The following is a 72,089-nucleotide window of genomic DNA, read 5'->3' as shown; positions in this document are numbered from 1 at the left end:
AGCAGTGAGTTATCCTGTGAGAGTGTACAGTCACAGCAGTGAGGTATCCTGTGAGAGTGTACAGTCACAGCAGTGAGTTATCCTGTGAGAGTGTACAGTCACAGCAGTGAGTTATCCTGTGAGAGTGTACAGTCACAGCAGTGAGTTATCCTGTGAGAGTCAATAACGCCAGATGTCTGCCACATGGCTGAAATGAGTGGGACATCAATGGGGCCTCTGTTGACTGATTGATGCCCGGCATGAAATAACCACTTGCTGATCACGTTGTACCTTAGGGACCTCACTATTAGCTTCCTCAGATAACTCACAAATGACTTCTGAAATGCCTCCCTTCTGCACAGAAGCTGGACGAGGCCCCTGATGGGCAGATATACACTCCATTGCCTGATGGGTATAAGGAGGGTTAATGTATTCTAGATGGGGCCAGATGTGGTGTGTTAGTGCGTGTGCCTGTGCATGTGCATGTGCGTGTTTGTGCTTCATGTGCACTGTGGAAGGTAGTTAATGTACTCAGGACAAGGTGGCGTGTTCCCACCCTACCTACGAAGAGCCTGGATAGACATTGCCTTACTCATCACTGAACAGTACTCTCACATTTAGTCTGGGAATGATGACCTTTATTGGTTCATAATTAAACTGTCTTCACAATTGAATTATAGTAAATTGCTTTGGATGGCAAAACTGCTGTGATGAATAATATCGTTCTGCATTTGTTTGAAATTGCTTTGGTTTCGTTTTCTATAAGCTCCGTATTTTTTGATAGGGCTGTGCTCTCATCATACAGTAACTCTCACTCTTATCACTGAGCTTAGATACAGTGATTTGTAGCCTGCCCTACAATATGTCATTGTTTAGGGCCCAATGTCCATCTGCAGTTCAAAAGCACAGGTTAATCGCTAATAAAACATTTGTTAATGATGCAAAATAACATTAAACCCTCCCTCCAATATATTAGGAGGATAGCATATAGCCCATATAGCCCATATAGCTCCAGTCCTTGATAGAAAGTCCTCCATATATTTCTATGATCCATACCCAGCATCTCTAGCTGTGATCCGTGAAAGGGGCCAGAGATGGGTTGGAGCCAGCGCTATGGGGAGCCAGAGCCGCTTTCTGCCTGGGAATGGGATAAATGGGCCCATGATGGCTTTTTTATTGCAGTTTTATCTGCCCATGATTGAGTCGAGAAGACCATTAGGATTCTGGATTTGTTCTGATTTATCCCCAACATTGATATCCTTGCAAACGTCCATCTCCACTGGCAGGATTGGCTTGGTGCAGAGAGGGATACCATATGGGAACGTTATCTGAGTATTGTAGCCTAAAGAGACTGAGTAAGAGGAAATTGTGCCCTATGCACTGATTTAAAGGGCAATTGAACGCAAGAACCAACTTCGGCTGTTGAAAACAGCCTATGTGGCATCGATATTAGTCCGAAACGTTTACTTCAGAGCGAAAATTGACAAAAAAGTGCAAGTAGGATAATTTTGGTCATAAAGTCAGTATATTCCAACATTTTGTTTTGTGAGATTTGCGTTACTGAGTTTGTCCTGATTTACGTGGGCTTGGATTTTGATTTAAATTGTGCCAACTTGCTCAGGAATTGTCAGGCGAAATGAGACGATGCATACTTATTTGAATCCCAACTGCCATTTGTCAGTATTAAAAAATTCCAAAACATATTCATAATCATCTTGTGTCCTGCAGTGACCTGTTTTGTAACATGATTCCCTATGAAACACTGCCAGACAGACACACCCTGGTAACAGATAGTGAAAAAGTTGTAAAAAACGAAATGGCACCAAAGCACATACATCGCACCCGCCAGTGACTTGATAAGCTAATTTAGCTAGCGTGGCTCGCCTGCTCAATGTGCCTACTAGCTACTGCTAGCTAGCTTGATTGACAAACACAAATGGAACTTAGCTAGCTAGCTAGTGATTTTCAGTGGTGGAAAAAGTATACAATTGTCATACTTGAGTAAAAGTAAAGATAGCTTGACTCAAGTAAAAGTTAATTACTTTTACTTGAGAATGACTCAAGTAAAAGTGAAAGTCACCCAGTAAAATACTACTTGAGTAAAAGTATACTTATATGTAATTTCAAAAATATACTTAAGTATCAAAAGTAAAAGTATAAATCATTTCAAATTACTTATATTAAGCAAACCAGACGGCACAATTTCCATGTCTTACATTTTTTTTTTACAGATAGCCAGGGGCACACTACAACACGCACACATAATTTACAAAAAAAAGCATTTTGTGTTTAGCGAGTCCTCCAGATCAGAGGCAGTAGGGATGACAAGGGATGTTCTTTTGGTAAGTGCATGAATTGGACCATTTTCCTGTCTTGCTAAGCATTCAAAATGTAACGAGTACTTTTGGGTGTCTGGGAAAATGTATGGAGTAAAAAGTACATTATTGTCTTTAGGAATGTGGTGAAGTTAAAGTTAAAGTTGTCAAAAATATAAATAGTAAAGCAAAGTACAGACACCCCAAAAAACTACTTACACCACTGGTGAATTTGGGCTCTGATAAAGTGTGTAGCTTGTGCTTTACTTACGATAGTTTGACAGCTTGTTGACAGTCCTGCACAGCGGCAGACTCGGTAATGTGACTGTATGCAGTGCACTGCTTGTTTTCATGCACATTTTTGAACTTGAGAAAAACTGCACGAAACACCTCAGCTAGATGTAAAATTGAGCGACTAAAACCTCCTCAGAAAAAAATGTCCAAATTAATTATAGATTTATTGATTTATCTTAGATGAATTCTGACTATTTTGAGGAAGTGGTAGGCTAGTGGTTATGTTGTTGCTACGCTGTCTCAGAAGTGACAAACAACAGTATCTGCCAGGGTACAGTAAACACATCGAACCACACCCCCAAGACTGAAATCTTCTTTTTCTTAATGAGCAACAGAAAAACGCATGGAAAAATCGATGAGTTCAGTCGCTCTTTAAGGCTAGTTTCGTCCTAACCCAACTACCGCCTAAAATAGGATTTGGGTATGGTAAGCTGATCCTAGATCTGTGCCTAAGGGCAAGCTCTACCTGAAGCATGTGGTCCTCACCTTAGATACAAGTTATGTAAAAACATCAACTTTGAAGCGACAATGTCATCATCAATTACAATGAAGGTACATGCTTGTCACCACAGCTCAAATCACAACTGACATGTTGACAGTGACTCACTGTATTTATTGATCAGCAGGGATGACAAGTTTGTCACATTGCTGTCACTGTCATCAGAAATTAACCTTGTAGTTTTGCCTGCATGGTCATTATAAACTCCAAAATAAAACTTTCGGGTGAGTTTTTGCATGGCTTTAATAACATAATAAATCCACATTTCAGTTGGGGCTTTGCACTTGGCATCTCTCAGTGGTCAGGGTTCAACTATAAATGACATTACTGTAACCTTGTCATCGGATGTGTGAGGCCAGGACCATCTACCGTACCGTACTGTAATGATAGAGGTCCGATCCACAGCACCTGGCCTGGCCACCGACAGAACGGACCTTCATCTGCACAGGACAGACATCCGGACCACACTGTACATGCTGAGGTAGCATATTATAAACATCAGCTGAAAAAGTAGGATGATCATGTTACTATGGTGTAAGGGCCGACGCCGGAGATGAGAAGCAGGTACGGGGAGTCAACATTTAACCAGGAACAGACAGGTAACAAGACAGGCACAGCGTCGGCACACTGGTAAACAAGGACATGTGACAATTAATGCTGCAGCAGGGAATAGAGCTGGGGAACAGACAGATATAGGGGCGGTAATGACAGAGGTGATTGAGTCCAGGTGAGTCCGATAAACGTTGATGCGCGTGACGGGTAAAGGCAGGTGTGCGTACTGATGGTGGCAGGAGTGTACGTAATGCTGGGGAGCCTAGCGCCTTCAACAACCAGGGAGGGAGAGGGGAGAAGGCGTGACATACGGACTATGTACAGTAAAGAGAACTACTGGTTTAGCAATGCGTGTGATGTACATGTTGATGTCACTCTGTTTAAACATCATCCCAAAATACACACCCTTCCTGGATCAAGTCGCTGTAGAGTATAAAGATAGAACGCCTTGGGAAGTCTAACAACTAAGTGTATGATGCTGGTAATATTAGCAGCTGGCTACCTCTGAGGAGTATTTCCCTTGCTTGCTGTGTCGGGGGAATGTTCAGGTGCATTTTCAAATGACCCAACATTAGCTTGGAGGTTGTGATCATTATCAATGACTTAGCTATAATGGTTTTCATCCTTACCAACGTTCTGCTCTGTTGACCAGAACTACAGCAGTTACACATCTTGTCTCCTCTTTTCCAATTAGATGAATAGGAGCAGGAGCGACCATATTCTCCACTCCTCCTCAATCTGGTCTTTTACCATCCATTCATTACTGTTAGATCTCGGCTAGAGGAACAGTAGTGTTGTTTTGGAGTTTAATGATTAACATCTTTGGTTGCAATTGCAGAACACTCTCTTGGAAAGGCTGTCATCACCTATTGTGATGTTCTCTCCAGTGGTCAGGTGAGGGGGTTCAAAGAGCCTCTTTTAGCCACTCTAGCAAAGAAAGGCATTATTTCCTGAGTGAAGTTAATGGAGATAATTTACATGAGTAGTGGACTGATGATGCAGTACAGATAGATTGAAGTGGTGTTGGAGATGATTTGTCATGTGCCCCGAACGATTAACTCCCAAAATGTGAATTTATCACATCGATAGGCTCGTACCATGCTTCTGTGGTTTGTGTACAAATGGTGTGTGTGTGTTGTGTGTGTGTGTGTGTGTGTGTTGGGGGGGGGGGGGGGGGGTGAGCAATAGAGATACTGTACGTCTCCAGCCCATGACTGAGCAAATTACTTTTTTTTAATCCACACTCAGACAATCATGTCATTGTATTCTATATCTCTAGCTCAGTTTATACCTGGTTCTAGTATGTGTCCTGTTTCATGATCTTGTCTACGTTCTGATTGTGCCTACATTTTCAGACATGTATCTACACATAAAATGTGTCTCATCTGTCCACTGTGTCCACATTTTGACAAGATTTCCTGGTCCCTCCCTGTATGCAAGTTATTTGACAGATATTATTTCAAAATAATATTTATTTTGACAACAGTTGATGCCATAAGTCAATGGTGCCACCTGTCAATGATTTTAGAGGGTGGAATAATTAGGATTTAAATGGTTTATCTGTCCAGATCTGTCTACACTTGTAAGATATCGAGACGCAATGCATGTCTGACTACCTCCAGAGGTGGGAAGGATGAACTGATCACAATCAGATTACAACGTGTATTTTGATTGTCAACACCAGTCTAAAAATGTGGGCACAATCTGAATGTGGACAAGATCAGGAAAAAGGACGCATGTTAGAACCAACGGTGTATATATACCCTGGATTGCTGATGCTATGCATTGGCCATTGAGAGGCTTTGAATACACTGGTCGGCCATATTGGTACTCCCCAGTAGGAGCAGTCCTCCATAGGAATGAATGAAATGCTGAAGTATTTACATTAAATGTTTGAAAGATAAAAAAATATATATATTTTAATCTTTTTTAATGTTTACACAATATAATTTCAAAGTATGCATTGATGTGTCTGTAATATAATAAATGTAGCAAAAACGAATGTAGACATTAATAAATGCATTTCTATAGCATCCAACATCGTTTTTTACAATGGTTTGGGAGTGCCAAATATAGAGGCACGGTGGGTTTAACACAGTTGGGGCGGCAGGGTAGCCTAGTGGTTAGAATGTTGGACTAGTAACCGAAAGGTTGCAACTTCAAATCCCCGAGCTGACAAGGTACAAATTCTGCCCCTGAACAGGCAGTACAGGCACTGTTCCTAGGCTGTCATTGAAAATAAGAATTTGTTCTTAACTGACTTGCCTAGTTAAACATTATTATTTATTTTTTTAATCAGTCATCCAGTGTATATATAAATCATTGTTTAGAACCAGGTATAAATGAGACTTCTCTGTGCTTTATTGATGGAGCTGGGCAATTCACTAGGATGGATGCTCATGAAGGCCAAAATAAAGAACGGGTCTACAATTGTAGGTGTGTATGTGTCTGATGGTATTTGTGATGCTAACCATCTGTGAAGTCCTAGGAACTCCTGGAACACCTGTGCGGTGTTGGGATGTATAGTAGCTCCATGCAGCAGAAGAATCAGCCTACCAGTGGAGTCTGTGGGGAGCCATCAGGCTGCTCCTGGTTGGCAGGGAAAAGAGAGAGTACAGTAGCACCCGAGGCTACACCATAAAGACAAGAGGAAACACGTTCTGCAGTAGCAATAACAAAGTGTTTTACCCTACAAAAGCAAATGAAGTCAGTCATGTGAGGTGGAGCTCAAATGGAGGACAGTAGGCTAATATGTGTCGTTCGGCAGCAGACATGTCATTTGAGGCCAAGGGGCTAGTCTTCACAATGCAAAAAGCACTGGGACTTGAACGTTGTGAAACTTCAGTGCAACTTCTGGCGTGCGTTTACTGTGAATACTGAGGCTGTACCCGCTTAAAGTTACATTTATAACAGTATCCAATAAGCTACTGTGGCTATTTGATCATATTGTAGGCCTATCAGAGTGGCCTACCATAAAAAACAATGGAGAAAATACATCCCATAACATTGTAACATGGAAATAGCTGTTCTATCCTACAGTATCAGCCAATGTGTGGTGTTCAATGTAGGCCTACATTCCATGAGACTTTTGAAAAGATTGTAGAGATTGACATAAACCTGTTTATCCTCTTGTTCTTCAGATAAGGAGGTGACTAAAAATGTTGTGTTGTTTGATAAAAGAAACTCTTTACAAAATAAAATGTGTTATTATTCCCATAGCATTATTACAGAGAATCAGACAAATTATGCTACCCTCTGCCTATTGGCTACTTAGCTTATTCAAGCCTGTCTCAAAATACAACACTGCCCCAAAATACAACACTGCCCCTTACAGAAAAAAAGCTCTTTACCTGACTTACTTTTCAAAGATGGCTAGAAATGCACATTTTTTGTCTATTAAAATAACATCAAATTGATCAGAAATGAAGTGTAGACATTGTTAATGTCGTAAATGACTATTGTAGCTGGAAACGGCAGATTTTTTAATGAAATATCTACATAGGCGTACAGAGGCTCATTATCAGCAATCATCACTCCTGTGTTCCAATGGCATGTTGTGTTAGCTAATCCAAGTTTATTATTTTAAAGGGCTAATTGATCATTAGAAAATCCTTTTGCAATTATGCTAGCACTGCTGAAAACTGTTGGTCTGATTAAAGAAGCAATAAAACTGTTGAGTTGATTATCTGGAGCATGAGCATTTGTGGGTTTGATTACAGGCTCAAAATGGCCAGAAACAAAGACCTTTCTTCTGAAACTCGTCAGTCTATTCTTGTTCTGAGAAATGAAGGCTATTCAATGCGAGAAATTGCCAAGAAACTGAAGATCTCGTACAACGGTGAGTACTACTACCATCACAGAACATAACAAACTGGCTCTAACCAGAATAGAAAGAGGAGTGGGAGGCCCTGGTGCACAACTGAGCAAGAGGACAAGTACATTAGTGTCTAGTTTGAGAAACAGACGCCTCACAAGTCCTCAACTGGCAGCTTCATTAAATAGTACCCATGCTTCTCTGTGCGGACTGATATTTCTTCTGTGTGGCAGTCCCAGGGGAGCTGCGCTCCCACGTGCAGCTTAGAGGGAACATTGCTGCCTACGTGTGTGCATTTGATAATGTGTGTTCTTGCATGCATTAGTCTCATTGTGAACCATGTTGAAGTCCATTCTGTGTCAATCCTGTGCATGTGAATGAGGTAATGACAGCTGGGAGGCAATACGATTCCATGCTGTCAGAACCAGTCTCTATGGTGACCAGATGCCACTATTGTAACAACACTGTTTGTGTATGTAGACTACACCATAGCATGCAAAGGCCTCACCATATACACCAGAGCGATTCGTAGCAGGGAGAAACTGTGAGAAACTGTTGGCCCAAGAACAGTTTGGGGAAATTGCTAAATGCCAGAACAACTCTAAAAGAGGAAAGAGGGAAAAGATAGAGGGAAAAGTAGGTTGCTTTAAATTTGGCTCATTGGCGTTGCTCATTTGGATAATCCCCTGTTAAATCACAGGAGAATCCACCCTCAAAACAACGCTATGCTTCTCAAAAAAAAGAGAAAGAAAACTGTTGCTGTGTGCCTTCTTCTACAGTTCTCCTCTTACATTTCCAGGCATGTAATGCTTTATGTGGTGGCATTGCTCTCTTTGTGCTACAAAGACAAAACAAAAGGAGCTCAAACACATTTAAACAGTACATGCACGCATACACTCACACATACCTCTGTCTCTTTCTCTCACTGTTTCTCACTCACACATGTACATGTGTACACACACTCATGGCATGCACTCTCTCTCTCTCTCTCTCTCTCTCTCTCTCTCTCTCTCTCAATTTTCAATTTCAATTCAAGGGGCTTTATTGGCATGGGAAACATGTGTTAACATTGCCAAAGCAAGTGAGGTAGGTAATATACAAAAGTCAAATAAACAATAAAAATGAACAGTAAACATTACACATACAGAAGTTTCAAAACAATAAAGACATTACAAATGTCATATTATATATATGCAGTGTTGTAACAATGTACAAATGGTTAAAGCACACAAGTTAAAATAAATAAACATAAATATGGGTTGTATTTACAGTGGTGTTTGTTCTTCACTGGTTGCCCTTTTCTTGTGGCAACAGGTCACAAATCTTGCTGCTGTGATGGCACACTGTGGAATTTCACCCAGTAGATATGGGAGTTTATCAAAATTGGATTTGTTTTCGAATTCTTTGTGGATCTGTGTAATCTGAGGGAAATATGTCTCTCTAATATGGTCATACATTGGGCAGGAGGTTAGGAAGTGCAGCTCAGTTTCCACCTCATTTTGTGGGCAGTGTGCACATAGCCTGTCTCTCTCTCTCTCTCTCTCTCTCTCTCTCTCTCTCTCTCTCTCTCTCTCTCTCTCTCTCTCTCTCTCTCTCTCTCTCTCTCTCTCTCTCTCTCTCTCTCTCTCTCTCTCTCTCTCTCTCTCTCTCTCGCTCTCGCTCGCTCGCTCGCTCGCTCGCTCGCTCGCTCGCTCTCTCTCTCTCTCTCTCTCTCTCTCTCTCTCTCTCTCTCTCTCTCTCTCTCTCTCTCTCTCTCTCTCTCTCTACCTCTCTACCTCTCTACCTCTCTACCTCTCTACCTCTCTACCTCTCTACCTCTCTACCTCTAATCTCTCTCTCTCTACCTCTAATCTCTCTCTCCTCCAGCACATATGCTACTTTAGAAAAGGGCTGCATAGAATTCTCTCTCAGGGGACCACCATAGCATCTGGAATCCCATATCATTCTTCCTGTGCATTCTAGCTATCTGCACAGAACCAGATACTCTCTCCACTCCAACTGATCACACACATAATGGAATTGCTGACACACAATCACGGCCAAAATGACACAGATCAAGGTGTTGCCTTGGAAAACACTCCACTCATCTCCAAAGGGAGATGCTGCCTGGTCCTAGTTGATAGAGCCCATCACCATCTTGGCAAGGTGCTAATATAAGTGGCTGATGCTTGAATTGCAGCAGAAACCTATTTTAGGTGGGTCTGTATCTGACCAGAGTCCATGCATTGAATCTGATTCGACTAGATTCTATCCACTTAATAGTTAAGACACACAGCATATATTCTCCCTGTTCTTTCTACCTTTTGATTTTTTATTTACAGTTCAGACTCCTGCTGGTGTTGGATTATATTCACTTCCTTACACAAGTTAGTTTTTTTGCTTTGCCTAGCTGCCTTACGTAATGAGAAGACGTGCAGTATATTCATGGTTCTCTGGTTGTTGTGTACCTCTGTCACATTATACAGACTTTCTAGTGCAAACCTCGGAGCAGATTACTAGGTTACAGGCTCAAGTGGACCTCTGTTTGAGACCTGTGAATGACAAATCAATGGAAATATATTCTACCGGAAGGTCAGTAAACTTTGTGTAGTGATCGCATTGAGGGGGAAGAAATGTAATAGAAAAATGTTTTCTATATTAGATCAAACTATTCAGTCCAAAAGTAAATGTAAAGATATTTTATTTGATTACTATTTTTGTTTCTTTAACCTCTATGAAAGCACAGAAACAGTATTCAAATAATATATGAGGGAATGTTTCAAAAACTTTTTTGCCGTGTTTTTGAGTGATCTTATGTCCAGAAGTCGACCATTATGTACAGTAAAGTTTAGAAATGTATCTTTTAGTGTTCTATCAATATTCATGTGTTCTTGGGGAGAGACAGTGTATGCCCTATTTAACACTGTACAGAGAAAGAACATCATTTGGGAGATCAAAGATAATTAATTCCCCATCCACTCCCATTATTACACTCACATGTTTCTAATTTGTAGTTCCGTTCATTAGAAATGTTCCACTAATTAGATTTTCCCCTTGTTTTCCCCGTTGTCGCTTCTGCAATGTGGTTGTTGTCATGTGTGTGCGTGTGTGTGTATGTGTTTTTTGGACCCATTCCGAAATGGACATATAGAGACCCGTTCTGTAACGGACCCGAGGGACAGACCCATTCCGTATAGACCTGGTTGGATCCAGACCAGGTCCAATCCAATCCGAGTGAGGGAAGCAGCAGAAAAATAAATTAAGATACTTTATTAACCAGTCGATAAAGTGCGAGAGGAGGGAAAGAGGTGCCACTCTAGCAGGGAGGCAGGGAGGGGCCGTACTGTGAGCGAGTGACACAGGGAAGAGGGAGCGAGAGACGAAAGACACCAACCAACCAAGCCGACTTGCCATACCTAGGTGGCGTTAAGCTAGCTAATGTTAGCTAGCTAGGCTACCTAAGGCTGCAGTGCATTGCAGTTTTGATGACTCATGATTGGCCAACAACAAGCTACACCCGCCACGCTCCACTCTCGTGAAAAGCAAGTGCAGCACCACAAACAGCAGCGTTTCTCTCTTTCTCTACTGTAGCGGTCACGTTCGGATCTGTACAAGTCAGTTAAAATTACACATACCCGAAACCCTTGACAATCATATCAAATCCGATCCAGACCTGTGACATTATTTAGAATGCTGGATCCGGACACGCTCGGGTCCCGGATCAGGTCTCGGGCATTCGGGTACAGGTGGATCAGTGAAGACCTCTAGTATTTGTGTGTGTGTGTGTGTGTGTGCGTGCGTGTGCGTGTGCGTGTAAGAGAGATATGATGATGATGTCAGACTAGCACAAACCTTCCTCACATACGCATGGTCATTATGGTCCTAATCTATATACTGCATGGAACAACTCAAATGTTATCTATGGATTTTATTCATTTAATCTCAAAAACGACTCTCGTGTGTAATAAAAAATGAGGCCTTCCAGATATATTGACCAATGATAACAGAAGAAAGCAATTTTAGTGTCTCTCAAAATTATCCCACAGGCCAGATCTTGGCCTTCTAATTCAGCTACTGTGTGGAGTAACCCAGTGCAGATCACTAAGTGGATATCACGTTATAAGATGCATGTCTGCAACTGAAGTAATGGCCACACCATGGAATGGACATGAAAATAGTTTTGATTATATAGAGATCCCTCTGCAGTGCAAAGAACATAAGGTATTCACAGGACGGTATGAGCATTGTACACACATGGAACATCTTGCCTCCGAATAGAATATGCATAAAAAGGACACAGAAACTATGTAACCTGCAGCAAACAAATAAAATATCTCCTTTTAGAATGCAAATAACATTTTCTCTCAGTCTCATCTCCTTGCCTCCTTGCCCCCTCTAAATGTGTATCGTTGATACTGACGGCCATTCCCTAAATTACACATTGCGAGTCTACACAGCCTACACATAGTATATAATGAAATGCCTTTAATGTCTATGCTTATTTTCTTTGATGTATAGAGACACATTAGTGTGTTATTGGAAAACGAGAGACCCAAAATAAAAAAATGCAGCAGCAGTCAACTTCCTCACTGCCCCTTCTGCACACATAAGGCTGAACAATATATGGACAACAACCACATCAAAGGTCATGCTTCAGTGAGGCACATGACCCTGTCTTTCAAAGATAATTCGTAAAAATCCGAATAACTTCATAGATCTTCATTGAAAAGGGTTTAAACACTGTTTCCCATGCTTGTTCAATGAACCATAAACAATTAATGAACATACTCCTGTGGAACGGTCGTTTAGACACTAACAGTTTACAGACGGTAGTCAATTAAGGTCACAGTTATGAAAACTTAGGACACTAAAGAGGCCTTTCTACTGACTCTGAAAAACACCAAAAGAAAGATGCCCAGCGTCCCTGCTCATCTGCGTGAACGTGCCTTAGGCATGCTGCAAGGAGGCATGAGGACTGCAGATGTGGCCAGGGCAATAAATTGCAATGTCCGTACTGTGAGACGCCTAAGACAGTGCTACAGGGAGACAGGACGGACAGCTGATCGTCCTCGCAGTGGCAGACCACATGTAACAACACCTGCACAGGATCGGTACACCCGAACATCACACCTGCTGGACAGGTACAGGATGGCAACAACAACTGCCCGAGTTACATCAGGAACGCACAATCAGTGCTCAGACTGTCCGCAATAGGCTGAAAGAGACTGGACTGAGGGCTTGTAGGCCTGTTGTAAGGCAGGTCCTCACCAGACATCACTGGCAACAATGTTGCCTATGGGCACAAACCCACCGTCGCTGGACCAGACAGGACTGGCAGAAAGTGCTCTTCACTGACGAGTCGCGGTTTTGTCTCACCATGGGTCACCATCAGATTCGCATTTATCGTAGAAGAATGAGCGTTACACTGAGGCCTGTACTCTGGAGCGAGATCGATTTGGAGGTGGAGGTTCCATCATGGTCTGGGGTGGTGTGTCACAACATCATCGGACTAAGCTTGTTGTCATTGCAGGCAATCTCAATGCTGTGCGTTACAGGGAAGACATCCTCTTCTCTCATGTGGTACCCTTCCTGCAGGCTCATCCTGACATGACCCTCCAGCATGACAATGCCACCAGTCATACTGCTCGTTCTGTGCGAGATTCCCTTCAAGACAGGAATGTCAGTGTTCTGCCATGGCCAGCGAAGAGCACGGATCTCAATCCCATTGAGCACGTCTGAGACCTGTTGAATCGGAGGGTGAGGGCTCGGGCCATTCCCCCCAGAAATGTCCGGGAACTTGTAGGTGCCTTGGTGGAAGAGGTGGGTAACATCTCACAGCAAGAACTGGCAAATTTGGTGCATTCCATGAGGAGAAGATGCACTGCAGTACTTAATAATGCAGCTGGTGGCCACACCAGATACTGACTGCTACTTTTGATTTTGACCCCCCCTCCTTTGTTCAGGGACACATTATTCCATTTCTGTTAGTCACGTGTCTGTGGAACTTGTTCAGTTTATGTCGCAGTTGTTGAATCCTTTGATGTTCATACACATATTTACACATGTTAAGTTTGCTGAAAATAAACGCAGTTGACAGTGAGAGGACGTATCTTTTTTTGCTGACTTGATTTCTTTCTTAGTTTATTGAATATATTTGACATTCACGTTTTTTGATTTGCCCTATTTTTTCAGTTACATCAGTGTATTTATTTAAATGTTATAACTTGTTAAGTAACAAGTGAATGTCAAATATATTCAATAAACTAAGAAAGAAAGAAAGTCAGCAAAAAAAGATACGTCCTCTCACTGTCAACTGCGTTTATTTTCAGCAAACTTAACATGTGTAAATATGTGTATGAACATCAAAAGATTCAACAACTGCGACATAAACTGAACAAGTTCCACAGACACGTGACTAACAGAAATGGAATAATGTGTCCCTGAACAAGGGGGGGGGGGGGTCAAAATCAAAAGTAGCAGTCAGTATCTGGTGTGGCCACCAGCTGCATTAACTTCTTATGGCTGGGGCAGTATTGAGTAGCTTGGATGAATAAGGTGCCCAGAGTAAACTGCCTCAGGCCCATTTGCTAATATATGCATATTATTAGTAGATTTGGATAGAAAACCCTCTGAAGTTTCTAAAACTGTTTGAATGATGGCTGTGAGTATAACAGAACTCATCTGGCAGGCAAAAACCTGAGAAAAAATCCAACCAGGAAGTGGGAAATCTGAGGTTTGTAGGTTTGCCTATCCAATATACAGTGTCTATGTGGTCAAATTGCACTTCCTACGGCTTCCACTAGATGTCAACAGTCTTTAGAACTGTTTTTCCTCTCTTTCAGAGGTCACAATCATAAACTGTGGCTTCAGTTGTCGAAATGCGACACACATTCATTGTTGCTGTTGCACGCCAACAATAATCAACAGAACACAGTTTCTGAACACCTGACATACCATCAGCATCCAGTGGCCCCTCAAAAGCACCCAGAGGCCCTTAAACAGCGGCCAGTGGCCCCTCAAGAGCACCCAGAGGCCCTTAAACAGTGGCCAGTGGCCCAACAAGAGCACCCAGAGGCCCTTAAACAGTCCACAGAGAAACTGTGTTATGTGTTATGTTATGTTGTTTAGTAAAGCTGACGTTGAAGTCAGCAGAGTCTCTGATCTCTTTACTGGAGCTGGTTTAACTTAATGTACAAAGCACATTCAGCTTGTCAATATGTCTATATGGTATAGTCTGTCTCCATTCTCATGAGGAAAGTAAATAGCATTATAAATCAGGATAGGTGGTAACTGTTTATATATGCTCAATGAAATAATATAATTGCAAAGTTATAACATATATCAACACAATTTTAACAGTACATGACATACATAACAAGTCTGTTGTTCGCTGCAACAATATCAGTAGCTTGTCTCAAATATAGCATGAGGCCAAAGTGTTACAGTGCTGGTACAACTTTATATAACATTTCTTATGATCTTCAAAAACGAAATACGTTTGTATTCAACGTGTGCCTTGCACAAACGTGTGTGTTTGTATTCAGTGTGTGACTGTCAAACCTCCGCCCACATTGAGCCCGACCCTGAACTGCACATTGCAGTCAGGGGTACATGTGTCTTTCTGTGTGCGTATGTACAGTACTCAATGCCACTACTATTATTATGAGCAGTATCCTTTTCATTGGGGGACTGGAGCCGCGGTGAACATCTCTTCTGTTGATATTTTAATGATTTAGTCCTTTGCTGTCATCACCAGCCCCTCCACCCCTCCATCTCTAGTTCTGTGACAGCATTATGAATGTGAATGCCCCCCACCCCCTCCTCCAGAGATATCAGAGAGCCTCACAGCGCCAACCAAAATAATGAAGTCATTTTCATAACGAACCTTTGAAAGAAAAAGCACCATATACCTTCTTGGGTCGGAGGAGATAAAAATGGCCAGTCTCCTTTACAACATTTGTATAACATTTTAGTGTGAGCCAGCTGGTTCGTCTTGGCTCGATGGAGTGCTGGTTATTTGCCATCAAATCACTCAAAACCTCTCCATAGCTCTTACACCTAAAGGACTCATTTGACCTTCATCTACACTGATTGTTTCAGCTGCATCATCTACCTTAGCCAGCCAGATGAGTCACCTAGAACTGGGATTTAACCCAAATGTCACCCTATTCCCTGTATTCGGCTCTGGTCCAAAGTAGTGCACTATGAAGGCAATCGAATGCGATTTGAGATGGAGACCTGGGCTTTGGGTAGCAGGCTCACGGCTAGGGAGGGGCCAGGAGATGATGGATGACCCATTACACCAGTCACGCGACTGCAATCGTCACCAGGAGGAGAAAGCAAGGGAGAAACCCCTAGACAATGAATTGCTACCACTCAACTTTCTACAAGTGGGTGAGTACTGAGAGGGAAGGAGGGTGTAATCCAGAAAAGCTATGTCAGCTTGGTGGCGGTAGAATCCACTGTGACAAGTTAAATTATTAATACGTTTTTTTTTTACCCCCACAACCCCCCACCCTGCTCCTTGTTATTTATGGGAAGTGGTTAAGAGATATTGCATTACAATCACAGCAGCATAATACTACCTATTGCAGAATAGTACTACAGTATAGCAGAGCCAGTGTGGACCGGGGCTTGGCCTGTCTCCCCTTCTTACAGGAGGGTTCACGATCGTGTGCTCAATGAAGACGTACTCAAGGAAAACACGGTCAGATTTCCAGACCAGGTGGTGCTTCCTGTTCCTCTGACCGGGTGCCAAGTCCATCCATGACTCAAGGTTGCTCTGACTGGGAATCAGAGGTGGGAGTCAGCACAAGACAAGGTACATACAGTATGTATAAAAGCCCATTGATAACACTGGCTAGAAACAACGGCAACAGACACTGTCCTTCTCTGGCCGATGTTCCATTGAATGGCTGTTGCGTTGTTTGTGATTAATTGATCAAAAGATAGGAACAATAATGAGAGACCTGCACCTCCCTCTCCTTCTTCTTCTTCTTCTTCTTCTTCTTCTTCTTCTTCTCTCTCCCCTCCCTCTCTCCCTACTGTTGTGAGCTAGTATGATGTTTACCAGAGGCTATAAGTGCAGAGTAACACTTGGCCAACCAAGTGGTGTTATGAATTACCCTATGTGTATAAAAGCGTGTCACGTTGGAGCAAAACACCCATCACTTCAAATCGCCATACACCCGTCGTAGGCCTCGTTGGTAAGTTGCCGCAAATCAAACTACAGTACATTAGGCCATTATACATGTGATTGCTGAATATATATGGCTCTGCAATGTTGACTCGCTTTCAAATGAGGGTTGTTGATCATCGACAGTCAAGATTCAAATTAAAAAAAGAAATTGCCTAGTGTGCACTTTGAGTACACTTTTCCAATATCTCCAGCCTGTAGATATGATCCCATCCCACATGGGACGTCTTTAAAACTGCATTACGCAAGTAGATACGAAATAATGCATAAGGTTTCGTATTTATATGATATGGGTGTATTGACAGCAGCAGTCTATGTGGGTCCCTTCAAGAGGAAGCTCTGTTTTAAAGCCAGTCTTAATCAAAGAGGCTCATTAATTTTAGCTGGGATGTTATGGCTGGCCCAGTGGTGATCTATACACATTAGTGTCAGCTCATGTGGGTGGTGTCTTCCTAACCAGAACACATGTCAATACTTCTGTATTCATACGTAGAAAAAAGCATAGCGATATGGCATCTGTTTGATATTGTATTATTGCATTAATAATGTAAATAGATGTACAATTCTATACTATGAAATGAAAATGAAGTATCATTTTGCTACACTACAGAGCATATTAATATATACATAACAATTAAAAGCATTCTACCACCCACATAAACAATAACAATCACAAATGCAAATTCTCAGCTGATGTCAATTATAGGTAACAGTGAGATAGATACCAGTCGATATCTATAGATGTCTATATCATATACACAGCTTATGGATGTTGCATAAGATAGTCTTTAATAACCCTATACTGTTCAGTACTACTGAAAATCCGATATACTGTTATCGCCCAGGTTTTTACCCTACTACAGTAGCTCAGGCCTACTGCCAATTTGTTGCCATGGACATGGGCAGATTGGAGTGGTATAAAGCGGATTGATGGTCAGACAGTAGTGATTGTGGATTCTGTCTGTGGCTGTGTGATTTATGAATGTAAAAGTCGTTCTGGGCCGTGTTTCTGAGGCAGAGCACCTCCAGAGTGCAGCACCTGGCAGCAGTGCTACATTAGGTGATCCACCCAACATCCCTGCATCCCTGCACAGAGGTAGGCCATCATTGTAAATAAGAATTTGTTCTTAACTGACTTGCCTAGTTAAATAAAGGTGAAATAAAACATTTCAATAAAAAGAGAAGGGATCCTAACTCATGGAGCACCCTGTCCTGAACCACATCCTCCTCCTGCCTACTCCACTCTGTTTCTCTGTCTCTCTCAACCCTATCACAATCTCTAAATGCATGAAGTCTTTCTCACCATGGTCTCTCCATCTCTCTCTATCAAGACTCAGCCCATCTCTTTCTCTAGGCGCTTTTCATGTACTAATATTCTTTGGGGAATTGATGATGTCTTGTGCTTCCCGAAATACACAGAATAATACTTTGCACTACCTTTTAAAGAAAAGCAGCATGTGCTGTACATCCAACATATGTATGTATGCACATATGTTTCCATTATTAAGTATTAATGAATGGATGTACAGTGTATTTCCATGGACAGTCATGAATAAAACAACAACAAAGCAACAAAGTTTAACTGGAGTAACACAGCACACATATCTCAGGCAATATCTGCAGTCGTGAGTTTGAAACCAGGAATCCTCAATAGGGTAGCGTAATTGTTGTCTGACTGGGGGGGTTACTGAGGAAAACTTTGAGCTGATTGAGACTTAATGACTCCCAATTTAGGTTAAATTAGCTAACTAAGAAATGTAGAATACAGTACTCATTTGGTTCGTCTGTGGGGAATAGGCAAGGACAAGCTGAATTAATCAGTGACATTCTCCATTGTAACCTCATTAGGGACAAGGAGTGTAGATTTCTGCTAAGTCACCTTTACATGGAGAGAGGGAAGAATTGCTCTTAAGATGCTCTGTGAATGTACTACTACAGAAAAAAGTAGCTGCCGGCTAAATTTAGATTTTTTGAAAAACATTTTTATAAATAATGATTAGAACAGAGATGGTGAAATTAGAACATGAATCAAATGACAAAGCTACATCCTTTAATACTTATTATACTTAGGTAGACAGTAGGCCTTTAGTAGTCAGGTAGAGACAGAAATAGATCATTTGAGCATAATCAAAGGCTCATTTGCTCAAGTTCTCCTGGAATTCACTGACAGTTTACTGATCCCCCTGAATCTAAGAGATCCGTAATTCCTTGTATTATATTCTTGTGGCTAAGCTCCTTGCAATATAATATTTGAAATTATATGCCTAAAGAAATGTTTGTTTTGTAACATTAGAATATTATAGCATAATTCAAGGGAACATTTTGACGGATGAGTATTGCATTTATGTGCCGAAAAAAAAAGCATTATTATAAGTATAAAGGGTATGATGATGCATTTGAAACATAGCTTGACCTTATCACTGTTCAAACAGGATGTGCTGCAGTCACAGCTTAAGGTATTAGAGGTTTTAAATGTCAAAGCATTACCTCTGTTTGTCATGCTGCAGACCACATGGAGATTTGGGTTTGAACAAGTGCACACACATATATCAACACAAACCATTGTGACGTACTGTACAGTATGCTTGGCAAGGCCAACCACCCTCTTGACAGTGACTGTCATCTTTCATAGAACTCCACAACAAAGGAGAGCAATCCGTAATTCAGTGGGTAAACGTGTATACTCTCTCTCTCTCTTTCTTTCTCTCTCTCTCTGTGTCTGGGGCTGTTGATGAATAGGGGTGATTAGTTGTGAGAGGCAATGTGAGAGCCTTAATAGCAGTTTGCAGGATTACAAGCCATCACAAGGGTGGAAGACGATCACTGAGGCAGAAAATAACTTTCATAAAGAGTCTACATTTAAATAATACACACCACATACAAACAAGACCTGATAGGCCCAGGGTGCTGTAGTGGGTTTCGTAAAAACAATTTCAACATGGACAGCGAGGAACAAATTAAACCCCAATGCTGGTTCCCAACAAGAAATATAAATCAGAAAAAAATCATTGCCATGTTTCAAATCAAAACCAGCAGTCACTGGTGAGATCAGTGTGTCAGTGTGGTATTCAAAACTCCACAGCTGAAACAAAATAACACTGTCCATAGAAAGTTTATGGAAGAAAAACTGAGCACTGTTAAAGAGGTAAAAAAGATATACTATAATAACTGCATGTTTACAACAACATTGGTTGGCTTGACTGTCATCTGTATGCTATGTATTTAAGAAACGCATAACTTATGCAAGGCTTGCGATCATTCAAATCAATTGTTATTTGTCACATGCTTTGTAAACAGCCGATGTCGACGAACAGTGAAATGCTTACTTAGGGACCCTTCCCAACAATGCAGAGAGAAAGAAAATAGAGAAATAATAGAAAAGTAAAAAAAGTAATAATAAATACACGAGTAACGATGACTTGGCAACATGCACAGATGTTGTGACTTTACTTTCATTAATCTGATGACTGTTATTTATTTAATCCAATAACTATGTTTTTTATGTTTTTTATTTATTTAACCTTTATTTAACTAAGCAAGTCAGTTATGAACAAATTCTTATTTTAATTGTTACCTGATTAAATGAATCATGTAACAATAAACTCATTAGGAATATGGGGAACCACAGTAGAGGTTGTTAAATCTCCTGAATTAAACTCTATAAGGTATATATACTGTATATATCTATATTACATCGATAAACAGTCATCTTATTAATCATTACCTCTTATCATATTATCATTCTGAACAGGCGTAACCTTCTTGGATCTGCAAAAACCCCAGTCTTACTCATGATTCAGTACTCCACAAATTGGTTTAATTATTTATTTACTAGCTAACTAAATAATAACAGGATAACATGCACACTTTATACATGACACAAAGGTCCCTGGCCTAATGTTGAGTGATAATACCAGGAGCAACTAGAACTATTCCTCTTCCTCAGCTCTTGATCTTCTGAGGCTTCTCTGTGTGTGTGAGAGAGAGAGAGAGAGAGAGAGAGAGAGAGAGAGAGAGAGAGAGAGAGAGAGAGAGAGAGAGAGAGAGAGAGAGAGAGAGAGAGAGAGAGAGAGAGAGAGAGAGAGAGAGAGAGAGAGAGAGAGAGAGAGAGAGAGAGAGAGAGAGAGTTTTTTGAGTTTTTATAAAACCTTTATTTTCTACTCAATTATTAACATAAATAATGACACACTGCCTTTTCAGAAATGAAACAATAAATGTAATTCCTACTCAAAATAAATAAAATAAAAATACAAAAGAACATATACATTCAACTTATTTCCTCAACAAAAAATAATTTCCCCTCCTCTACAAAACAAAGCACTCCTTCATATGCCCACTTCTCCTCAAATAATGGGAGATCTTTTACAGCTGAGAAGAACTCAAAATCCACTTTTATTCTTGCTTTCACTAATCCTTTAAAAACACATCTTATATCCTTCTCATATCCCGTGTCTATCTTATGTTTCCTACTCAAAAAAATTGACATCTTAGCTTGTCCCAAAATAAAATTTAACAGTTGACATTTTCTTTTCTGTTGCTTACTATATTGAAACCCCAAAATAAAAACATTGTTATTAAAAAACTCACCTACAGCTCTAAACAAAGACTCCAGTATTTCCAATAGAGGTTTTATCCTCTCACACTCCATAAAACAGTGAAAAATGGTTTCTCTTATATTACAAAAAGGACATCCATCTCTAACCTCTGAGTTAATGACAGATACAAAAGCATTAAGCCTTTCTAATCGACCTGGCCGGGGTATCCTGGAAGGATATTGATCTCATCCCGTCAGTAGAGGATGCCTGGTCATTTTTTAAAAATGCCTTCCTCACCATCTTGAATAAGCATGCCCCATTCAAGAAATTTAGAACCAGGAACAGATATAGCCCTTGGTTCTCTCCTGACCTGACTGCCCTTAACCAACAGAAAAACATCCTATGGCGTTCTGCATTAGCATCGAACAGCCCCCGCGATATGCAACTTTTCAGGGAAGCCAGAAACCAATATACACAGGCAGTTAGAACAGCCAAGGCTAGCTATTTCAAGCAGAAATTTGCTTCCTGCAACACAAATTCAAAAAAGTTCTGGGACACCGTAAAGTCCATGGAGAATAAGAACACCTCCTCCCAGCTTCCAACCGCTCTGAAGATAGGAAACACTGTCACCACCGACAAATCCACTATAATTGAGAATTTCAATAAGCATTTTTCTACGGCTGGCCATGCTTTCCACCTGGCTACCCCCACCCCGGACAACAGCACTGCCCTCCCCTCTGCTACTCGCCCAAGCCTTCCCCATTTCTCTTTCTCCCAAATACAGTCAGCTGATGTTCTAAATGAGCTGCAAAATCTGGACCCTTACAAATCAGCCGGGCTAGATAATCTGGACCCTTTCTTTCTAAAACTATCTGCTGAAATTGTTGCCACCCCTATTACTAGCCTCTTCAACCTCTCTTTTGTGTCGTCTGAGATCCCCAAAGATTGGAAAGCAGCTGCGGTTATCCCCCTCTTCAAAGGGGGGGACACCCTTGACCCTAACTGCTACAGACCTATATCTATCCTACCCTGCCTTTCTAAGGTCTTCGAAAGCCAAGTCAACAAACAGATTACCGAACATTTCGAATCCCACCACACCTTCTCCGCAATGCAATCTGGTTTCAGAGCTGGTCATGGGTGCACCTCAGCCACGCTCAAGGTCATAAACGATATCGTAACCGCCATCGATAGGAAACAATACTGTGCAGCCGTATTCATTGACCTGGCCAAGGCCTTTGACTCTGTCAATCACCACATCCTCATTGGCAGACTCAACAGCCTTGGTTTCTCTAATGATTGCCTCGCCTGGTTCACCAACTACTTCTCTGATCGAGTTCAGTGTGTCAAATCGGAGGGTCTGTTGTCCGGGCCTCTGGCAGTCTCTATGGGGGTGCCACAGGGTTCAATTCTTGGACCGACTCTCTTCTCTGTTTACATCAATGATGTCGCTCTTGCTGCTGGTGATTCTCTGATCCACCTCTACGCAGACGACACTATTCTGTATACTTCTGGCCCTTCTTTTGACACTGTGTTAACAACCCTCCAGGTGAGCTTCAATGCCATACAACTCTCCTTCCGTGGCCTCCAACTGCTCTTAAATACAAGTAAAACCAAATGCATGCTCTTCAACCGATCGCTGCCTGCTCCTGCCCGCCTGTCCAACATCACTACTTTGGACGGCTCTGACATAGAATATGTGGACACCTACAAATACCTAGGTGTCTGGTTAGACTGTAAACTCTCCTTCCAGACTCACATCAAACATCTCCAATCCAAAGTCAAATCTAGAATTGGCTTCCTATTCCGCAACAAAGCATCCTTTACTCATGCTGCCAAACATACCCTTGTAAAACTGACCATCCTACCAATCCTCGACTTCGGTGATGTCATTTACAAAATAGCCTCCAAAACCCTACTCAATAAATTGGATGCAGTCTATCACAGTGCCATCCGTTTTGTCACCAAAGCCCCATATACTACCCACCACTGCGACCTGTACACTCTCGTTGGCTGGCCTTCGCTTCATACTCGTCGCCAAACCCACTGGTTCCAGGTCATCTACAAGACCCTGCTAGGTAAAGTCCCCCCTTATCTCAGCTCGCTGGTCACCATAGCAGCACCTACCTGTAGCACGCGCTCCAGCAGGTATATCTCTCTAGTCACCCCCAAAACCAATTCTTCCTTTGGACGCCTCTCCTTCCAGTTCTCTGCTGCCAATGACTGGAACGAACTACAAAAATCTCTGAAACTGGAAACACCCATCTCCCTCACTAGCTTTAAGCACCAGCTGTCAGAGCAGCTCATAGATTACTGCACCTGTATATAACCCATCTACAATTTAGCCCAAACAACTACCTCTTTACCTACTGTATTTATTTATTAATTTATTTTGCTCCTTTGCACCCCTTTATTTCTGTCTCTACTTTGCACTTTCTTCCACTGCAAACCAACCATTCCATTGTTTTTTTAGTTTTTATTTTACGTGCTGTGTTGTACTCACTTCGCCTCCATGGCCTTTTATATTTTTATTTATTTATACATATATTTGTTTGCCTTCACCTCCCTTATCTCACCTCACTTGCTCACATTGTATATAGACTTATTTTTATATTTTTTTCACTGTATTATTGACTATATGTTGTTTTACTCCATGTGTAACTATGTGTTGTTGTATGTGTCGAACTGCTTTGCTTTATCTTGGCCAGGTCGCAATTGTAAATGAGAACGTGTTCTCAATTTGCCTACCTGGTTAAATAAAGGTTAAATAAATAAAAATAAATAAATTAAAAAAAAATTAACTGCAATAATGCCATGTAAAACCCTCCATTGCATATCACCAGTACCCTTTTGTAACGGTGGTTTGTACAGTGCTCTCCATGCTGGCTTTACCTTGTCCTCAATTCCCAATTTTACCCTCCATGGAGTGTCTTTTCTATTTTTCAATTTATCTTTATTTAACACCTTTACACACCCCCTATACAAGTCCTTCCCATTCACCTCATCCAAACCCACCTCCTCCAACCCTCTCAAATCCAACAATAAACCCTTTCTCTCTGACTCTGGGATATTTGGTGTAATCCCTAGTCTTGGATATGCGACGTCTTCATCTTGTACCTTCTTCTCGTGGCTATTAAGCATTCCCCACTCTTCCTCTGACAGAGCCTTCCTGCAGCTCCCCAACATTTGTCCGACAATCCTTTCCGACCTCATCCCCAAATGTTCAGCCACCCGTCTTCCATCCATTAAGGCGGGCCCAGCCATGGCCATTAACTGTTTTAAGGTGATTATTTTGCCCTTCACCAGAATCTTGGAGAAATGTGGAACAGCTGCAGTTGTACAATCCAGTCTTGCCCCATACACCAGCGGTTCCTCCAACAGCCAATGCACTGACTCCGCTGAATTTCGTCTGGACACCTTCATTATGCTCCACACTCTGAGAAGGCCTCTGTAAAACGGAGGTACTCCCTCCCTAGAAATCTGTCTACTATCAACCAAAAATAAAGCCTTCTTTAATCCTAATCCTCCAACCCTCTGTAATACAAGACCTGCCACCCCTCTCCACACCACATTTTCCGGTCCATAAAGCAACCTTTGAATAAACTGAAACCGGAAAGCAGCAGCTCTACTAGCAAGATGTACAAGACCTTGTCCCCCCTCCTCTTTTGATAAATACAAAACACTTTGTGGAACCCAATGATATTTATCCCAAAAGAAATCCACAATAATTGCCTGTATCTTAGCCAGAAGGCCAGATGGTGGTTCTAAAACTGACAACCGATGCCACAGTGCAGAGGCAATCACATTATTAACTATAATAGTGCGCCCCCTATATGACATACGAGATAATAACCAACGCCATCTCCTCATCCTCCCTTCCACCATTTCAACCACCCCACTCCAATTCTTTTCCATAGTCCCCTCATCTCCTAGGTACACTCCAAGATACTTAAAACCTCCCTTACACCATTCTAGCCCCCCTGGCAAAGCCATGATCCCTCCAGCCCATTTCCCAATCTGTAAAGCACAACTCTTTTCCCAATTTACCTTTGCAGAGGATATTCCCCTAAAACGATCAACCATTATACTCAAACTATCCACCTCCGCTTGATTTTTCACTAACACAACTACATCATCAGCATAGGCTGAGAGACGAATAGGAGGAATATCCTCTGAAAGGTACACCCCTTCAATGCGACTTCTAATGCTATTTAGTAGTGGCTCTATAGCAATGGCATACAACATCCCTGACAAAGAACATCCCTGCCGAATACCTCTACACACTTTAAAAGGAGCACTCAAACCACCGTTAACTTTCAATACACTTTCAATGTCACCATATATCACCTTTATCATGGCAATAAAACCCGAGCTGAACCCAAACGCCTCAAGCGTGTGCCATAAATATTTATGTTCAACTCGGTCAAATGCCTTTTCCTGATCAATTGAAATTAGACCAGCATCCAACCCAATAGCCTTAGAGACGTCCAAAAAATCACGAATCAGAGAAATGTTATCCCCTATCTGCCTGCCAGGAACACAGTAGGACTGGTCCGTATGTATGATTTGCCCCATCACCTCCCTCAGCCTGTTGGACAAAGCCTTTGACAATATCTTATAATCAGTGCACAATAAAGCCACCGGCCTCCAGTTCTTCACCTCCCTAGGGTCACCCTTTTTGGGCAATAGGGTGAGGACAGCCCTTCTGCAGCTTATTGGTAGTAACCCTCCGGTTAAACTATCATTAACTACTGCTAGCCAATCTTCTCCCAACATAGCCCAAAAAGACTTAAAAAAGTCAACGGGAAGCCCATCAATGCCTGGTGCCCTTCCATTTTCCATGCCTTTTAATGCAGTGTATAACTCCTGCAAAGACAACGGTTGCTCCAGCTCAACCTGAGCTTCTGCAGCCACCTTTGGGAGCCCATCAAAGAACTGTTGTGTCACTGTTTTATCCTCTTTGTACTCACACTTATAGAGCTCAGCATAGAACTCTACTGCCCTCTTTCTAATTTCACTCGGGCTAGTGAGCTCTTGTCCAACAGCTGATTTGAGACAATGAATAATTTTTCTTTGTCCATTCTTTTTCTCTAAACCAAAGAAAAACTTGGATGAGGCATCCATTTCAGATATTCCCTGAAACTTACTTCTCACCAATGCCCCCTGTGCTCTGATACCCAGCAGGTCTGCCAATGCAGCTTTTCTCTTCTTGAGGGCCTGAGTATGGCCTCGATCTCCTGTGGTCTCAACCAACGTCATGAGTTCCACTATTTCAACCTCTAAGGCTTTCATTGATCTGGTGATATCCTTGGTGACATTCCTCGTGTATTGATTACAGAATTGTTGAATCTGGATTTTCCCTATATCCCACCACTGTTGAAGTGATATAAAACTGGCCTTTTGAGACCTCCACCTCTCCCACAAAAAACTGAAACATTTCCTGAAATGAGCATCACTCAATAAAGTTGTATTAAAATGCCAGTATGCACTTTTGGGTTTTACATCATTAATGAACACCACCTCTGTTATTAAACAATGATCAGAAAATCCCACTGGGGTTATCACACTTGATTTACAAACCTGAGATTGATGCTCAAAACAATAAAACCTATCTAACCTAGCCATAGAAATGATGTTCTCTCTCACATGCGCCCAGGTGTACTGCCTTGTTCCTCCATTTTGACTCCGCCAAATATCACACAATTCATGTGTTACAATAAGGCGTTTTAAAAAAGTCCTTGAGGCTATATGAGGTTCTTGGTGATTTCTATCTAAATCGCTGACTGTGCAGTTGAAATCCCCAGCAATAAATAAATAATCCTCTTTATTACATTTCTCAATGGTATTTGATAATGTCTCTAAAAAACATACCCTCTCAACTGTCACCACTGGGGCATATACATTTATCAGACACATAGTGATGTTTTCATACCTTGCTCTGACTTTTAATAACCTCCCCTCAACTATCTCCTCAATCTCATAAGACAAAGGCAAAAACCCTTTTGAGAACAAAATAGCCACCCCCCCACTTTTTGAGTTTTTATGACTACACACCACTGTCCCACCCCACTCCTTTTGCCACATGACTTCATTTTCCAAATTACTATGCGTTTCTTGTAGAAAAATTATGTCACTTCCCTTTCCCCTAATTAACTCATACACCATGGCTCTTTTTTTACCATCTCTTGCCCCATTTACGTTTAAAGAAGAAATCTTAAAACTGCTCATGGATGAAAAAAATATACAGATGATGATACAGCCACCACATCTCTTTACAGAGTTAAAACTGCAACTGAACTCTTTCATTTTCTTTCGAATTTACATCACTTATCACTCTCGTGACCACTTTCTTGAGTCTAGCAATTTCAGGGCTTTTCAACCCTCCTCCTGTAATTTTTGACATCAGAAACTTTGCTGATTCAATAAACAATTCACTTTCAGGGAAAAAATCAGTTACTTTGTAATCCTGCATATATTTCTTCCCTTTTGTCAACTTCAGAAATTGACGTATCTTCTCAATTCCATATCTCCCTTCTATCTCATTTGTCTCGCTACATTGTTGTGACGCGTCAGAAGACTCACTCTCGCTATCCTCCCCAGAAGAAAACTCTACCATCTCTACCACTTGTTCATCTTCAACTGATTTATCACTCTCTACCTTTCTCTTAGAACTAGACCCTTCACCCCCCCTTACGTTCTTCCTTTTACTCCTAGGTATTTTGAAAACATCTGCTTCTTTTTCCGTTATTTCAATCTCCTCTTGCCCTCCAATTTCATTTTCCAGCACCACCTCAGCGACGGCAGTCGCAATCTCACCACCTGTTTCCCCTCCCTCTTTGTTCTGATCTACCACAATTTCCACCTTATCCACAATGCCTTCTTCTCCTACTTTTCCAACCACATCTGCCCACCTTCTCCCTTCCCCTGCACCCTTAGCATTTTCATCCCTTCGCGGTGGTGCGTTATTTGCACCAGCACTATAACTACTACCGGTCCTAGCGCGCTCATTCTCGGGACAACTGCGCACCAAATGCCCCTCTCTTCCACAACCAAAACATTTCATTGATTCAGTCGAAGCGTAAAATACATAATCAAATCCATCAATCTTAAAACTGAACGCTAAATTCAGTTCATCTACGTCCTTTTTTAAGATCATATGCACTTGCCTCCTATGAGACACGACATGTTTCAGCAACGGAGATTTGCATCCAAAAAGAACCTTCTTTATTGTAGATACTATTTGACCATGACGCGCTAACTCTCGCTCCAGCACTTCATCTCTAACAAAAGGTGGCACGTTAGAAAGTATCACTTTTTTCGCCGGATTCATAAGCGGAAATACCTGCGTCTGTGTTTCCCGCAACACCACACCCGTCTCGACTATTTTATTCACCTTTTCAATAGAATCTAAGAATATCACTACAGCGCTATTCATCCTTGAGGCTGATTTGATGCTATCATACCCAATGATAGCACCCACCGCAAGACTACATTCTTCTACTGAACAGCCAGCCGCGGCTGGAATCTTCACTCCATTCCTTCGACTAAGTTTTTCATACTCCAAACCTCCACGAGTGGCCATTTCAACCCGCCCCACCCGCTGGTTGTGCCCTCGCGACAAACAAACAACCTCAAACTATCCCACCACCCCTATACTTTCTTATTAATATTTAGAAAAAATACCCTTAAACCAACTAAACTAATCAATATATATATATTTACATACCAACACCCAATAGAGTGAAAAGAAATCCAGTCGCTCTCACAATCACTCCTGCTTGACGACTCACTCCCAGCATGCACTCCGAAGAGAGAGAGAGAGAGAGAGAGAGAGAGAGAGAGAGAGAGAGAGAGAGATTCACACAAATCAATGCATAATATTATCGTGTATATATTTCAGAACTATCCTCACAGTAGTCAAATAGTTTGCACACGAACCGCCGCCCGTTTGGAATAAGAAATCATGAATGTATTTACATGTGACTGCCTTTGTTTTCTGTTTATCTCTGTCAGGAACAAGCCCTCCTTAGGAAGGTTGTTGGCCTTTCAGCGGCAAGATTGTATGGCTCTGACTGTCCGAAAGGGGTCCCCCCTTTCCCGTCTTCCACTGTTGTTCACTCTGGAAGATAGCTAGCCAGCCGTGTCAACGGTTCCCATTATGTGATGAGCATAGTAGGATAGTCTCACTAGCTTTTCTAGATATTTGACTCAAGACAGCTAATCAGCTGTCTCAGTGATTGTCTGAGAGGGGAGTTTGTTTTCTACCTTGTGTTGGTATTCAGGATTCGGACCACAATGGACATGAGCTGCAGCTCGCCGTCTTTCTGGTCTTAAGGAAGGAGAGTTTATTTCTTCACCTCATGTTGAGGTTCAAAGTTCAAACCACTTCAAACGTGTAGCTCCTGCCTCACGTTTCCTGGTCTCTGAGATTCAGTGTTTAAACCACTTTAGACGTGGGCTGCTACTCCCTGACTTTCCTGGTCTGAAATGTTAACTCTCAGCCAGTCCTTTTAAGCACTCTGGTCGAAAAGGATGGTCCCATCAGGCTGAAACACTCTTCTGACCTCACTCGGGGCATGGCTACTTACTATGCACAAAGTTATGTAAATGTTTTTCTCTTATGGCTCCTAAAATCATGTACTTATCTTAACAATAATACTTTCTTCATTTTTCATATTACTTGCACATTGTATTGGATGGAAACTTGACAGATAAAGTTGACATACTTTCCAAGTTACAGTATTTCGTCCATACCATATTTAATGGCATCACAAAACAAAAACCAATATGACATTTGTTTTCTATAGCTCTCCACTGACCATTCCCCACATTCTTATGTTTAAATTATTGTTTCCAGTATTCACGTTTGACCGCGTTAGAGTTTCGGGCAGGAAAACTGTCTGTGAAACAAAGGCACATTGCGATGCGCATTTGAAGAGGGAGGGAGAGAGTCTTCTTCTACCTTAATTTACAACAGGGTGTGGATGTGTTAAAACCCCCACACCAGTTCCCTCCTCCCCTCTCCTGTGGGTGAGAGAAGGTCTGGTTACTGTCAGCCATTGCCAAGCTGATCTGACCCATTCTGATCCTCACAGGACAGTCATGACACAGAGTACCTGTGCCTAGTCGATGTGTAGGGGTACAAGGTAATTGAGGAAGATACACAATATATACAAACGTATGTGGACACCCCTTCAAATGAGTGGATTAAGCTATTTCTTCTGCAACCGTTGCTGACAGGTGTATAAAATCGAGCAAACAGCCATGCAATCTCCATAGACAAACATTGACAGTAGAAGGGCCTTACTGAAGAGCTCAGTGACTTTCAACGTGGCACCGTCATAGGATGCCACCTTTTCAACAAACCAGTTTGTTACATTTCTCCCCTGCTAGAGCTGCCCTGGGCAACTGTAAGTGCTGTTATTGTGAAGTGGAAACGTCTAGGAGCAACAATGGCTCAGCCGCGAAGTGGTTGGCCACACAAGCTCACAGAACGGGACCGCAGAGTGCTGAAGCACGTAGCACTTACAAATCGTCTGTCCTCTGTTGTAACACTCACTACCGACTTACAAACTGCCTCTGGATGCAATGTCAACATAATAACTGTTTGTCGGGTGCTTTATGAAATGGGTTTCCATGACCGAGCAGCCACACACAAGCCTAAGATCACCATGAGCAATGCCAAGCTTCGGCTGGACTGGTGTAAAGCTCGCCACCATTGGACTCTGGAGCAGCGGAAACTCGTTCTCTGAAGTGATGAATTACACTTCACCATCTGGCAGTTCAACGGACTAATCTAAGTTTGGCGTATGCCAAGAAAACGCTACCTGCCCCAATGCATAGTGCCAAATGTAGAGTTTGGTGGAGGAGGAATAATGGTCTGGGGCTGTTTTTCATGGTTCGGGCTAGGCCCCATAGATCCAGTGAAAGGAAATCTTAACGCTACAGCATACAATGACATTCTAGACGATTCTGTGCTTCCAACTTTGTGGCAACAGTTTGGGGAAGGCCCTTTCTTGTTTTAGCATGACAATGCCCCCATGCACAAAGCGAGGTCCATATAGAAAGGGTTTGTCGAGATTGGTGTGGTAGAACTTGACTGGCCTGCACAGAGCCCTGACCTCAACCCCATCGAACACCTTTGGGATGAATTGGAACGCCAACTGCGAGCCAGGCCTAATCGCCCAACATCAGTGCCTGACCTCACTAATGCTCTTGTGGCTGATTGGATGCAAGTCCCCTCAGAAGAAGCTGTTCAGTGTTCTTTTGGTTCCAGACTTGATGCATCAGTACCGCTTGCTGTGAAGAGAGAAAAGTCTATGACTTGGGTGGTTGGAGTCTTTGACAATTTTTTGGGCCTTCCTCTGACACTGCCTGGTATTGAGGTCCTGGATGGCAGGGAGCTCGGCCCCACTAATGTACTGACTCTACGCACTACAACCTGTAGCGCCTTGTAGTCGGATGTCAAGCAGTGTCCATACCAAGCGGTGAAGTAGCCAGTCAATATGCTCTCAATGGTGCAGATGTAGAACTTTTTGAGGATCTAAGGTTCTGAGCGCCCATGAGAAATCTTTTCAGCCTCCTGAGAGGGAAGAGGCATTGTCATGACTGTATTGTTGTGTGTGGACCATGATAGATCCTTAGTGGACACCGAGGAACTTGAAGCTCTCAAACCAAGCTCTTCATCCAATGCAGATCAGCATGCAGCAAAACCTACTGTTCTACAATATGGTTTCTTTCTTTCTAGAGTAATTGGAGAACTTCCTTTACTAGCTTTGTTGGTGACTTAATTTCCTCCCTGACGTTATTATGATTATTTATTTGATGTATGCCGTATATGACTTCATTGCCATGATGGATGTCTTGCTGCACTTTCAATGCCATGCTTGTTTTTATGTGCACTTTGGAGAATGCATCACCATAATTAGATCATTTCTCTTATAAGTGAGCTGAATGAAAAGTCATTAGTGTGAAGCAACGCAGACTGGAGGATTGTGTTACACTCTTTCACAACACCATTCATCAGAAAGCGTCACAAACTCAATTCATTAGTTTGTTGACGTGGTGTGACTGGCATTGAGTGAAGGGAGAGTTAGTTAACAGTAGCCTACAGGTATTACATTGCATATTTGATCATATTGCAGTAACCAGGGTGGTCTCAGCATTAAGCTTCCACTTCATCCACTTGTCTTGAGATGTTTTCCTTTCACTTATAATAACAGCAGTGTGCATGTGACCATCCCACAGACCTGGTGGATTTTTAAAGAAAACCCTTGGCACATATTTAAAGGCAAGTGGTCTGGTCAATCACTGAGGAGAGCAATAGTGAATCCGTTCTCCAAGGAGAGGGCACACTTCACAGTGCACAAGGGAACAAACATGACTATATTAGGCAACAATTTTGTCAATGTGTCTTTTGAATGTATGTAGCCTAGTGGAGGTAGTTGCAGCTAGCGTCATGCAAGGATGCAGAGTTCATAGGGGTGCCTTCCAGGTTATTCTAGGCGTCTCCCTCTCTATAGGCCCCTTTCCATGTATCCTGGCCTGGGACTCTCCAGTGTCAAGTGACTGTCGCTGTCCACGCTGTTCTGGTGCTGAAAATACGAATTCCGATTATGTCGCTGAATCGCCTCAATGGGGCTGAATTGCTTGTTTGTTTATTTACTGCCAATGAATCCCAACAGATAAAAGTGAGCTATAGATAGCCTGCTGTAACCCGATGGTATCATTGACAGTATTGTCCCAGATTGTGTGGCAGGTGTAAACAAGTGTTGTATTGAGAGGCAATCCAGCGTTGTCTTTACTTTACTTTGCTCCTGTAAGTCACTCTGAATAAGAGCTTCTGCTAAATGACTAAAATGTAAATATAAACTTCCTGAGGTGAAAAAAGTACTTCATCAGCAAACTCCCCATGACTTTGAAAGGCTTTGAAGGACATGCTGTCGCCCCCTCTCACGAGGCTAATTCATTAGCTAGTGTTAAATTTGAGCAAGACTATGTGATTTATCAAATACACCCACGTATAAAATACATCTAGCATAGCCTAGGCTACTGGCTATTTAGCTTTAAGCGCAACAGTATGGTTCTCATTCATGAGGTATTGGGAGTGATTTCAGGAAGTGCACTTGGCCATTGTGCAACCAGTGAATATTTCACGACTCTTATGGCCATTGCGCGTGTTCCTAAAATAACCCACCATCAGCATTTCTCCGTCTTCCCCCTTCAACCAGCACATGGTTACAGTCAAGTAGGCGGCACCGATAGTGTAGTTAGAACTTGGTATGCAAGCACATCAGACAGCCGCAGGTTGCTGCTATTGCAGCAGGAGCAATAGGACTAGTCACGGATCTGAGGTTAATAAGTGAGAGAAATGGCTTGAGATTAAACCCAAAAAAGCAACGAGAGATGAGCAATATCTGACAGTCTTGTTGGAAATTGCTGCAGTGCTCTTTTTCCAGGTGTAGTGTATTATCATACAGATTGAATAAACTGGGCAACGGAGTCTCATGTCACATGTGCTTCATAGGAAGAAACGGGGCATCTGCAAGCTGGATCTGGAGGAGGATGCTGCGGCAAATGATACACAGAGGGCTCAAAGCTTCTTTCTACTGGCTGGGCTTATTTGTTAGTAGGCATCCGGTTTTTTTCCTCACCGTTCCCGCAGTCTTAACCATCATTTTCGGATCTACAGTGCTGAGCAGATTCAAGCCCGAAACGGACCTCGAGATACTGGTTGCCCCGACCCACAGCTTTGCTAAAGTAGAGCGGAGTCTTGCGAACAGCCTTTTCCCCATCGACCAGTCAAAAAACAAGCTCTATTCCGACCTGCACACCCCCGGCAGATATGGCAGACTGATTCTACTGGCTAAGTCTGGGGGAAATATATTGGAGCTAGCCGACCAGGTCCTGCAGGTTCACAAGCAGGTGTTGGATTTGAGTGTTAATTACAAGGGATTCAATTACACTTTCGCTCATCTCTGTGTCCTGAGCCATCAGGATAAGCGATGCATCTTGGATGATATAATTACGATATTCGAAGATATCCGTTTAGCTATTCTGTCGAATTATACTTTCTCGAAGGTGCCCGTGAGCTATCCAAATACAACCTTAAAGGTAAGAAGGCGAGAATTCGGTTTTATTATAGTAAAATGATAGGCTACAATGTTTATGTTGGCCGCAAGCATCAATTACCGATTTTAGTGTCAGAGAACGTGACTGACACGCTGTGTTATTTAAAAAAAAAAAAACGAATTACTTGGATTAACAGTGGGACAATGTTTCTGTAATGAGACCATAACCCACTGTCTGAAACCTGCAATAATTTCTCAATGAACGCAATAGTTGTATTCACTAAGCCTATTATGTAGGCTGCTGATGTCTTCATTTCAGGCAGTCAAAGCAAGGAAACACTCAGAATAGATTGATTGAATTGCCGGTGTGTAGGCTAGTTGTTAGCTGCAGGTTGTGAATTGGCGGCACAGCCCTGCACTGCTCCAGTATACAGGGAATGTCCCCCTTCCTATTCTGATGCAGTGTCTTTCTCCCTCTCCTGCACATATATAATGACATAGCTGATAGACTAGTATGGGCCTGCATCCCGTCTTCCCCTGTAAAATATTGTTATGCCTCCTAAATGTATGCTGTGATTGCAGCCCTCTGCAGATGTATGGCTAGGCTGCTAGGCTACCTCTGCCCATGTCATTTTAAACAGTAGGTTATAAATTAGGTTTATATTTTAATCAGCTGTTACACAGTTACAACAGGTAGCCTAATTTTACAACAGGTGACCAGATCTGTTGCTAGTAACATGGCACATTGAGCCCATTAAATTAATGAGTGTAGATAGAGCCTTAGGTAATAATCTACCTTGAGTGAGAGTCATTATGCTGGGTAACATGAGTAGCCTAGTCACTGAGTGGAAAACTGTACTGTACAAAATAATGCCTTTGCTACACAGAGCATCTTAAATTGCAAGGCACATGTCTAGCTACTGTGTCTCCTCCAATATGAGCATTTCTAGTGTGAGCTAGCTAATCCTCCTGCACCAGGCCTAGCTGTGTAATGCACTTGGGCCTGCTCTGTTCATTCATACTGGGCTGTCCCTAAATCCCTTCTAGACAGCACATCCTACTACCGTTCATTCCTCTGCATCCAAGGCCACGGTCTCCATGCATTACTATTGCAGCTAGTTGCCTGATTCGCTATATGTCTCTGGCCCTTGTGCACCCTTTGCCACCAACCCCTTTCACCTCATCGGGGTAAAAGGCTTCCGTTTTAAGGTTGGAATATACTGACCATATACTGACCTTCTTTTCCACCCCTCTTTGGCAGATACTTCCATGGCGCCATGCGTTGTGTGGTGTCGTCTGCATCATTGATATTCCCCGTCTGTCTGAGCTGAATGTCTTGACACATTTGTTGCTCTTCATTCAGTGCTGTGATATCAGCTGGTGGCTTTACTCATGTGCTTACTAGTCTGATGCTAAAACAAGCCACGCCACTGTACTACGAACGTTTACATCGCTGGTTGGTATGTCAGACTTTCATGTCGTCTGCTTGTTAGAGGAGTCTTTGTGGTGTGGGGTTGGCTATAATGTCCAGGCCCACTGTTTTAAGAAGCTCTTACTGATTACCCCATCTACATGATAATGATAGGGAATGAATGGCAGTAATACCAGGCAATTCCCTGTTCTGCTGACAGTGCAAGTGATATTTAATGACAATACCCCATGGAATCATTCATTTTCTGACGTTAGAGTTGTACAATCAACATCAAGTATTGTATTGAAGCGATCCAGGATTGTCTGTACAGTACAGTAGGCTGCAGATTACAAATAGTGATCAAATCAGACCATCTAGGGCCCTTGTCCGAAAGGAACAAACAATGCTCTATTACATTTGCATCATTTCACAATTGTCTGACAAGTTAACTGTTCCCCCACTTGTCTAGGAGATCCATCTTCTCTGGAGGACAGTTAAGTGGTGTCCTATATCTCATCTCCACATATCAGTCACCTTCTGGGGGAATGAATATCACTGCATCCCTATACTAGTGGCGCGCCAATCTGATAGGACAAAATATGCCTTTCTAAAAACAACTAGGCAGCCAGTGATTGGTTTAATGTATGTCTTATTCAACAGTGTTTTAGGAATCATACTGCTCTGATTCTGTAGTAGCTGTAGTAATCAGACATTTTCAGGCATGATTCCCAGATACACAATTTACTATAGTATAAATGATGGGAATAGTTTATCATAGTGCAATTTTACTATTGCTTAGTAAATATGATATTATAACATTATTTATCTTACCGTAAAATGTATTAAATGTGTCATTATCTCTCCTGCAGGGAATTCATGCATTATGTAATGGTTGATTGATGGGTCACAGTGTTCAAATCATTCACAAGGTAATCATAATCCAAAAACATAACCGACTGTTGTTATTTCAGGCGACAGAAACCAAACAGCATATCTCCAGCTATGCTCTGTAGGTACTTGAGATTCCTCTGTCAGTGTGTCTGATAGTATCCTGTCTGCTGTGCTCCATCTCCCAGGACGGTCGTGTGTCTTTCATCGGCCACCAGCTGGGTGGAGTGGCCTTCTCGCCCAACAGCCGAGACCAGCAGGTGAAGTTTGCCCGGGCCGTCCAGATCACCTACTACCTCCGCAATCATGGCCCCGTGGTTCAGGACGTCATCGCAGAGAAATGGGAGAACGCCTTCTGCGCCCTCATCACGCGCCTGTCCACGCTCAGCGAGGACCTGCACATCCAGTCTCTCACCTCCTTCAGCCTGTGGAGGGATTTCCACCAGACGGGCGTGCTGGCTAAAGGGGAGGTGCTGGTCAGCATGGTGCTCCTCCTGCTGGCAGCCACCATCTCCAGCTCCATGAGGGACTGCCTGAGGGGGAAGCCCTTCCTGGGTCTACTGGGTGTGCTCACCATAGCCATCGCCAACGTGACTGCAGCTGGCATCTTCTTCATCTCCGACGGGAAGTTTAACTCCACGCTGCTGGGGATCCCCTTCTTTTCCATGGGTGAGTCTGGAGCTGCTTAGTCTTATCAGGGGAAGGCATGTTGCTGATTGGGGAGAGGATTAGGGTAATTGGCTGCTGTGGGCTTCCTCGAAGAGGGCCACCCCTTCCTCCACTGATTGTTTTCAGTTTGTTTTGGTGGGAGTGTGTTGAATTGTGTTTGTGTGTGTATGTGTGTGTGTATGTGTATAAGTGTGTGTGTATATGTGTGTGTGTGTATGTGTGTGTATATGTGTGTGTGTATGTGTGTGGATGTGTGTGTATATGTGTGTGTGTGTGTGTGTGTATATGTGTGTGTGTGCCTGCCCTGCATATATGTGAGTGTATCTAACATCAGTACAACAATGCTCGATATTTCCCAAATAATCATCAGATAAATGTTTTAATCAACTATTAAATCACAATTAAAATTCATTGTATTACGTATGTTACAAAGCACTACTGTACATCATCTAATGGCTGCAATAAAAAAGCCTGACTATTTATTTTTTGTATGAAAACTTTGAACTGAGTTATGATAATCTTAACAATCACAAATTGCAGGCTACTTATAACATTTATATTTTCTAAATAGATAAACTCTTTATGAAAGTGCATCTACAAACATCTCCATCTTAATTGTCCCATTGTCTGTGGAGGGTAATACATTTACATTTAACATTTAAATCATTTAGCTGACGCTCTTATCCAGAGCGACTTACAAATTGGAAAGTTCATACATATTCATCCTGGTCCCCCCGTGGGGAATGAACCCACAACCCTGGCGTTGCAAGCGCCATGCTCTACCAAATGAGCCACACGGGACCACGTAATACAAGTTTCCTGGCAGAGTTTTTACTCAAACCATTCTAAGCCACAGTATCACAAGGCGATCTCCTGTGTATATGTGGTTTTCTGCCATATACAGTAACCTATTTTCCCAGTCTGAAAGGTTCAGAAGTCAGTCAATCCCTGGAGGCTGACTAAACTACTCTGACGTAAATAAAGTAAGAAGCAGGAACAGGAAGCAGAGGCATCTTGGTGACCTGCAGGTTGTGTCTCACCAGGGAAAGGGAGGAGGAGAGACAGAGTCAGGGAGGAATGGCGGGAGGATAGACATAGGCAGGGAGGAACTTAATTAAAGGGGCAATCTGCAGTTGCTACAACCATTTTTTGTACTTATAAATTTATGATATGTACCCATTTATTCATGAAGAAAATAACTTATTAATGTCTCATGAGCTTAGTTCAACTGTTGTACCCCATCAGAACTCAAAATATAAGCTTGTTTTACTCCAATGTTAGTTAACAATGTAATTTTAAACAAACACTATGCAGCTTTAAAACATGGTTAAAACTAATGTTGATATTGTGGATGGTCAGTCCTTGCATCCATAGCTCAGTCTATTAATTTAAGAGTAGTTACATTTCTCCAGCCCCATCCCTCAGCTTTTACCGAAACAGAGAGCGCTTTGTTATTGTTTCAACTGCTAATTGCTGCTTTAAATCACTAAATACATGTGACAGGTCCTCTGAGACTAAAGATTTCCACCACCAGGGATGACACTGTAGTTTCTCACAAAGTAAACAAAGACTGTACTTGACTCCATCCTTGTCCAAAATTAGTTTTGTAGTTATCCTTGAAATGAATGCAACATGATTATTGCCAGACTCAAAGTCCAAATGATATTTTAGTTCTGTAATGTTAAATCATCTGACGAATTGTACTTAACCAATCAACGATAATCTTTTTGGACGGGGCCAACCCCCATGAGGGCAGTCGACTCTCACCACATGTCAGTGGACAACTGTAAGATGAGACAGACGGACAATCTTAACACAGTGCACCTTTTCATGTATTTTACCAACTATGTCTACCTGGGATGTCATCTTAGTGAAGCCAATTACTGTATCGCTGAGCTTGTCAGTTCTCGTCTCCCTGGGTAGAAAGTTGTTAACTGGAGGAAAAGAGGGAGAGAGAGGGCTTTGTGCCAGGACTCATGAAACGTACATGACACCACTGGCAGGGTACTGCCTGTTGTTCTCTCTCCACCAAATGAGCTGTGGACATTCACCTTACCTACTGTACTGTAACTCACACACTATTCACTTTGCTGTAAATGAGTACTTACTTTCTGCAGTTCTTCTGAACCCACTGTTTTACAACATGTGTTATTCTTTGTCCTAGAAAGATTTCACTCTCACTACTAAAACATAAATCATTGTCAACAAATTGTTTTAAAGGACCAAATTAAAAAGTGTTGACGCTGTGTGTATGCTTAGCAGAATGGTTTTGCAGGCAGGCACGGTGGCCTTTGTGGGAGTTTTACTCCATTTAAAAGTAATTTATCCTGTTTCGTGACTACTGAACACTACCCTTGAAGAACTGGTAAAAGCCTACACCTAGTATCTAAACCATGCCTCCTAAATCTAGTCCACAGTCAGATCAATCACAGTGAATGCTCTACAGGAAGTCCTTTCTGATTTACAGAGTTTGCATTTTCCTTTCTGGAAAACATCATTCTGGAGGAATTGATTTTATCCCACAGGCTAAGACGAATAGTGACACTGGACACGGCTGGTTACAGGCACACAATGTGGTGAACACTGGTCCTCTGAGACCCAGCTGGCCGCTGATGGACTGGAACACTGATGACACGTTCATTAATATTATTGTCATGAGCGTAGGATGATGATGATTATGGATGTGACAATTTCTCAGCCATTATGATTATGGCCATAGTATCATGACACAAGGCGAGACCCAGATGCAGACACAGGAGGCAGATGGTTGGAGTCTTACAATATTTTTTTATCCAATAAGGCAAGAGAATGGTCGTGAACAGGCAAAAGGGTCAAAACCAGTTTAGAGTCCAAAAGGTACCGAAGGACAGGCAGAATCAAGGTCAGGGCAGGCAGGATGATCAGGCAGGCGGGAAAGTAGTCCAGTCAGGCAGGGGTCAAAACCGGGAAGACTATCAAAAGAGAATAGCAAAAGGAGTACGGGAAAAACACGCTGGTTGACTTGACTAACATACAAGACGAACTGGCACAGAGAGACAGGAAACACAGGGATAAATACACTGGGGAAAATAAGCGACACCTGGAGGGGGTGGAGACAATCACAGGAACAGGTGAAACAGATCAGGGCGTGACACATAGGGAATACAATATTCTTTAGGGCTTGATTAGCAAGAACCTTTGAATTGTACTCAGATTAGTGTCCAGGAACAGTCCTATCAGAGAGTGATTGCAGCAGATATGAGAAACATTCTGAGAGACCTCCACAGTGAATCAATGTCAGGATGAGGGGATGATTTTATTTTAGTGTATGTCAATGCAGACAGTTGTTCCATGTACAGTATACAGTATGGTCGAGTTAGAACCGTTTTAATTTTCGAGTGGCGACACTGAAGATACAAGATACGTATATATATTTTGTTGGCAAAAGCCTGTCCACCAGGACCAATGAGAATGGAGAAGGAAGCGGTGGGAAATGCTACAACTGATGTGTTTGGTACCTAATGAGCACACTGAATAATAAGCATGAGTGGAAGTGGGATTTACAGAGAAGAGGGAATAAGTAAACACTGTAGTATAGCTGGTTGAGGATTGATTGTCATTAGTAGTGTGTTGGTTATTATCATTCATGATCAAAAAGTCCATGGAATGAATGGATAATGTCGATACACCACCGAAGAAGAAATCACCACATTTACTCATTCCACGTAACACATTGATTCCTAAGAGCAGTCAAAGCAATATAATGTAGGTTCACAGGCAGCTGATGCACTTCTTGGGCCAATTTGTCACCACTGTTGCGTCACAGACAAGTCATTCGTATTCAGTGCTGTCACGTTCCTGACCTTGTTTCCTTTGTTTTGTCTTTGTTTAGTATGGTCAGGGCGTGAGTTGGGGTGTGCATTCTATGTTATGTGTTTCTATGTTGGGTTCATTTTCAATTAGCCTGATATGGTTCTCAATCAGGGGCAGGTATTTTACGTTTCCTCTGATTGAGAACCATATTAAGGTAGGCTGTTCTCACGGTTTGTTTGTGGGTGATTGTTGCCGTGTCTGTGTTTGTGCGCCACACGGTACTGTTTTCGTTCGTTCGTTCGTTCACGTCGTTTATTTGTTTTGTATTTTGTTTAAGAGTTTTTTCGTCTTCGTTGCTTTATTAAAAGATATGTATTCAACCCACGCTGCGTTTTGGTCCGATCCATGCTCCTCTTCAGACGAGGAGGAAGACGAGCGTTACAAGTGCTGTGCTGCTGCTGCCACCAACCTTGAGTCAATGGCCTCAGATAGGGTATGTGTGATACAGACAGACACTTGGTGGGTGTGGCACGCTACCAGAGACAGTCCAGATAGCTCCTCCTCAGTACGTCAGCTCATTGATCCAACTCATTACTGTTATTGGCCTTAGACTGAGGAGGATTGTGTGCTATATGCACACACACATGGATGCACGTAGACCCATTGCCTCCAGGACACATACATTGCAATTTTGTTTAAATACATACATAAGGGCGCTCCAGCCTGTGACGCCTCCACATATGATTTAAGAAAATCATTAATGATAACACAATGAAGCTTATAAGCTTATTTACATTGTGGTCCAATACATTTTGTTCAAAACATACACTTTCCGATCCAATAAATTGACATCTTTCGGAGAGTAAAAGTGAGAGAGCCTTTCTGTGTGTGGTCACACATGCACACATGCTCACACATGCACTACCCACTCGCACATGCACCAGCACACTAACAGGCAGCCCCTGTCCTGTTTAAAATTGTAAACAGGACAGGGGCTGTGTGGTCATGGCAAACATGCTCAAGTTGCTCCGGGAAGGAATATGACAGTGTCCCCCCCAATCAGTGAGCGAGACCACACACAGACATGCTCTCTCACTCTTTCTCTCACAAACACAACCACACACACAGAGAGAGAGAGAGAGAGAGAGAGATTCACACAAATCAATGCACCTCGCAGAGCAGACCGAAAGATGTAAATGTATTGGATCGGAAAGTGTATGTGTTGAACAAAATGTATTGATCTGCTCCTGCTCAAAGGAGAGAGAAAAATATTCAGGGAGACATTAAAGCCATTCTGATAGAGCTACTTATCGCTAATGTCCTCAAGCATGACATATAGCATGTCATTAAAAACTTCCTAAGGCTAGGGGTCCCGCTAGCGGGACAACTTCCGGTGAAACTGGAGGGTGCGCAATTCAAATAAATAATCATAAAAATTATGGATTTTAAACATTTAGGTACATACAAGTGTCTTATATCGGTTAAAAGTTTAAATTCTTGTTAATCTAACTGCACTGTCCAATTTACAGTAGGCTTTACAGCGAGAGCATGCCATGCGATTGTTTGAGGACGGCGGCCCACATCAACATATTTTCCACCGGCACAGGTTTCATAAATTCACAAATAGCGATTAAATATTCACTTGCTTTTTGAAAATCTTCCTCTGATTTGTCATCCAAAGTGTCCCAGCTATAACATGTAGTGTCGTTTTGTTAGATAAAATCCTTCTTTATATCCCAAAAGTCTGTTTAGTTGACGCCATAGATTTAAGTAATCCACTCGTTCAACATGCCAAGATAGGAATCCGAAAATATACCCCTAAACTTTGTTTCATAAAGTCAAAATATGTTTCTATTTAATTCTCAGATACCCTAAAATGTAATTATACTATAATGTTTCAAACGGAAAGAAGTATGTTCAATAGGAAAGCGATATTAGCAGGTGCGTGCATACACGAATTTCCAAGTCTGTATCCCTGTAGAAAAACTCATATTTCTTCCTCATTTTGGAAGAAACAAGCCTGAAACCTTGAACAAAGACTACTGACATCCAGTGGAAGCCATAGGAATTGCATACTGGGAGCTAGAATTAATGATTTCCCTATGCGGTCCATTGGAAGAGCATAGGCTCAAAAACAAACAAATCTGGTTGGTTTTTCTTTGGATTTCCTCCTACCATATCTATTGTGTTATAATCTCCTACATTATTTTAACATTTCTACAAACTTCAGAGTGTTTTCTTTCAAATGGTACCAATTATATGCATATCCTGGCTTCAGGGCCTGAGCAACAGGCAGTTTACTTTGGGCACGTCAGTCAGGTGGAAATTGAGAAAAATAGACCCTAGCCTGAAGAAGTTTTTAAGCTAGCGGCTATTTAATATCCCATTGCCGTGTTGGGCAGGACGCAGGGAGATTTCTTGGCAATGCAGCAGCTAGTATGGCATTTCCATGTTCATCCAGGCAGAGAGAGGAACCACTCATCGTGCAAATCAAATCAAACTGTATTTGTCACATGCGCTGAATACATGTGTAGACCATACCGTGAAATACATACTTACAATCCCTTAACCAATAGTTGAATACAGGTAGATGATGGGTAGATGACGCCTACTTTCCTCTATCTGAACTTTTGCCCATACTATGGCCATACTAGGCCTATGTTTTGCCCAGATTCATTCACCTCATCTATCTTGTCTTTGGTTTTATGCCTGTATAAAGACATAATGAACAAACATCAAGCATCTCTTTTCTGTATTTTCTCACCATTTACTCCAGTTTACAGCAGTAAGAATTAGCTTGATGCTGTTTTAAGTGATCTGCCTTGTGGTAAATAAGCAGACGAGTATCGACTGAGGAGGAAGACAATATAGATGAGAATCAATGCGGTGGTATGTTAGGGTAATCCATCTTTTATTGAACAATCAGCAGGAAATGTACTTTGACTTGACAGATGTGTTCCTGCCAGGGCTGTATTTCCTTCTATTGGCCTCCCAAGCCAGGTCGCTCCAGTTCATGATAAGAGCTAGAACAGCCACCATGTATTTATGTCTAGACGCCAATTTATGCTATTATTTTCTAGACAAATACTGTGTTGATACTGTAAGGTTTATAGTCTATTTAATCAGCAACAACAAAAATGATATAACTGTGAGAATGTTTCCAACAAGTCATCTTGAATCCCACAGGGTTATTTAGCTTTTTGTGGTAAAACATACCTTGAAGATATGTCTGAATAGGTCCTTTATTTGGTTCCATTTCTGAAGTGGAATCATAAAGACTCTCACCCCACTGCAGTCATGTATGATGTCTGAGAGAGCAAGTGTGAATAAAACTTTACAGCAAACTGCATCCAATAAGTTGTTCTTGAATTTATGTGACCCAAACACTGTTTTGCAGTACAGAGTAAACTAAAGTGCCCATAACTGGAGAAACTGTTTTGAGTGTTTTGGAGCATTATTCTTTTGGTGTAATATTGGTAAATGTACCAACATTTTTACTCAGAGTTTTAAATCAGGATGATGCTTGGCTGATATTGTCACGGCTATTGACATGGTATTGACATGGTAACTGTAATGCCATTTTATGGGCTGACAGGCAATAGTTGGATGTTGAAGGTGCTTCTTTGTTTCATTGTGAAATCATCAGATGGAAGCCACACATGCACGCACAAGCACACACCCTCTCACTCACACTCACTCACTCTTACAAATCAACTGTCTTTCTGGATTGGTGTATGACTGGAATCAAATTACAGAAATCAAATCCAATAGAAACCAATATACCTTGTGTTCCCTCAGGAATGTCATAACCCTGCACAATGCGGAGATATGTTCTAACTGCACACAAACATACAGACCTACAGAGTAAAGAGGGTTTCTTCTCCTCCTTTCAATTTCTAGTGCAGCCACCATGAACACAAGGATTTAACAATTCATGCTAATTAGTTTTCTTCCAGGAAGATAAACCTTCAAAATGCAAATTAAAGCATTTGCTGTTCCATACCCGCAGGAATGTTTCCGGATCTGTTTCTGCCAAACGGGACTCCTGCCAGTTTTACCGTAAAAACATACAGTTGAAGTCGGAAGTTTACATACACTTAGGTTGAAGTCATTAAAACTCGTTTTTCAACCACTCCACAAATTTCTTGTTAACAAACTATAGTTTTGGCAAGTCGGTTAGGACATCTACTTTGTGCATGACACAAGTAATTTTTCCAACAATTGTTTGCAGGCAGATTATTTCACTTATAATTCACTGTATCACAATTCCAGTGGGTCAGAAGTTTACATACACTAAGTTGACTGTGCCTTTAAACAGCTTGGAAAATTCCAGAAAATAATGTCATGGCTTTAGAAGCTTCCTATAGAATAATTTACACAATTTGAGTCAATTGGAGGTGTACCAAGACCTCTAAAAATTGTAGACCTCCACAAATTTCCAAACACCTGAAGGTACTACGTTCATCTGTACAAACAATAGTACGCAAGTATAAACACCATGGGACCAAGCAGCCGTCATACCGCTCAGGAAGAAGACGCGGTCTGTCTCCTATAGATGAATGTACTTTGGTGAAAACGCGCAAATCAATCACAGAACAATAGCAAAGGACCTTGTGAAGATGCTGGAGGAAACAGGTACAAAGTATCTATATCCACAGTAAAACGAGTCCTATATTGACATAACCTGAAAGGCCGCTCAGCAAGGAAGAAGCCACTGCTCCAAAACCGCTATAAAAAAGCCAGACTACGGTTTGCAACTGCACATGGGGACGAAGATCGTACTTTTTGGAGAAATGTCCTCTGGTCTGATGAAACAAAAATAGAACTGTTTGGGCATAATTATCATCGTTACGTTTAGAGGAAAAAGGGGGAGGCTTGCAAGCCGAAGAACACCATCCCAACCGTGAAGCACGGGTGTGGCAGCATCATGTTGTGGGGGTAGATGGCATCATGAGGAAGGACAATTACATGGATATATTGAAGCAACATCTCAAGACATCAGTCAGGAAGTTAAAGCTTGGTCGCAAATGGGTCTTCCAAATGGACAATGACCCCAAGCATACATCCAAAGTTGTGGCAAAATGGCTTAAGGACAATGAAGTCAAGGTATTGTAGTGGCAATCAGAAATTCCTGACCTCAATCCTATAGATCATTTTTGGCCAGAACTGAAAGATTGTGTGCGAGCAAGGCCTACAAACCTGACTCAGTTTCACCAGCTCTGTCAGGAGGAATGGGCCAAATTTCACCCAACTTATTGTGGGAATCTTGTGGAAGGCTACCCGAAACGTTTGACCCAAGTTAAACCATTTAAAGGCAATGCTACCAAATATTAATTGAGTGAATGTAAACTTCTGACCCACTGGGAATGTGAAATAAATAAAAGCTGAAATAAATAATTCTCTCTACTATTATTCTGACATTTCACATTCTTAAAATAAAGTGATGATCCTAACTGACCTAAGACAGGGAATTTTTACTAGGATTAAATGTCAGGAATTGTGAAAAACTGAGATTAAATGTATTTGGCTAAGGTGTATGTAAACTTCCGACTTCAACTGTAACTGTCTTTACCAGAGCGAGCCTGCTATTGTGTGAGCTCACATTTGTAATAATAATTGATCACCCTTAATGAAACTCAGACACAAGTCAGAGTAATTGATTTCGAGTGATATGGATATGGGTCACAGAACTATGAAATGGGTTTGATCCATCCAGAGAAATAATGAATATATAATGTACCTATGTTTGACAGATACATGTAGATATGCATAGACATAGAACCAACCATTCTGTCCCATACAGTATTTCATGTTATAAAGCAGTTCTATTGATCTTACTGAGCCTGCTTCCGATGAACATAGAACTAATTAACTGATTACACTAACCTCTTTTCCATCCATAGTTTTTATGCGAGTAAAGTCATATTGTATATAAAAACAAATCTCGACAGCTGTAATGGAAACAGGAAGGTTCGGTGTAATTTTATAAATGTCAACAGATAATTTGTTCATTCGACATGGTGGGATCTTTTTGTGTCGGTAAAATTAATTATTGGGGAAATGGCGGTGGGAACGCCTTTAAGTAAATATTGATATAATAACCATTATCTCGAAGTACATTTGGAGTCACCCGATGATATGTTGTGTGGTCCTCCCACTACGACTCGGGAAGCCATGCAGTTTATTAGGCAACAGATGGAATAATTTATGATGAACTTCACAGCGTGGTGAAAGTGCAAGGTGATGAACATGATGCTGTTTTCCAATAAATATTGAGGGTCTTATTCTGGTGACATGGTGATCGATGCTTGACTGCTGTTTGACAAGTAAAAATATTCTCGCTCTTGTCCAGAGCACCTAACAAATCAACGCTATTGGACATTATTCTAACGAATACCCCTCACAAATACACATGGACTGGGATATTCTGTAATGATGTCAGTGATCGCTGTGTTAGAAATAAAAAAATGACCAAAGCCAAACCCTGTTATATTTTTAAAAGACATTTTCGACAGTATGATGAGCAAGCGTTCTTACATGATCTGTACCATAATAATGACAGACTAAGTCTGATTCCCCATGTTGACACTGCCTGGGACTATTTTTATATAAAACTTGTGTCGATTTGTGATAAGCATGCCCCTGTGAAGAAATGTAGAATCAGTGGAAGGGACAATCCCTGGTTTTCAGATAACTTGGCAGAATTGATTAGAAAGAGAAATATCTCTTGGGCTCAAGCTCGACATACAAATGTTCCTGTTGACTGGGCCTCCTTCAGAGCGCTAAGAAACAAATGCACAGGATTGATCAGGAAGTCCAAATCAGATGACTATTTAAATGCAGTCACAAAGAACCTAAACAATCCTACCAAGTTCTGGAAGCTAATCAAATCAGTGTCAGGTTCTAATGTCTCCTCTGGCCTTCCTGACCATTTAATGATGGATTCTAATGAAGTGAAGGATAAAGCCAATATTTTAGGGGTTTTTAACAAGCACTTCATATCTGCTGGTTCAGTTGTTGATAATGGTGGGGCCCAGGCCTCTAATGTCAGCTCTGTTATAGGGGTTTTTAACAAGCACTTCATATCTGCTGGTTCAGTTGTTGATAATGGTGGGGCCCAGGCCTCTAATGTCAGCTCTGTTATAGGGGTTTTTAACAAGCACTTCATATCTGCTGGTTCAGTTGTTGATAATGGTGGGGCCCAGGCCTCTAATGTAAGCTCTGTTACAGTCAACTATGATATAGGCCCTCATGTGAACCATTTTAACTTTGAGCCTGTTTCTTATACTGAGGTCTATAAAGCACTAAAGGCAATAAACACAAAAACATCTGCAGGTCCAGACAACCTGGACCCCTACCTCTTAAAGATAGCAGATGGTATTATTACTGAACCTGTGGCTCACATTTTCAACTTGAGTCTCTTGACTAATTCCATACCCCTCCCACTGCTAAAGGGTGGAGATCCCTCAGATGCTAATAACTATTGTACCACCTCTAAACTCCCTATCCTGGCCAGTCTATGAATCCCTAGTGAACTCACAGTTTAAAAACATCTTCATTGAAAAGAACATACTGAGCGGGGTTCAGTCTGGCTTTAGATCGGGGCACAGCACCACAACTGCAGCTATGGCAGTGGCAAACTACATCATTAATGGACTTGATGAAAAGCAACATTGTGCTGCTCTGTTTGTGGATTTATCAAAGGCATTTGATTCAGTTGACCATGAATTGTTGCTAGCTAGACTCAGAAACATTGGTCTCAATGAAGGGGCAGTAAATTCGTTTAGGAACTATCTTTCTGACAGAACACAATGTGTATATACTGACAATCACAAGTCTAGCTTTCTTGAGATTAATAGAGGTGTGCCCCAGCGTTCCATTTTAGCTCCTGTGTTGTTCTCAATTTTTATTAATGATTTGGGAAATGGGATGCAACCAGCAAAGTTACATCTATATGCAGATGATACAGTCATATATTCATGTGCTCCTTCTCTGGTTCAGGCTGTTGAAGAGCTCCAGACTGCTTTTCAGTCACTGCAGGCCTCCCTTTATGGTCTCAAACTGGTCTTGAATATACAAAAAACTAAATTCATGACCTTTACCAGAGCTAGAACTCTGCCAGAGAACGTTAGCATTGTCACATCTGGTGGCTTATCCATTGAAAAAGGGTCATCCTACAAATACCTAGGTATTTGGTTGGATGACAAATTGTCCTTTAAAGTTCATGTGGATGATCTTGTGACAAAGCTTAAATTGAAAATGGGTTTTTATTTTCGTAATAAGGCTTGCTTCCCACTTATGGCTAGAAAGAAGCTTGTTCAGGCCACATTTCTCTCTGTAATTGATTATGGTGACTTGTTGTATATGCATGCAGCCTCCTCCGTCTTACAGATACTGGACTCTGTTTATCATGCAACCTCCTCCGTCTTACAGAGACTGGACTCTGTTTATCATGCATCCTTGCGCTTTATTACAAATGCCAAGTCACTCACTCACCCACCATTGTACAATGTACCAAATGATAGGTTGGACCTCACTTTATATGCACAGAAAGATACATTTGTATGTGTTCATCTACTAAGCCCTTTTGGGTAAACTCCCTCTTTACCTCTGTAGTCTGGTCTCCTTCACCACCAGCAGTTACCATACCCAGTCTGCTAGGAGGTTGCTACTTAAAGTCCCCAGGACATTCACAGTATTAGGCAAGACTGCCTTCTCTTCTTGTGCACCAGAGGCATGGAATAGTTTAAAATATTGATGGGAGACTGTTACAGAGGAGTGTAAATGCTTTTTTAGGCTGGATCATGTTGTATTGTATTGTTGTATGTTTTAATTATGTAATGTATTGATTGTTGCTGCCTTCTTGGCCAGGTCTCCCTTGAAAAAGAGACTCTGGGTCTCAATGGGCATTTCCTGGTTAAATAAAGGTAAAATAAAAAAATAATCTCATCATGTAGACTAGACAACCCGCACAGCCTACTGGCAATGCATTCTTTTATTCAACCTTTATTTATACAGCTTTTTCTCATTGAGATAACATTTATTTTTCAAAAGAGACCTGGTCCAATAACAGCAGGGGGAACAAAGTTTCAGACAAAACAACTTACATGCACTAACACAACATTAAACAAAACTATAGACACACATACAGTACAGGGGACAGTATTTATTCCCTTCCAATTAATTCCTTTTATTTGTCCCCCATTTTAACTCTGTAACAGTAATTTATGATTTCCCATGTATTCCTGAAGTATCAAACATTCAGTTCTATCTTCCCCATCCACACAGGGACACACTCCTAAAGACACGTCACACTCCTGTTGGAAATATCAAGATTCACGGCTGAAACTGAAAGTTTACAGTAGAGCAAACTCTGCCACTTTTAGGTTTTTAGATGTGCACTCAACAAACAAACAGAAACAAAATAAAAGAGCCACAAAACAAACTTGTCTCTGATTCTGTTTGTACAGTATATCATACATTTGTCAAAGGAATTTGAAGATGATTGGTGTTCCAAGTGCAGTGAAATCTTTATTTACACAAGGTGGCTCTGTTAGTCAGCAGATTTTTCAGTTAAAGTCAGTTAAGAACAAATTCTTATTTTCAATGACAGCCTAGGAACAGTGGGTTAACTGCCTTGTTCAGGGGCAGAACGACAGATTGTTACCTTGTCAGCTCTGGGATTTGATCTTGCAACCTTTCGTTTTTTATATCTTTCATATGTTTTCCAACATGCTGCAGGTTTAAGGAGTAGCCTGATAGTACCTCTGTGTGTGTGTGTGTGTGTGTGTGTGTTTGTGTGTCTCACATCCCTCCAGTTCTGACCGTTAATGTTGAGTTTCTCCAGATGGCTGGGCATTCCCTCTCCATGCCTCAGGGCAGGCAGTGAGTGGATGTGAATGTGCTGTACTGTGCTGCTGGAACACATGTGATGCCCATGTGTAGGCTAGCTAGGCTGCCGCTGTGTTTGTAGGTCTGTCTTCATGGCTTCCCTCTATCACTCATACAGTACTGTAGGCTTCACTCATTGCATCTGTAATCCACTGCAGAGGGATTAGCTCACCTACAGAGAGAACGAATGCTTCTAACTAGGCCAGGGTTTGGACAAAAGGAATATTTTGGAGTAGACAGCACTGGGAAATCTGTAGCCTAATGAAAGCCTAACGAAAGACATGCCTCAAAAGTCTAGCAAGAGCTAGTTTGTTGTTCTGAGGGAAATAGAATGATACAAAAATATTTAAAAGCAGGTTATTATCTAAACACCTCATTGTATTAGAAATGTTGTCAAGATATTACATTTGACATTAGTTTACTTCGATATTGGTAAGCTATACTCCGCAAAGACGCATTCTCTATTACATACTACTCATCTGTCTTTTTACTCACAAAAAAAAATCCAATATTTGCTCTGTCACATTACCTGTGACAAATGTATGTGGTTTATAAATCCCTTTCCTCATCTGAGATTGATGTGTTTTCTGCCTGTGTGCCACTGAAGTTTTAGAGCTGTAATTTGGTTTAATGACTCAGGCTCGGGGTTGCGGTCTCCCTACCTCCAATAAGGGTTTCAGTTCCTCAGTGTCGTGCCTGAAACGGTCCACCAGAGGCCTTTGACAAACTGCCCTCTTAAGCTCAATGGAACGTTGTACCTGGGAGCTGCGGTGGACATGAAGTACAACCTTTCATCTAACCGCCTGCCTCCTCTTGAGACACCGTTGGCCACAGCCTCATGGCACGCCGCATCTGAGATCATTCCCCAGGTGTTGTCCTCCGTCCGTCTGGAACACAATTTACAGCATCATAAAATGTTTCCCTCCTCCTGAGAGAGTGCGGCAGGTGTGCCCCCCTAGCCTATTGCTCATGGCTCTAAACGTCCTGAGATGTGTGGCTGTCCTGTCGGTTACAAAGTGTCTTGACTGTTTGGCTAAGGGTTGTCCGTCCGTATGGCGATAGGACAATCGTTAAGATGAGATTGTGAAGGATCAAGAGGCACTGGTTTTGTTTTATTGGCAGATTGATCTGAGTTGAAGCAATGCTAGGCCTTAACCTCAGCCCATTCTGTATGAGCTGCCAACAGTATGGATCTACAGTGCATGAGGGTTTATGGCTGGGAAGGCCAGTGGACTGCAAATTGAACATTCTGAGCATAACATTCTCTGTCTAGAGGAAAGCTTTGAACTGTCCTGTTTTCAGACCTCATGTTTGATTGAGGAGTTTGGATTTTTTCAGACATTGCATTTCAGACATTGTGTGGATATTGGATGTGAGAGTGTCTCCTCAACTGTTTGAGGTTGCTCTGCTTGAATGAGTATCACACTCGTGAATATGTTGTTTCTGAAAGTGCTCTCACCCCATAATTTGAATTCTGTTCAATTCCCTGTTTTACATAGTGGTTTCTTGTTAAAGTAGCAGAATTCTAAAAAGTAAACCTCAAAGTAATCAAGGTGAAACTGTAATCTTCCAAGTGTGTATTCATTAAACAGTATTATATCAATACGATCAAGTTTTTGCCCAGAGGCAAAAATTGATTGAACATATTCCCCAAACTACAGTCTTGTTCTTCACTTGTTTCATAACTCTACCTATACAGAATGATTAGATCAAAGAAAGAACTATGCCCATGTGCTCAATTATATAATTATATATGATCTTTCGACCCAAATTCCTGGCGAGTTACCAGCTTCCATAGCCCTGCATTCTCTGTCTCAAACAGTAAAGACAGATAACACCATACCTCAGAGAGATCAAGCATCTACATTACTGGGGGAGTGTATCTCCTTCCCTCCCCCTCCTCTCTCCCTGGTGCTTCCCTCCCATGTGTTGCTGCATCACAGGCATCCACAGTGTATTCCCGCTAGCTCCCTTCACACACAGAAGCCACAGTGAGCAGGCAGGCGGAGTGTCAGAGGGAGGCAGAGCAGCAGACTTGTATGAATCAAGCAGCCAGCAGTGCTCCTGACCTTGGCCAGCCCGGCACTCAGCCATGATTAGAATATGCAACAGGGATTCATACAGCCACGTGGGACACATCTGTATCACGCCGAGAGTGCCTCCTCCTCTTTATCCAGATCCTCTCCCTGCTTATGGCCAGCTTCACATCTTACATTAGCTAACAAATGCAGCGTTATAGCAGCATCTGAAGGGAGTGATAACATACTGTATTTATCTCTGTGGAAAGGGTCCTACATGGAACCAAAAGGGTTCTACCTGGAACCAGAAGGGTTCTACCTGGAACCCAAAAGGGTTCTACCTGGAACCAAAAAAGGTTCTTCAAACGGTTCTCTTATGAGGACAGCCAAAGGACCTTTTTAGGTTCTAGATAGCACCTTTTTTTCTAAGAGTGTAGAGTTTCATGATAATGGCCCTGTCAGGGGTTCGGTGGAATGGAATGAGAGGAGCTTTGTTATTGGCTGTGTGTGGAGGCTAATTCATTCCCCTTTTTCTTGCACACATCTTAGTCTGCACAAAGTGAGTGGAAACCCTGTCCCAGTCTGCCTTATGAAGTTTTTATGTTTTACATCAACATGGTGACATCAGACCAAGGCTTTGGTAATGGAGTGGAGATATTATCTGGGGATATTTTACCAGATGGGCCCAACGTTATTATCCATTCCCCACCTGTGACTCATAAATCACATTCATGTAACCCAGGGCTTTTCCAATCATACACAGAAATGCCAGATATGTAGAACATGGAAATCATGGGTACCATCCTTACTGAATAATGTTAGTAAACTGCTGCATATACTGTAGTGCGAAATTCCCACACACCATCTAAATGAACTGACACTAACTAATTGACTTGTACCGCAGCTTAATAAAACTAAAAGCAAGCCAAGTAAATCCACCTGACTCATTATATTGGCCTAATCCTTTATAGTTAATTAACTTTTTTTCATTGTGTCAAATGAGTCTACATTTATGACGCCGTCGAGAGCGAGGAACCAACCAGGCAGATTTTTCAGGAAATCTTTAAAACAGTGTGGACACAGCATGCAGACGAGCCAAATCCACAACTCCCACTGAAATATTTAGGAGATGGAGGAGCGTTAAATTTATTCAAATGTTTCAAAGCCAACACATTCATGGCAGGCAACTCACAGCCAGAAATATGTCAAAATATGGGTGTGTGTGTAATATTTGTGTGTGTGTGTGTGTGTGTGTGTGTGTGTGTGTGTGTGTGTGTGTGTGTGTGTGTGTGTGTGTGTGTGTGTGTGTGTGTGTGTGTGTGTGTGTGTGTGTGTGTGTGTGTGTGTGTGTGTGTGTGTGTGTGTGTGTGTGTGTGCGCCTGTGTGGGTGAATATGGAGAATATGCCCCTGAGTGCGTCTATTCATGTCTATTTTTATAGCTCATGAGCAATCCCACAGATTTAACTCACATGCATTTTTACAATGCATGTGCTGTATTATATTAATTTTAAAATGTTACCATACTTATACACAGATCATGAGTACTGTGTATTCACTGGCATTGGCATTAACAAAGTATGTGTTCCTGTCATTTCAGGTCATGGAACCAAAGGAGTGTTTGAGCTCCTGGCGGGCTGGAGAAGAACTCGAGAGAGCCTTCCCTTCAAGGAGCGCGTGGCAGACGCCTTCGCCGACGTGATGGTGTGCTATACAATGACCAGTTCCCTCTACATCATCACCTTTGGCATGGGTGCCAGCCCCTTCACCAACATCGAGTCGGTGAAGATCTTCTGCCAGAGCATGTGCGTGGCCGTCCTGGTCAACTACTTCTACGTGTTCTCCTTCTACGGTTCCTGCTTGGTGTTCGCTGGTCAGCTGGAGCAGAACCGCTACCACAGTGTGTTCTGCTGTAAGATCCCCTCAGTGGAGTACCTGGACCGCCAGCCCACCTGGTTCAAGACCATGATGAGCGACGGCCATGACCACGTCACTCATCACGAGGTCTTGCCCTACCACAACCACTTCATCCAGCACTTCCTGAGGGAGCACTACACGGAGTGGATCACCAACACCTACGTCAAGCCCTTCGTGGTCATCCTCTACCTGATCTACGCCTCCTTCTCCTTCATGGGATGTTTACAAATCAGTGATGGATCCAACATCGTCAACCTCCTAGCCAGCAACACGCCCAGTGTGTCCTACGCCACGACCCAGCAGAAGTACTTCAGTAACTACAGCCCCGTGATCGGCTTCTACATCTATGAACCCATCGAGTACTGGAACTCCACGGTGCAGGAGCACCTCACAACGCTGAGCCATGGCTTCAACAAGATCTCCTGGATGGATAACTACTTTCAGTATCTGAAGGTGGTGAATGTGAGCGCCTCGACCAAAAGTGATTTCATCACCATCCTGCAGGGCTCCTTCCTGCGCAGCCCGGAGTATCAGCACTTCATGGAGGACATCATTCTGTCCAAGACAGATGGGGATGAAATGGAGATCATCGCTTCCAGGATGTACCTGGTGGCACGGACCACGGAGAAGACCAGGGAGGAAGTGGTGGAGCTGCTGGAGAGGCTCCGCCCACTCTCGCTCATCAACAACATCAAGTTCATCGTCTTCAACCCCACCTTCGTCTTCATGGACCGTTACAGCTCCTCCGTAGTGTCGCCCATCCTCACCTCAGCTTTCAGTGTGCTCACCATCCTCATCCTCACCTTCTTCCTAGTCATCAACCCTCTGGGGAACTTCTGGTTGATCCTGACCGTCACCTCTGTAGAGCTGGGGGTCCTGGGCCTCATGACCCTCTGGAATGTACACATGGACAGCATCTCTATCCTGTGCCTTATTTATACTCTAAACTTTGCCATGGATCACTGTGCACCCCACCTGTATACCTTCGTACTGGCCACGGAGCACACCAGGACCCAGTGCATTAAGATCTCGCTGGAGGAGCACGGGGCGGCCATTTTGCAAAACGCCTGCTGTTTCGTTATCGGGATGTTGCCCTTGGTGTTTGTGCCTTCCAATCTGACCTACACGCTGTTCAAGTGCTCCCTCCTCACCGCAGGCTGCACAGTGCTGCACTGTTTCGTTATCCTGCCTGTGTTTCTAACGTTTTTCCCCCCATCCAAAAAAAGGCACAAGAAGAAGAAACGGGCCAAACGGAAAGAGAGAGAGAGGGAGCGGGAGATGATGGAGAGGGAGAGAGTGAGGGAAAGGGAGGAGATAGAGTGCATTGAAGTCAGGGAGAACCCTGATCATGTGACTAACGTCTGAGAGGCCGTGTGTCTGTGAGCGGCGAACGTTGAGCGTCAGCAGGACGGTCTTCAGTGATTGGTGGATGAGGTGTTGGAAGCCTTTCCTAAAGTGAAGGTGGCCATGTGGTGTAGCACCTCACAGGGCCCAAGGGGTTAGAGCTGACCGGTCCTCAGAGGGAGGAGGGAGAGATAGGCTAGCAGCCATGACCCAGCCAGACAGCCAGAAGCCATGCTGTCCAGAGTAGAAACCAGACCAGATCAGACCCATAGATCAGCTACGCCTTCAAACTGGATGGGACAGTGTATATTATCTGCACAGTCTGCTCATGGTTCCCTCTGCTGTTCATACAGACACATGCACACAGCCAGGATGCAACTACAAACGCCTACATTCACTTACAGTGTTATGTGTATGTGAATAATACATCTTAGTTTAACAATTGTAAATCTACAGTACCTTGAGCAAAGCATGCTAGCATGACAATGAGAGACATGTCTACCTCCAGGATGGTTGTCAAAGTTATCTAAATAGTTTTCTACCATTTGTCATAGTAAATCTGGCCATTCACTGGCATATATGACCACCCTTATAGTATGATTAGTTTGATGAATGACAGGCAGAAGGATCTATACATTAGAATTTGTTTGAGAGTACACAGAGATAATGAATACCAACAGTACATTCCATTCTGTCTTTTCGGTGAACACCCAAGCGAACAGCTGAACTGGACAGATGGCATACACTGTGTCCATTATTAAGAATTATCTTGCACAGTACAATTGTCAAGGTACATTTTAAAGGAAGACAAGTATATCTGCTTTATTTCTGTTTTCACATCTGTTCTTAGCCAACAATTACAGTGGAACTGCAGCAAGGTACGTCATTTAATAGAGTCATGCATGTTCTAGAAATCCTAGCAGAATGAACTAGGGCCTCTTTAAAGCAGTAAAACCAAAAGGATGGAGTACTGCAGAGGTTGAAGATTGTATTGCCATAATAACTGGGCTCGGATATGGGGTCATCTGAACATCATGGTTGACGAGGCATGGTTAGTGTTTAACACATTTCAGTGTCACATGTTTTATTGGCCCATGATTATGGGTCATGAACAAAATAAATGATTGGGTGGGTTAGACACGACAGGCTACATGTTAGCTCTTCATTTAATCAGAGATACTGTATATTAGCTCTTTTTGTTTTTGTGAAATTCTATGGTGCCAAATAATTAGAGGGAAAAACAACTTTTGAGTGCAGATAAAACACTTGATTTGTTTTGTAAATGTGGACATTCTGTCAAATGAAATCTGGAAGTAAAAGACGTCTTATTGGTTCTAACCTCAAAGCAATGTCATACATCACAATTATTCTAGTTTAAGCAACCATTGGTATTCATATTCCAATTGCTTTTATGGCCCTATGCTTGATGTACTTTAGAACTTTCCAGAGAATATCAACGTTCTCCTCCAGTAGCCTCTCTACGATCCAGAGTGGCCAAAATGTAGTCCCTCTCCCCTGGGGAAAACCAAGCGCATTAACTAGCTATGTCTGGATAAGATCTCTGTAAGGGCTGAGAAGCACACTCTCAAGGTCAGATTGCAGGAGATAGTCATCACTGACCTCTGACACATAATCTTAGAGTGGCTTGTGGCATGTGACAGAGTGCCTCTCATGTAAAAGGATGTGGCTGTCCTTCGGTTATTCTTATTTGAAAGTTATGACTTTGAGAAAGCATTGCTTTCTTTATATGATGCTTGAAAGGGTTGAGGTACTCCTCAAAAAGGACAGATAAAGCTAGCAGGGCAGCTGAAGCAGATTTGTGTGTGTTTGGACCAAAAGTTAGAGAAGTTTACATGAGAAAAATGGTTAGTAGAATTAACCATCATGAAATCATCATGTTGTAGGCGTACATATTAATGTAAAGAATAGAAGAGTGGTTTATACTTCAGTATGATAGTTCGCTAGTTATCAAGATAATGCCTTTAACTGCACATGGGCTTTCCCATTCCTCCGTTAGTGAAATAAATGCAATTAAAGGGGTCCTCCATCATGAAACAATCACCCTCCTTACAAAATTCTTTGTCTCAGAGTTATTAGCAAAGAATGAATCTCTCATGTTAAAAATGTTGACAAGGTAAATCCCTCGTTTCATTCTCAAATCTCTTGTCTGTGGTGATGATTAATCATAAGCATTGAAACCTAAATAGCAAGAGAGAATCTGGTACCTTTGAACCAGACATAGTTTAGTGAGGGGTATAGGCTGGCTACAACACCTGTAGCTGTTGGTATCTCTGCATTTTGTAAAAGCCATGTCATGTATGTATAGCAAGAAAGCATGAACATTTAATATAATGGGAACAAAATGCCAATTGAAATCATTGACTTCCCAAAATGACTGTACGCATGGCACTGTAATGTATGTATGCATGTATTTAATTTTTGTACATTTCGTCTGTGTATCCTCATTTTGCTACTCTGTAGTAACCTATTTCAATGCATATTCTATAACATCTTGTGCAAAAAAGAGAACTAAATGTCCTTTATGTTCAAGAAGACAAAAGCCAGAGAATCATATTATGACATGTAATATAATTGTATATGATTTTTTTGTAAGATTTTATAAGAAAAATAGGAAAAAACTCTATAATATAAGATTTTTTTAAGCTGAAATGTTATTATGAAAAAGCAATAAAGAAAAAAAAGGTTGAACACAGTAGGCCAGTAATAAACTGTGGAATGCCAGCAGTATACAGAATAGGTCGACCCATCGCACACTGCGGTGGACCTACATGTTTGTTGTGCTTCAACAAATGTAACATGTTTTCTATGGGGAGACTTCTTTGTTTGTTTATTTGTTTGTTTGTCTATTCCTCACTACCTGGCCATTATATTACAGGGAAATATTACAGCCTCTTTTTACTACACCACAATTTTATCTGGCTTGGTTAGTCTACCGGAATAGTTTGCAAAATAACAAACATTAACGACAAAGTATTTACATTTTATACGCTGAAAATGTCTAAGACTGAGCTTAAAGGCTTGCCGTGCTGTTATGACCCATATGTACATAACTTCTGTTGAATATTCAGATTACAATATGATTATACATGATCCATGAACATGCTTAACCCTCCAATAACTTTCATTGCTTTTTTGCAAGACTCTCATGATACAGGATAGTCGATTCATATTTTCAAATACTCTGCTTGCTGTGGTTACTTTGTACAGGTCTTCTCAGATGAAGCTATGTTTAATGCTGTCTTTCTGAGTCTACTGTGTGTTCAAACGTGCGACCAATCATCACTTGTCTAACAACTTCACTGTCTGCTCCGCTGAGAAAGTCAGTACTTCCACCAATGTTTAATTTGTCATCATTAAGTATTCAATATCCAAAATACAGTACGTGGCTGTCCAGTGTCCAAATCCTCTCGATCTCCAAACTCCCTTGCTTATGGTTTTATTTATCCCTTAAAGCAGGCTGTCTGATGCAGTCATTTGTTGGTGCTTACTGTGTGTGTGGTAGGGTGTAATTTTGACATCATTATCTGAGGTTTGGTATTGATCACTGTGGTGTCTGATGCTCTGTGTGTGAATATAAAAACCCAAACACTGTTATTGAGTAGCAGGTGATAGCAGGCTACTTTAACATTCCACCACACTTTGTTATACTAAGGATAGGCATCAAACCTGCTGCAGTTGGGCTCATGATTCTAGCTTATACTACTTGCCAGGAAAACACTGCAATGAGATGTGTGAAACAACCATTGAACATGATGACTGAATTAGAATATTGAAAGATGCATAGGAAAGTCAGAATAACCCAAGCAGCAGGTGAATTAATGTCTGCCCCTCGATCATACACAAGCGTAGTTACGTTTGCATGTTCAGGTATACAACAACACAGTGCAATACGATTATGCAATTATAAACTGTAGTTGACTACGCTGCATTACTGTTATAACAGCAAGAACACATTTATTCTGTATTGTTAGGTATCCATTTCCTCATTGGTTGTAACCCCGACAGTGGAGGCTGCTGAGGGGAGGACTGTTTATAATACTGCCTGGAATGGAGCAAATGGAATGGCAACAAACTATGTGTTTGATGTATTTGATACCATTCCACTGATTCCGCTCCAGCCATTACCACGAGCCCGTCCTCCCCAATTAAGGTGCCACCAACCTCCTGTGAACCCAGCCAATGTATTTTCTGCTCATTCATCAATACTGTAGTCATCCCCTTTTTTACATTTGCAATTTCATACAGCATTTCTACACCACATGTCAATGTCAACAATTGAGTACTGCAGTAGGATTTCCCCCCTTAGAATAAGCAAAAGACTGAAAACGGAACTGTCTCATAACGACTTGTGTGTGCTAGGCCAGTTTAAATACAATGCTACTAACATAGTGAACATGCATGTCAGCCATCTTTCAGACAGTACAAAGTGCTCAGTGTTAAAGATAGAAAGTGAATGACTTGATGATTTATTTGGAGTCTGGATTAGGTTTAAAAACGTTAATGTCTGAGGCTATGTACGTGTCATCATAAGCTTGAAATAACATGTCTTTGTGCACGTCATAAGCTCTACATAAGGCTGTGGGGTCCAGGATAGATGCACACCATTTATCTACAATATAATTACTTTTGATTTGTCAGAATGGTTTGGTTGCATTGCTTTACTTTTCAATGCTTTATGTGTCTTTTATGCAAAATAACTGTTTGGATTCTGGTGAATGGTTTGTCGGTGCTGTTGTGATCCTGTCAGACAGAGTTGAAAACTGGTGGTGGGTTGAGCTGACTGTATATCAACCAATACATGGTATTTGGAGTTTGATTGTGACCAAGGTTGAATGTTATGTTGGATATGCTGTACATAGATAGGATACATAGAATGTAGGCCCTGAATCAAGCAGCTAGTGTAAGGATGTGGTTATGACAACAATTTGTGTTTGTGTACTATAGTTAACACACCCCCTAATCCCTAAAATTACACTTAATTTACTTTGCATACACCAACTGTAACCACCATGCTGCTATGAGGCTTATGGTGAAAACAGATGACATTGCATGAGGAGTAATCACAGCTTTGTTTAAGTGCACATCAGTGTAGGCTCCTCAGAGGAGGAAGGGGAGGACCATCCTCCTCAGTGAATTTCATGAAAATATAAATTGTGAAACATTAAAAAAGTAATGCTTTTTAGATGAAACTATACTAAATAATATCACGTCACCAAATAATTGATTAAAACAAACTGTTTTGCAGTGGAGGTCTACAGTAGCCTCAACAGCACTCTGCAGGGTAGCACCATGGTGTAGCCGGAGGACAGCTAGCTTCCTTCCTCCTCTGAGTACAGTGACTTTAATACAAAACCTAGGAGGTTAATGGTTCTCATCCCCTTCCATATACGTACACTAATTATGACAACTTCCAGAGGATGTCCTCCAACCTATCAGAGCTGTTGCAGTAATAACTGACATGTTGTCGACCCAATCAAAGAATCAGAGAATTAATCTCATTGTGAAAGCATAATCTACAGCTAGCTAGCACTGCAGTGCATACAATGTGGTGAGTTTTTTGGCTCAAAGAGAGAGAAAGACGATAGTTGAACAGTTTTGAACAAATTAATTTCTTAAAAAATAAAGGAGAAGCGAGAGAGAGAGAGAGAGATGGCTAGCTAGCTACATTTCATCGTATTTTTCTTTCACTTTGAATTACCTGGCTAGCGAATGCAGCTAGCTAGTTTAGCCTACTCAAGCAGAGCTGGCTATGGCTATCCAACACTGGAACTCTTCCAAGTCAAGAGTAATGGAAAGTAGATCAGCTTTAATATTTCAGATAAATTATAGCTTACATCAATGTAACACATATGGAATCACGTAGTAACCAAACAAGGGTTTAAACAAGTCAAAATATATTTTATATTTGAGATTCTTCAAATTAGCCACTGTTTGCCTTGATGACAGCTTCTTGGCATTCCTTCAACCAGCTTCATGAGGTAGTCACCTGGAATGCATTTCACTTGGTAAAAGACCAAGTCCATATTATGGCAAAAACAGCTCAAATTAGCAATGAGAGATAACAGTCCATCACTACAGTCCATCATTGACTGACATGAAACTGTCTCTCATGGGGACCGCCACAGGAAATGAAGACCCAAAGTTACCTCTGCTGTAGAGGATAAGTTAATTAGAGTTACCAGCCTCAGAAATTGCAGCCCAAATAAATGCTTCACAGAGTTCAAGTAACAGACACATCTCAACATCAACTGTTTAGAGGAGACTGTGTGAATCAGGCCTTCATGGTCGAATTGCTGCAAAGAAACCACTACTAAAGGACACCAATAAGAATAAGAGACTTGCTTGGGCTAAGAAACTCAAGCAATTTACATTAGACCAGTGGAAATCTGTCCTTTGATCTAATGAGTACAAATTTGAGATTTTCTGTTCCAACCGCCATGTCTTTGTGAGACGCAGAGTAGGTGAACTGATGATCTCCACATGTGTGGTTCCCACCGTGAAGCATGGAGGAGGAGGTGTGATGTTGGGGGGGTGCTTTGCTAGTGACATTGTCAGTGATATATTTAGATTTCAAGGCACACTTAACCAGCATGACTATCACAGCATTCTGCAGCGATACGCCATCCCATCTGGTTTGCGCTTAGTAGGATTATCATTTGTTTTTCAACAGGACAATGACCCAACACAGCTCCAGGCTGTGTAAGGGCTATTTGACCAAGAAGGAGTGATGGAGTGCTGCATCAGTTGACCTGGCCTCCACAATCACCTGAGCTCAACCCAATTGATATGGTTTGGGATGAGTTGGACCACAGAGTGAAGGAAAAGCAGCCAACAAGTTCTCAGTATATGTGCGAACTCCTTCAAGACTTTCGGAAAAGCATTCCAGGGGAAGCTGGTTGAGAGAATGCCAAGAGTGTGCAAATCTGTCATCAAGGCAAAGGGTGGCTACTTTGAGGAATCTCAAATATATTTTGATTTGTTTAACACTTTTTTGGTTATTACATGATCCCATATGTGTTATTTCATAGTTTTGATGTCTTCCCTATTCTTGTGCAATGTAGAAAATTGTAAAAATAAAGAAAAACCCTTGAATGAGTAGTTGTGTCCAAACTTATGACTGGTACTGTATATATATATATTTTCCTTTATTATTTTCCCCTAACCCTATCAACCCTAGCCTAATTGGAGTAAACTAGTGAACATCACCACTTAGGCTTCTACTTCCAACTTATACATACTAACATAATTTATTTTACAATAGTTATAATTGTTTTGTTTTGAATCCCATCCTTCAGATTCCCTCAACCCTATTTGACATATTTTTTTAATTGCTGTTTCACAAAAGTTCTGAACCTATTTACATTTTACAGGGACAGTATATTTTACAAATCCATTTTTGATTTGCCATATATTTTTCAACTGTGCTGTGATGTTTCACAAAAGTTCTGAACCTTTCTATTCTCATAGTTTCAACAGATTGTAAATTAAAGATCTTTTGTTTTTGCTAACAGTATTATTATATTATTGATCGATTGACTATGACTTTTCAAATCACCCAGCAGTGCTATTTACAGACTTAGCTCCAGGTAAACCTGCCACCAAAAACAAGTTACATATGGGCAGTACCGAAACAAATGATATAATGATTCTGTCTCTTCACAGCTAAATCTGCAGAGCTGGGATGGTTGTATTCCCCATATACAGTATATAACATTCTATTGGTTGCAAAGTTTTGAGTCCGGTGTCATTTTGCATAAACCATGTACCGTGGAATCGGTACATCGGAAATTATTCCCAACTATATGGCACAACTGTCAGTTTAGGTTCTTATTAAATTAAACTGGTATACTTTTTTATGTATCACAATTTTCTTTAACCAATTTTGATCTTTAATGCAGGGCCGAGAAACAAGTTCCTTACTTTATCCCCCTTCCACTTGCTTCTTCCATTTTTGCGGTAATGCTGCAATTAGTTGGTTGTAATTTTGGGTAGAGCAGACTTTTCTATATATTTTTGTTAGCTGCATGTGTGACATAACTGCACCAGTCCTATGATATAATTTACAAAGATTATACTTTAATAAAAAATATATATCAATTAGTATATTTGAGTAACCATAATATTTGTTGTATTATTTGAAATTGCAACCAACTTTTTATTGCAACCAACTTTAAAAATAGCGATATTTTGGAGATAACTGAAAGTGAGAGGTTGTAATCTGAATAAAAGGAAAAAGGCCATTCTTGACTATGAGGTGAGACATTCTTACTCATCTGCTAGAGAACCAGTTTGGATTTAAGTATAACTTTTCTATGACTGAAGCCTTTAGTAAAAGTTCTAATGCTTTAATATTTCGTAATTTCTGTCCTCTTAATTCATATGCATTATGTCAAATCGGAGGGTCTGTTGTCCGGGCCTCTGGCAGTCTCTATGGGGGTGCCACAGGGTTCAATTCTTGGACCGACTCTCTTCTCTGTTTACATCAATGATGTCGCTCTTGCTGCTGGTGATTCTCTGATCCACCTCTACGCAGACGACACTATTCTGTATACTTCTGGCCCTTCTTTTGACACTGTGTTAACAACCCTCCAGGCGAGCTTCAATGCCATACAACTCTCCTTCCGTGGCCTCCAACTGCTCTTAAATACAAGTAAAACCAAATGCATGCTCTTCAACCGATCGCTGCCTGCTCCTGCCCGCCTGTCCAACATCACTACTTTGGACGGCTCTGACTTAGAATATGTGGACAACTACAAATACCTAGGTGTCTGGTTAGACTGTAAACTCTCCTTCCAGACTCACATCAAACATCTCCAATCCAAAGTCAAATCTAGAATTGGCTTCCTATTCCGCAACAAAGCATCCTTTACTCATGCTGCCAAACATACCCTTGTAAAACTGACCATCCTACCAATCCTCGACTTCGGTGATGTCATTTACAAAATAGCCTCCAAAACCCTACTCAATAAATTGGATGCAGTCTATCACAGTGCCATCCGTTTTGTCACCAAAGCCCCATATACTACCCACCACTGCGACCTGTACACTCTCGTTGGCTGGCCCTCGCTTCATACTCGTCGCCAAACCCACTGGTTCCAGGTCATCTACAAGACCCTGCTAGGTAAAGTCCCCCCTTATCTCAGCTCGCTGGTCACCATAGCAGCACCTACCTGTAGCACGCGCTCCAGCAGGTATATCTCTCTAGTCACCCCCAAAACCAATTCTTCCTTTGGACGCCTCTCCTTCCAGTTCTCTGCTGCCAATGACTGGAACGAACTACAAAAATCTCTGAAACTGGAAACACCTATCTCCCTCACTAGCTTTAAGCACCAGCTGTCAGAGCAGCTCATAGATTACTGCACCTGTACATAACCCATCTACAATTTAGCCCAAACAACTACCTCTTTACCTACTGTATTTATTTATTAATTTATTTTGCTCCTTTGCACCCCATTATTTCTGTCTCTACTTTGCACTTTCTTCCACTGCAAACCAACCATTCCAGTGTTTTTTTTAGTTTTTATTTTACTTGCTGTGTTGTACTCACTTCGCCTCCATGGCCTTTTATATTTTTATTTATTTATACATATATTTGTTTGCCTTCACCTCCCTTATCTCACCTCACTTGCTCACATTGTATATAGACTTATTTTTTTTCACTGTATTATTGACTATATGTTTGTTTTACTCCATGTGTAACTATGTGTTGTTGTATGTGTCGAACTGCTTTGCTTTATCTTGGCCAGGTCGCAATTGTAAATGAGAACGTGTTCTCAATTTGCCTACCTGGTTAAATAAAGGTTAAATAAAAAAAATAAAATAAAATATATAAATAGGCCATTTTAATTTTGTGTGGCTTGCTGTTCCAAATAAAATTGAATATATTATCAAGGTAAGATTTTGGTTTTATACATTTATTGCCACTGGGGCCTGCCGGTGTAACTGCTAAACTGCTTGCTGTACATTGTATTGCATTATCGTAGCGGGTTTATTAACGTGTTAGTTATAGTAGCTAGCTATGTTGACTATGACGTTAGCTAAAAAGGCAGCAACGATGTATGCTGTGTGTAGCTGCTAGCATTCCACAACCAAGGGAAAAAGTGAGATGAGGAGAGCACGTAGATGCGAGAAGGAATTGTACAAAGAGCAAATTATCATGGTGTTTGTATGTGGCTGCTATGAAAGTGAACTGTTTGAGGTTATCAGGGGTGTATTCATTCCACCGATTCTGTTGAAAAACGTTTCTTAAATGGAAGCACACGGAAGGGAACGGGGATAAACATACCTGAATTTCTCCAATAGAAACTCTCGTTTGCAACTGTTGGACTAATGATTACACCCTAGATCAGCTAGATGCAGACAAGAGTGTGCAATGCATTATTGAATGTGTCACTGTCTGTCACCTTGAATACACAAATATTTATCTCAACCTGTGCACCTACGTTGTAAACTTTAATTTTGTAGGCAAGGTTGTACAGTAGCAACCTCATGATGGGTATATGGAAAATGTGAGTATCATGTAGTAGTCTAAACCTATTGATGTTACAGTAATCTAATATGCTGTAATAGAAATAAGGCCATGCTCATTAAAAAAGATTGTCCTCCCTCATTTTAAACGGCACCGACCGCCAATGTTTAAGCTAAATCACTTAGCATATTTTGGCTAAACCATTGTATATAGGGACAACGTTTCTCCATGTGTAATCACCCCAAATGTAATCCATGTACTGTAATGTAAATGCAAATGTGGTCAGTCATCCATTAGGTCTTCCCATGGCTCAGAGACAATCGGCCCGGCGTACAGAGAATTATGGAGGGAGGAGGGAGGCACAGGGGTGTGAAGTGAACAATACCACAGGAAACACTGGCTAGTGACCCTGTGACTACCACAATGTTCTTTCGCCCTCAGTAGCATAGACAAGGGAGCCCTCAGACCAGGCCATTAGTGTTGAAATGTAGAACTATCATTTCTGATGCTCTACCCAGCTCCTCAGTGGCTGACTGAATAGGCTTTTCTAGGCTCCAGTGCTGTGGTAGCAAGCTGGCAGGGCTGACAGCAATCCTCTCTCTCTCTTTTTCCTTATCTTGTGGCAGCAGGAGAATATTTAAAAGATTCAGAGAACTGGAGAGGTAAGCCCTCATTTTAATCTCAAACGATTTTAGCAGCTAGCGCAGGAAGGAAACTGTGATAGTCATTACAGAAGATGACTGCAAGCTGTCTGATTGCTGCAACAGCAGAAGGACTCTCAACCCGCAACGTTTACTCCTCATGTTGGAGAGTTGGATCCAAACACCCAGAGTTTCCACACTCATTTTTTAAATCTCCATAGACTACCTGAGAGGAAAAGTTGGCAGAATGAAGGGTGGTTTGTGTCATGTATTTGGTTTGTGTCTTTACTGTTCTGTATGCTGAGAGGGATATTCTTGGCTCCTGTTTTTGATTCTGCTGAGGCTTATGTGTGCTGCGTCTCTGGCTCTCCTTCCCTCGTCACCGGCCTGTCTGTTGGACTGCTTGGGCCCGGTGTGGCTACTGCTGCCCGCAGGTGGCTAATTCAATTAACTGTTCCCATCACACTCTAGTGGTGGTAAAATTCTTCAACCAAGTTACAGTGATTTCTTCCCCCTCACTTCTGCCACTTTCTTTCTTCGGGGGATGTCAACCCAGCTGAACACTGTGTTTTGGGGCAGAGAATTGACTGTTTAGTATGAGTGAGCCTTGTTGTGGTCAGACGATGTTCTGATTTATGTTTCACTGTGGCTGGATGATGACAGTGTTTAGAGTGAGTTGATTTTGAACTTCTGTTGCAAGCGTGCTCATTCACCTGCTCTCGAAGACCACATTCGGTACGGTTGTATCTTCAATGATATATCTACTTAAGCAAAATACTACAAATGGTCATAGCACCAAATGAGCTACAGTCTTCCATAAATGCAGAAATCGCCGTAATAAATGTTCTCTAGGACATTATCGTACATCTCAGCTGACGTTCTCTAGACAAAAGTTTAGCTATGCAGGTGTCTAGCTGAATTTAAGTAATCCAACTCCAGGAACATCTTTACATTTGAATTGTAACGTATAACAACCTGACCAGCCAAAAATAAAACCATAGTGAATTGATTATGTAAAGGAATGTTTCAGTGTGAATTTATTAGAAGTATGCTTTTGAATGCTATTCATATTTTCATTGTAAACTATTTTCTACTGCCTGCTATGTTGAAGCTATAAATAGTATGCATATGTGAAATTTTTATATGACCAAAACATTTTCATTAAAACCTTTGTCTATTTAACTGACTGTGATTCTTTACTCTCAACCTAACTAAAGTGAAAATGTTTCATCTTCATTTATTATTTGATGAATCTTCATTTAGTATTAGCCAACAATGTTTTCATATATTATACAGCAGGCAACAAGGTCTCGCTTGCTCTCATTAAGCCCTATTTATATCTGGTTCTAACTTGCGTCCTTTGTCCTGATCTTGTCCACATTCTGATTGTGCCCAAATTTTTAGTCAGGTGTAGACAATCAAAATACACATTGTGGTCTGATTGTGATCAGATCAATCTGCCCACCTCCGGAGGTGGTCAGACACGCATTGTGTCTGTATATCTTACAGGTGTAGACAGATCTGGACAGAGAAACCATTTAAATCATACTTTTCTGCACTCTAAAATCATCGACAGGTGGCGCCACTGACTAATTACATCCATATGTGTCTTACATTAAATAAATAAATCATATTTTGAATGAATATCGGTGAAATAATTTGCATAAAGGAAGGGACCAGGAAATCTGGTCACAATGCAGACACAGTAGATGGATAACAGACACATTTTAATACAATGCAAAGACACATTTCGGGAAATATGGGTACAATCAGAATGTAGACAAGAGCAAGACAAAGGACCCATGTTAGTACCAGGTATAAACAGGGATTAAGTAATTGGCCCTGATTCTCAGCACAATTACAGTTTGACTCACCCGTTTGCCTTTTTATAACATTACAGGCCACCCAAAACATTTTTAAAACTATTTCAGCTGAACACATTTCCACTTTACTAGGAGATCGGTCTCTGTTTCAGACTGGAGCTGTATCAGAAAATAACTCTGCTCTTCTGAACAACTCACGCATGCACCTAAGCACACACATATTCATGCACACACACACACGCAGGCACATACATACGCAAGCAGGCATGCACACACACACACTCAAACGAAACCCCAGAGTCTCTGTGTCCTTGTTTCTTCAATATGTGGTTCAAACCATTACATTTGTCTGTCCATCCTGGGAATGTGATGTCATGTGATTTGTATTTGTATTTATTTGTGTTTATTAAGGATCCCCATTAGTTCCTGAGGTTCAAACAAGATTAAGGCAATTGCATCACACATGCAATCTTCCAATCCAAGATGGCGTAGCAGTCGGACGTGTGTGTCTTGTCTTGTCCCGTGTAAATAGTCTTCGTATTTTTCGTATACATTTCGTATATATTTTAATTTCACTTTCCATCTAGGAACTGAATATACATTCCTACATTCCGCCTCACCCAATGTGGTACGGACCTGCTATTTTTTTATACTTTAGAACCGTAACCCCAATCAGAAGCTAGCCAGATAACTAGCTACTAGCTAGTAGTCAGTTAGCCACTGCTGCGGTCTTCACCCTCAACTCGGACACAGCCAGCTTCAATACCGGGCCAATACCTGCCAGTCTGCAAGCGCGATATCAACCCAGAGCATATAGGACTGCTTTTTCTCTACCACATCACCGGATTCCTGACGCAAGCTCTGGACAATTACACCGTATCATCACAGCTAGCTAGCTGCAACCGAGTGGCTACTACTGGCTAACACCTCTGTCCCGAAGCAAGCACCAGTTAGCCTTGAGCTAGCCTCGAGCTAGGCCCATCTGCCGGCTAGCCGAAGAGGTCTACCAGCGAATTCTTGGGCTACAATACCTCTTTTGCCAATTGGACTGGACCTTTTTTTGCCGACACAGAGCCCTGCCAATCCATCACAACTGGTCTAAATCAGCTACAAGCTAATTTAGCCATTTCTTTGCCGCTGCTAGTAGCTTTTACCTTCTGCACAGACACCAGCCCTGTTATTAGCCTGGATATTACTCACCAATTTACCAGCATCGGACTGTCTCTCGACAACAACGCCGGATTCCTGCCGTAATCCCTGAGCCACTACTTCTGATCCTCACAGCTAGCTTGCAGCTAGCGCAGCTAGCGCAGCTAGCGCCACTGCCACGAAGCTAGCACCAGTTAGCAAACACAATTCTACAATTCACAACCTCTCTTTCGCCATCCGGCTTGGATTCTCTGTCGACACGACCACGTCTGAGCAGACCCCCTCCGTCTGAGCAGACCACCCCCCGGGCTACTAACTTTAAACGCCGCGTGCTAGCTTAGTGGAGGCCTCCCTGCTCCATCTACGGCTGCCCCCTGGACACTATGATCACTTGGCTACATAGCTGATGCATGCTTGACTGTCCATTAATTCACGGTACTCCATTCTGTTTATTTGTGTTTTATCTGTCGGCTCTGTGCTTTAACTCAGGATCTGTGTGTAGTTAATCCGACCCTCTCTGCCTAGTCGTCGCCATTTTTACCTGTTGTTGCTGTGTTAGACTAGCACCCTGTTATTGCTGCTGTTATCTTACCTGTTGTTTTAGCTAGCTCTCCCAATCAAGACCTGCAATCACTTTATGCCTTATTGTATGTCTCTCTCAAATATCAATATGCCTTGCATACTGTTGTTCAGGCTAGTTATCATTATCATTGTTTTGGTTTGCAATGGACCCTGTAGTTCCATTCTCCGTACCTCTGATACCTCCTTTGCCCCACCCCCCACACATGCGGTGACCTCACCCATTGAGACCAGCATGTCCAGAGATACAACCTCTCTTATCATCACCCAGTGCCTGGGCTTGCCTCCGCTGTACCCGCGCCCCACCATACCCCTGTCTGCACATTATGCCCAGAATCTATTCTACCACGCCCATAAATCTGCTCCTTTTATTCTTTGTCCCCAACACTCTAGGCGACCAGTTTTGATAGCCTTTAGCCGCACCCTCATCCTACTACTCCTCTGTTCCTCGGGTGATGTGGAGGTAAACCCAGGCCCTGCATGTCCCCAGACACCCTCATTTGTTGACTTCTGTGATCGAAAAAGCCTTGGCCTCATGCATGTCAACATCAGAAGCCTCCTCCCTAAGTTTGCCTTACTCACCGCTTTAGCACACTCTGCCAACCCTGATGTCCTTGCCGTGTCCGAATCCTGGCTTAGGAAGGCCACCAAAAATGCTGAGATTTCCATACCCAACTATAACACTTTCCGTCAAGATAGAACTGCCAAAGGGGGAGGAGTTGCAATCTACTGCAGAGATAGCCTGCAAAGTTCTGTCATACTTTCCAGGTCTATGCCCAAACAGTTCGAACTTCTAATTTTAAAAATTTATCTCTCCAGAAATAAGTCTCTCACTGTTGCCGCCTGCTACCGACCCCCCTCAGCTCCCAGCTGTGCCCTGGACACCATCTGTGAATTGATCGCTCCCCATCTAGCTTCAGAGTTTGTTCTGTTAGGTGACCTAAACTGGGATATGCTTAACACCCCGGCAGTCCTACAATCCAAGCTTGATGCCCTCAATCTCACACAAATCATCAAGGAACCCACCAGGTACAACCCTAAATCCGTAAACATGGGCACCCTAATAGACATTATCCTGACCAACCTGCCCTCCAAATACACCTCTGCTGTCTTCAATCAAGATCTCAGCGATCACTGCCTCATTGCCTGTATCCGCCACGGGTCCGCGGTCAAACGACCACCCCTCATCACTGTCAAACGCTCCCTAAAACACTTCTGCGAGCAGGCCTTTCTAATCGACCTGGCCCGGG

At 41.9% G+C, this 72,089-nt stretch overlaps 1 protein-coding gene across 1 annotated transcript; it reads left to right on the top strand.

Annotated features, from left to right (window-relative positions):
- Positions 1-33,424: 33,424 nt before the first annotated feature.
- On the top strand, positions 33,425-68,470 carry LOC139582878 (patched domain-containing protein 1). Its single transcript, XM_071413292.1, has 3 exons — positions 33,425-34,273; positions 36,718-37,198; positions 54,498-68,470. The coding sequence occupies exons 1-3, from the start codon at positions 33,674-33,676 to the stop codon at positions 56,177-56,179; spliced, it is 2,763 nt and encodes a 920-aa protein (XP_071269393.1). The 5' UTR covers positions 33,425-33,673; the 3' UTR covers positions 56,180-68,470.
- Positions 68,471-72,089: the final 3,619 nt, after the last annotated feature.

Source organism: Salvelinus alpinus, chromosome 8 (assembly GCF_045679555.1).
Source record: "Salvelinus alpinus chromosome 8, SLU_Salpinus.1, whole genome shotgun sequence".
Taxonomy (NCBI): domain Eukaryota; kingdom Metazoa; phylum Chordata; class Actinopteri; order Salmoniformes; family Salmonidae; genus Salvelinus; species Salvelinus alpinus.
Note: the sequence above shows the minus strand (reverse complement) of the source record. Positions and strands in the feature narration are given on the sequence as shown.

Excerpts from the sequence above, each read along its gene's own strand:
- LOC139582878 (XM_071413292.1), top strand. The coding sequence starts at position 33,674 with ATGTGCTTCATAGGAAGAAACGGGGCATCTGCAAGCTGGATCTGGAGG. Across the intron at positions 34,274-36,717 it reads ATCCAAATACAACCTTAAAG|GACGGTCGTGTGTCTTTCAT; the intron begins GTAAGAAGGCGA and ends TCCATCTCCCAG. Across the intron at positions 37,199-54,497 it reads GATCCCCTTCTTTTCCATGG|GTCATGGAACCAAAGGAGTG; the intron begins GTGAGTCTGGAG and ends CTGTCATTTCAG.